This window comes from Arvicola amphibius, chromosome 3, assembly GCF_903992535.2.
Source record: "Arvicola amphibius chromosome 3, mArvAmp1.2, whole genome shotgun sequence".
Taxonomy (NCBI): Eukaryota; Metazoa; Chordata; class Mammalia; order Rodentia; family Cricetidae; genus Arvicola; species Arvicola amphibius.
The window spans coordinates 116198143-116270231 of record NC_052049.1 but is presented as its reverse complement, the minus strand read 5'-3'; positions in this window follow the sequence as shown (position 1 = coordinate 116270231).

Genomic DNA, 72089 nt, shown 5'->3' with positions numbered 1-72089 from the left:
GGCTGATGAGACAAGACCATCATCTTGGAGGCAGTCAAATCCTCCTGGATCCAAACTCACCAAAGAGGGAGCTTTCTGTTTCTGGGGTTGTGGGGAGAGTTCACCCCTGCATTTTCTAGCCTTCTGTAAATGGAAAGCCCATTGTTTAGGCCAGCATCCTCTAGGAGGTGCTTGCATCTTACCTTTGGAATGATTTCTCAACCTCCCTGCAGCCCCCACAGCTCTGGATCCTGGTCCCACTAGAGCTGGCGCGACAAAGAGACAGCATGAACTAGCGAATAAGAGCGCCCTGTGGATACCCCACCTATCCACTGCACCAGGGAAGGCAGAGGATGGCCCCAGGAGGAGGAATTGCCTCCACTGTAAGCCAAGAAGCATCGGTTGAGCAGTGTCAGAGGACCAGAAATAAACTTAACCTCTGAGAGAAAAATGGGAAAGAATCAACTACAATGGACACCCTTAGTTGTGATAAAGAAATATGAAACAGAGTATTCTCTTTCTTCAGTGTCAATGCCCCCTGGCTTCCTGTAGCATCTGCTGTTCATTTCAGCCGTAAGAATTTATTGAGTAAAGATTATGTGCCAAAGATAGAGCCAAGTGAGAAGAATCAAGTCCCAGGTTCGGTGTCAAATGGAGCACTCTACTCTTGCGAGACAGCTACCGTTTCCCAATGGCTGCCATTAAACAGTCATCTTTTGCCCAAAGATGACTCCTATAGACACCCCTGGCTGCATCTGCAGTAGTCATTGTTGCTCGGTGGCTCCCCTAGTGGCCAAATCATCCTGGCTCACACCATTTCTTTACTCTCCATCATCCTGTGGGTTTTGTTCCTTTTGGACCAGAGCTCAGAAATTCAAAGCCATGCAGCCCTGGACATAGAACCTGACAAATCTAAAGAGACTGTTGTCATACAAATTCTCAAATTCTTGGAAGAAACCAAGAACCAAAGGAGGAGAGAAATGACGGAATGGAGAACATCCTGTGGCTTTTCCTAGAACAGAAGGGACACACCGCTTATGATTCATTATCATTTAAGCCAGACAATCTACCAGAGCTTTTGGGTCATCTGGCTTATGGATGGTCAAGGTGGGCAGGCAGGAAGGGCCACTGTCATCTCAGAATGGTCTGGGTCCGTATTCGCCATTTCAGTCCTCCTCAGTTTGGACTCATGCTCCAGTGCACGTTCACCCCTCTTTTGCAGGTGATCTATAGTCTTCACATCTAAAGTGATTTGGAAGCACAAACCACTGGGAAATGCAAGCCTGGGAGAGCTCCTTTGGCTGAGAAATCACCCAGTCTACTTACCCTTTCCTATAAGGAAGCTGTCCATAGCCTGTCAGCAGACAGTGAGCATGAAGCACTTGTGAATTGGCTCTTCTGCTGGCAAGCCTGCCCTAGGGAGCTGACTTTCCTTCCTGGGACAGTAAGACTGTGTAGCCTCCCTGCTGGCCTGTGGGCCTTGTCCCCTTGTCCTTCAACATTCTTACGGGTGACAGCTCACTCACAAATATTCTTTGGAATCTCAGCCCAGCTCAGTTGCTTTTTATCTTCTCTACCCCCTCACCAGTTCCCACAAACCCATATGTATTGTGAGCATCCCTCTTATGGGACTCTGGTGCTGCTAGACTCTGCCTGTGACTTTCTCTCATCAGCCCCGTAGTTTCCTGAGGAAATAAAACCCCTGATGTTTGTGTCCATCACACCAGCATAGGCCTAAGGCACAGCGCAGTGGCACGTTGCTTAATTCTGAAAAAATGAGACCTTGTGTGACTTCCTCTTTGCATAAATAGCAGATGCATAAGATTTATAAAATTAAGATGTTACTAGGTGATGTAATAAAATAAAAGAGATGACCTTCATGCGTGTGACCCATTTTGTTGACCAAAATTTCATTTAATGCATGATCATGGTTACTAAGTAAATTTATTGAAATCACATAACATTCATGTTATCTTCAAGTTTCTGGATATTTTCACCTGTTCTGTCTGATGTTTTCACACACACACACACACACACACACACACACACACACACACACCCCTCTGCCTCATAAACACCTGCACAGCTAGGATAAGTGCTCCTGTAAGCCTGTATTCCCAGGTATCATGGCTAGGTTTTCCCCTGAAAAGTCATAACCCTGTGGGACAGGCTTTACTCTCCAGCCTCATCTGAAGAGACTGTGGGTAACCGGTCTGAGGTGTGCAGCAGGCAAGGGTGGAGCTCTGGCCTGTCTCATCTGTAGCCTAGGCTTCTCCGCAGACGGCCCTTTAATTTAGCTGACTCAGCATGCCCTACTTACAAGATCCCACGGTTTGAGATCGTCAACATTATCTGTGGTCTTGGTGAAGATTCCCTGATTTTTCTGGGATGCCGTAAATTCACAAGCAGCCTAGAGTGGGCTTGACAGCCTCATCACTCAGTGACATCTGCCTCTGCAGATGGTCCCTACACTACTGGCAGGTGAGCCACAGTGTCTCTGTTCAGTCTGCCTCTAGCTGCCACGGCAGGCTTCTCTTGGATTCTGTGTCCCTTTTCCTGACGAACTCTCTTAGGTCTTACATAATAATGACAAAGATAAGATTCACCTGCAATAAGCACTCGAGACAAAACCTGTCTGTCATCATCCCCAGTGATCAAATAGATCTTACCTGCAGACTCCCAGCTTTGGTTCTGTCTATCAAGTTTCCATACAATTTACTACACCTTGATTTACCTGCTCCTGTTGATCTCATTAACTTATCTATATTGTTTGTCTCTAAAAAGACGAAACAAATACCATGTTAAGTTTGTAGTCATTTAGAAGCTATCTCTGCTTCAACTTTTTTTTTTATTTTACACAACTTGCTGTGTGGAATCTCAGTGACTAAGGGACACCCACTGTACATCCGTCATCTGAGGATAGGTTCGGCTGAGAGAAGCAGAGTTTAGATGAGGAGGAGGAGGAAGAAGAGAAGGATAAGGAGGAGGAGGAGGAAGAAGAGGAGGAGAAGGAAGAGGAGGAGGAGGAGGAGGAGGAGGAGGAGGAGGAGGAGGAGGAGGAGGAGGAGGAGGAGGAGGAGGAGGAGGGGCTGTGCGGGGATGAGCTAAGCAGCCAAGTGAAGCTAGAGGCTGGAGAGCAGGCCGAGCAAAGTCTCCAGGCACCTTTGAAGCAGTGGCCACAAGGAGTGGACGCTCCTGGCCTTGGAGAGCTAGGAAAATAGGAAGAGGCTGCAGCTACAAAGAGAACAAGATGAGAATTGTGCCTGTTCTGTGCTCTGGGTTCTGGGTTGAGAGTTCTACCTTCACCACCAGGAAGATGGGAGACTGTCCTTGAGAAGACATTCAGCTTGGGCCTGGGGTGCCAGGGAGATGGGGGCCCGAGGGAGATGGAGGTGCTCCAGGTCCATCTGGAAGAGCTCTAAAAAGCTGAGAAACGAAATACAGAGAGCGGTCCTGTGAGAGAAGACGTCCCAGAAGAAGCTAAAGACTAGAAAGAATGCCACTGCCAATATCTGCATTTTTCTAACAGACAGTATGCTCCAGATGCCAGAGAAGAAGCAGTCTGCACAGGTGCCAAGTCACCCCAGCCCCGGAAATGAGATGCGATGCCACAATTAACCTCTTGATGAGAGATTTCTCTCAGTTAAATTTTAGTTGACAGGTGGCAGAACCTGGACAACTCTGAAGCTTAACTGACAAGGGGAGAGGATGAGGGGGGCGCGAATCCATCACCTCCTCACTTCATCTTCCTGCCTCCTTCTCTCCAGTCACCTCTGGGCCCTGAGCACTTTTTCCCAGTAAACAGGGCGTAGCCCTCTCGCTCCTTCCCCCACTTCTCTTTGACCTGAGGCCTCTCCTCTCCTGGATCCTCAGAGCTCACGGTGCATGTTTAAAATCAGCTCGGGACGCTGTGTGTAGAACCCCTGACTCCCTCGCCAGACTGCAGGTTCCTCAAGGCTGAGAGCTCGGCTTTGTGTGTTAGTTTGCCTCTATTAGGCTGCAGAGGTGTGACACATACTTCTGGACGGATGGTTACATCAGTAATCACCGAACAATGAATGAGGTCCTGTAGTTATCCACCTTTGGCATGCTAATAGGAGGGCTTAGGGTATAAAGACTCTTTTAAAGAAATTAAATTACTTGAGATAACACTAAACCAGTCACCCCAAAGCTACTTCGCAACCACCACTCTAGTACACAAAACATCTTGCTGTCTCTGTATGAACGTACAAAGCTATTGCACTGCTCACTGAGTGGAATTATTATTTGCCACTAAGACTGCTCTCCCACAGGGCTGGGGATATAGTTCCATGGCACAGCCCTGATCCTGTCTAGCGTTCACAAGGCCCCAAGTTCAACCTTCAGCACTGTAAGCAACTGAAAAACAAAGGGCAGAGGTCTCACATATCCAAAGAACATAGGCTCCCTTGGAGGCAGCTTGATTTCACCCTGGACTTGTACAACTTGTACAACTTAGTCACAGGGTTTCACGGCCCCATTCAACTGTGTAAGAAACTGGGGCTTCTCAATGTTGCATCAGCCAGCCATCATATAAACATACATGTTGGAAGAAGCCTCCCCCCTCAGGGAACGAACCATCCATTGTACTGGTTTTCAGAGGACACACAAATATGAATGAGAGAAGCAGCCTTGTGGTGGAGTGAGCAGGACACTTCCAAAAGTCTCTGACAATGTCACACAGGCAGGGATGGTGGCAGCAGTCTTGCTTGGATTCACTGAGTTGGAAAGAAAGAAACTTTTCTATGGGTACTTTCCAGATGGCGGGTGACAAACAGAAGAAAATTATAGGGCTACCGTGCCTCCGTGCCAATTCCCCACAGCAATCTCTCTCACAACCGAGGGGCAATTCTTGCAGGGAAGATGTCAGGATTGAGAAGGTCTACATCTTTGCTTCCGGCCCTTGAGTGATGAAAAGGGCAGTAATAAGCCACAAGGGTTCCAAGAAGAAAGAAGCATGGATCTGTGGATTTCAATCAGGCTACATCTTAGGGGGTAAGAAAAAGAGAGAATTTTAGAGTTTCAGTGAGACCCCACAACACAGGACAATACAGGAGCAGTAAGGAAAGACTTCCTAACACAGAAACCATGAGTGTTTAAAGTCCTAGCCATGATGGCAAGATAAAGGGCAAGCTCATGCACACACCCCTGGGCACTGCCACCATTTTTCATGCCAAAAGGATGAAACACACCATCCAGGTGTCTCCTGCAGAAAATTCAATTCAAGTCATTTACCTGGAGAGGGAGCTGTTGCCATGACGCCCAGTCCGTGGACAGTCTGTAGCAGGCTCATCTAAGTGGATGCTCAGAAGGTGGATTCTAGGTCCAGGGAGTCTGATCCATCAGCAGAGTGTTGCTGCCCTAGCACGAAGACTCGAGTCCCATGCACAGCCACTAGATAATTGGATTTTCATGTGGCTCTAGCTCCCCAGGACCCCCAGCACTCAGAAGCTTGGAATCTCACACCTTAGGGCTAAAGGGACACTTTTTTTTTAAGTAGGAGAGATTAGGACTCTTTACCTATTAGTGGTTCTGGGAAATTACTTAACCCCTCTGATTCTTAGATTTCCCCATGGAAAAACCATCATCATCATTGTCATCACCATCACCAACATCAACACCACTGGCATTAAACTCGATTGGACACATTAGGGGAAATGTTTTTGTGAAGTGTTGAGTGTAATGCCTGGCACATGGTAACAACTGGAATTATTATGTAGTGACTGTCACGGGCCTTTTGAGAAAAGGAAATGAATCACATGGAATATGGCAGGCAGCTAGCAACTAACTGGCTTAGTGATATGCCCAGAGCCCTCACGAGGGAAAACAATTCAATAATACCTTCCCCATTTATTTTCATAAAGGAGAAACTATACCCCTTGCACTGTTCTTGGCTGGAGTGATCCATGTTGTCCTTCAGTTTCTGGGAGTCAGTGAGTGCCTGCTCTAGAGCCTGGCTAGATGGAATCAGGCACCTAGACCTTACTAACTCAGGAACAGAGATGGGGCCCACCTTCCAGGGACATAATGAAGAAGAAGTTTTCAGAGCCCACTTAAAGGCATACTTTGATATCTCATTGATAAGTGCTTGTTATAAAGTAAGTTTTAGTGACGGATGGGAAGGACATAAGAGTGGGTAGGGTTGAGTAATCAGGAAACATCATTTATGTGCATTCAGCTGTCAAATAAACAAAAATTAGTGAATAGAAAAGTATCGGTTTTTAATGGAATAAGGCTTCAAAGCAAACTGGTCTTCCTCCGTTTGCCATGTACTCATATACTCATGACCATGAAGTCTGAGCCCCTGTTAAATATCTACAGCTGTCCGTGGATCTATGAGCCATGCAAATAAAATTCCTGTCTTTCCTTCAAAGAGCTCGTTGGTATGATGATGCACCATCCTGACTGTCAACTTGACACAACAAAGAATCACCTGGGAAGGGGGTCTCAGGGACGGACTGGCTAGGTTGACCGTAGAACAGCCTGGGAAGGTTGTCTCAATTATGGACCGTCTGAGGTTGACTTGTAGAATCACCTGGGAAGGGGGTATCAGTGAAGGACTGTCTAGGTTGACCTGTAGAATCTTCTGGGAAGGGGTCTCAGTGATAGACTGTCTAGGTTGACCTGTAGAACAGCCTGGGAAGGGAGTCTCAATTATGAACCGTCTGAGGTTGACCTGTAGAATCACCTGGGAAGGGGGTATCAGCGATGGACTATCTAGGTTGACCTGTAGAATCTTCTGGGAAGCAGGTCTCACTGATGGATTGTATAGGTCTACCTGTGGACACGTCTGTGGAGGATGTCCTGATTATGTTTGTTGATGTGGTGGGCAGCACCATCTCTTGGACTGAACCCATGTAAAAAACAGGAGAGAGTAAGCTTCATCATGGAGGTAATCGTTCTCTCTGTGTTCTTGACTATGGATGTGATCATCTGCTCCAAGTTCCTGCTTTGGCTTGCCCTCAATGATGGACTCTGACCCCAGGCTTGCAAGCCACATAATAAACACACCAATTCTCCCTAGTCGGCATATTTCATTACAATAGCAGGAAACAGATGGAGGCAATACTTAGAGAAAGAAATCTCATTGGGCATGGTGGCACATGCCGAGAAACCCAGCATTCGGGAGGTTAAGGCAGAAGGGTTCTAGTTTGAGGCCAACCTGAGCTATATTCTGATTCTTTGTTTGAAAGCAGAAAGAAAAATAAGAACTGTCAAGAAGTAGTTTATTGTATGTCTAATACCAAATGAGTAGCATGGTTATGCACTGGGACTTGCAGGGATAAATGCAAGGCATTGCTCAGGTACCAGGGAAACTGGTCCAACTATGAGGCAGTGATCTTGCCTGGAAAGAACTGAAACAGAGCCAAGATGGATGGACAAATGCAGAATGTGTACATTTGCCAGGCGTCCCAGGGGTCAAATAGGAGAGCTACCTATCAAAGTCACCTGTGGGGACACACTTATTAAGACCACCACAGAGGGTGCATGTGCACACAGTGCTGTGACCTCCAGAAGACAGCTGTCAGGTGACCGGGTGGCTATGGAAGGACAGTCAGGCAAAGTCAAACAGACCACTAACACTGCCCTTGTTCTCATTTGGCATTGCAGGGAAGAAGAAGAGAAAGGACAATGGGGATAAAGGACCATCATGGCCCTGCATGTTCCCCAGAGTCCCTCCGTCTTCAACTCCCATCTCTGTGGCCACTGCTGACTCAAAGTTCTCACCTTAAACTTGGTTCACTGTGTACATCAGAGTTGTTAACCAAGAAAGGGCTGGAGAAGATGGGGGTTGCTAGAGAGAGAAAGTTGTGAGAAACTGGAAGACAAGTGGGGAGAGAGCCGCATGTGACTGCGGCCTCTGAAGTGCTTAGGAATGGGTCCCGCGGGCAGAATGGATGCCGGTGAGATCATCAGCCCTATGCCATTGTGGTTTTGGTTGCCTTCCTTAGTGTGTTCTACCTACAAATGCTGCCTAAACAATTAGAAATACATGGGTACTTTTTTCTTTTATAAAACCAGTCACTTGTTTATCCAGTATTTACTGAATCCCTTTTGTATTCCATTCAGGTGCTGGGAATATAAAACTGAACAAGATCAATAGAGTGTCCTTCTTTTAAAAACAATCATCCAACAGGTATGTTCTTTAAAATTTGTTTATTCTTTGACAATGTCACACATGTATCAGCGTATTTTGATCCTACCCACCTCTGACTCCCATCCTCCCACTACTAGAACCTTCTCCTCCACATCTGCCACATCACCCTCATGCCCCCTTCTTATTTTTATTTATTTAATTATTTTAACTTTTTAAAAAAAGAATCCACTGATTCTCAGTGCTGACCATATATGCACACGAGGGTAGGGTATTCCCCTGGAACATAGACAACCTACTGGGGTCATACCCAACTCTTAAGAAGCTGAGTCTCCTTCCCCGGCAGGTTTGTTAAAATTGAGTCTTGTAGTGTGTGTGTGTGTGTGTGTGTGTGTGTGTGTGTGTGTGTGAGTGTGTGTGTGTATGCGCATGTGTAACTGCACTCACCCACACATGTGCAGGTGTAAGTGTAGAGGAAGACATTGGGTGTCCTGCTATAGCTCTCCCTATCTTACTCCCTTAAGACAGGGTCTCTCACTGAACCTGGAGCTAGGCTGGCACCCAGCCAGCCCAAGCAAGCCCTCTGTCTCAGCTTCCCACAGCACCAGGGCTACAGCTATGTAAGTGATCATGCTTGGTTTTTTACTGGGCTCTGGGGATTTGAACACAGGTCCTTACGCTTGCACAGCAAATGCTCTTACCTTCTGAGCCATCTTGTTCGCCTTTGAAAGCTGTAGTTTACACTGTGCTAGGCACTGCAAAATTTACAAAATCATTTTGAGGCACAGTCCATGTCTTCAGTGGAAATAACAACATACATAAATTAATTACTGTCTATAATTCCAGCCCTCCAGTGAACTTTTATTTCTTTTTACTTTGTGTCCCCTGGCCCACTCAGAACCCTTTATCCTGTATCTTTGATTATCTAGATGTTCACATATCTATTTGCCCTGTGAGATGCCAGTATCAGCTACTGGAACGTGAATCTCTTTGGCTTAAATATTGCAACGACGGATTTAGCTCATGCTTCTATGCAGCTTGGAATGGGCTCAACTAGATGACTCTTCTAGTCTTGGTTGGGTTCATTCATGAACTTACAGGCAGGTGCTGGTTGGCTAGGCAGTTGCACTTCTGGAGGCTAGATGGGTGTGACTAGAACATGGTTAGATGGGGTTGACTAGACAATACGGTCTCTTACCTGGCAGACTGGCCGGTGCTTGTTCCCTTGGCAACCTGGCAGAGCTCCTGGAGAACTAATGGAAATTGACAGTATCTCCTAAAGGCTAGGTTCAGATCGGATACATCGTTGCAGTGATAGTCAATGAACAGAATCAGGCTCAGGGCAAGCCTAAAAGAAAGGGTGAGCAAAATGAGTCCCTCTTTGGCTGGGAACAGCTGCATTTCGCCGTGCACGGATACAGGGAAGGGTATGGTGCTACTCACACGCTTTTCTATTCTCAGAGATTAGGGGCGAGCTGGCACTTACTGATGCTATCAGAGCAAAAAGCCAGTTCGGGAAAGCAGAGAAGCCTTCTTCAAGGAAGGGCATTTAAGTCGAGGTTTGAAGAATAAATAGGGGTTAGCTAAATGGAGAGCATTTGGGTCAGAGAGAGCTGGATGTACAAACTCCTGGGGCTGGAAGGGGTCTGGGATTTTCCAGGAAGATGGGTAATGAGTAAGGTGGGCAAGAGCCTGGGCTGGGGGCTGGGTGGGGGAGAGGTGACACTGCAGGCTTAGAGGATGGCATCATTGAGAGCTCTGGAAGCCTCGATAAGGGGTTTGTACATCATCCTAAGAGCCCCGAGAAGTCATTAGAGAGTTTGGAAGCAGAGGCGAGAAGTGATGGGGCCTGTGTTTCTAAGAGATGGCTTTGACTGGGGTGTGTAGAATGGATTGGAGGAAATGAGGGGAGTGGGAGGATAACGGGGCCTGTTTGAAACCGGCAAATACCTCTAGCAGGACGAGAGGGTTGCCTGCCTTAAGAGTGTGGTACGGGGCAGTTTTCATGCCCCTGATCCAGAGCTTTCTCCACTGAGAGCTGTGAAGAGGAGGTGGAGGAGCAGCCCTCTGGGGAACTCACCCATCTTTCCGGCAGTGTGGGACTCCTGACAGTACCTCGGGCGTGGGGATCCACGGACGGCTCATAGATTAAGACTCTCTACTTTTCTATTAGCAGAATTAATCGTTTGCCTTTAAGTAAGATGTCTCATTTTCATTAAAGTGGTAGCCAAGAATAATCAAAAGGAAATGTCTGGAATGCTCAAATCCAACAGTGTTTCATTTTCTGTCAAAGCTGACCTCAGCCAAATTCTTACCCCAGTAGATCTCCAGTGACAGCTATTGTTTAATGAGTGCCTACTTTGTGCCTGGCCACTTCCACTTCCAGTGACTTTCCCAGAGACTAGAGAAGCATGTCATTTATTCACAGTGACATGAGGTACATCTAATTCCCGCACCAATGTAGCTGTCAGTCATTGCCTATATCTTGCAGAGTGCCGGAAATAGGGGGCCGGGCACAGTCTGGGTTTGTTTTGCCTACATCGTCTTCCGCCATCCCTATGAGGTAGGTGACGTTAGCATCTGCTCTTTACTGATACAGAAAGCAAAGACCAAAAAAAGACACAGAGCTTGTCCACCACCAGGGCGCAACACAAGCCTCCCAACCCCCACCCCATGTTCTCTTTATAATGTCATAATGTCTTCGTTTTTAAATGCTTTTTTGTGTTTGTCTATACGTCTGGGTGCATGTTTCTGTGTGTAAGCACGTGTGTATGCATTTCTCTGTGGAGGCCAGAAGAAGGCACTGAGTTCCCCGAAGCTGGTGCTATGGGTGGTTGCAAAACACAAGATGTGGGTACTGGGAATTGAACTTGGATCCTTTGGCAGAGTAACAAACTCTTGGCTGCTGAGCCATCTCTTTAGCTTTGATACTGTGTTGTGTAGAAACTGGGTTTTTCTTAAATAAATATGCTCTTATTCTTCCTGCTCCTATGTAAATACAGCTCCCCACATCTCTGTCATCCTCTCTATCACCAAAACCTCCTAGAAGAGGTGGCTAAACCTGAAACCACTGTCCCAAAGCCCACTCCGGCACTGGCAGTTGTCAAAGTCCAGAACACCAGACTTGGTCTGTACTGGTTCTCCTTAACCATGGCACCACCTTCAGCCTCCAATATGCCTAAACACACTGCAGGTTGACTCTCCAGGTAGCCTGCCTCCTCTCTATAGCATTTACTCAGGGAGGAGTCCTCTCCAATCTCAGAACAATGGCTGTCCAGTTGCTACTCTGCCCCAGCTGCCCCAGGGAAGCTGACTGGGGCATCACTACTATAGCAGGCCTTCAGTTCCAAGCATGAGAGAGGCTGGGCTGCATCTCCTCAGCATTGGCAAGAATAATGGGCTGCTCTGGGGGAGGTGAGAGCTTACTGATCGAGAAAGAGATAGGGATGTGACAGTGACAGATAGACACAAAGTCCCTCCTCCCTATGCTACCCAGTCACATCCATACTCCTGCCCAAGGTCTGCCTGTCTCTTGACACAAATCTGAGGTGGCAAAGGGCTCAAAGGGAGGAGAGAAGTCATCCAGTGGATGAGGAAAGGGGAAAGCCGTAATGTCCGTGTCGTCTTTGGACTGTATATGGGGGTTGGTTTCCTGAATAGCACTGAGACCCCCTTAAGTCCATGGCACCTATATTATAAGTTTGCTCACGTAGAGGGATAGAAACAATAAATACACACTTTCTTAGATTCTTGTAATCATTAAAGGAGTCAGCAGATAGGTCAAGGATCCAACAAAATAGCTGCCAGAAAAAGACAGGTGTCCTACCCATGTGGATCCAGTTGTGAGTTTTGAATGGAGCATTGCAGTGAATGAGCGAGTGTAACACTGAAAGGCACCAAGCAAAGTCTGTTCTCAGCACGGCATTAGGGAAGCATTGTTAGCAACGTTAGCAGGGGGCTTCTCGCAGGTCTTGGTGTTATCTTTAAGGCAGCGGTTCTCAACCTGGGGGTTGCGAACCTTGGGGGTGGGGTTGAATGACCCTTTCATGGGGGTTGTATATCAGATAAGTTACATTATGATTAATGACGGAGGCAAAATTACAGTTATGAAGTAGCAATGAAAATCATTTTATCGTTGGGGTTCATCACATCATGAGGAACTTGTATTAAAGAGTCTCAGCATTAGGAAGGTTGAGAACCACCGCTTTAAGGCATCTTTCAGGCTTTAAAGGCTAAAGTCACCAAATGGGTCGGTTCCTAAACATGAAAAGATCATGAGAGGTCCTGCTTCATTCTGCTCCTGTGTCTCCAGAGCCAGACAACAGAACTGGGGAGACTAATGGGGGGGGGGACTCATGAAGAAGCATCCAGAAGACAAAAGATGACTGTGGTCACAGAGCCAGCTGTCTGTTGTGCCTGCTGCCCCCCGAATCAGATCTGTGTGCATATGTGGCCCCCTCCTCTGATTCTGGAGTAAATATGGCTTGGGGAGACACTGCTGTGAGTGATAGTGGAGGAGGGCCCGAAGAGAAATAGAGGAGAAAAAGAGAAGCTAGGATGCTTCAGCTTGAAGGGATCCCCCAGATGCTCATCTGTTAGTGACCCCATTCCCCAAGCAACAGTACTGCGAGTCTAAGATAGTGGGTACCATCTTCACGAGCAGATTAAGGCCCTCTTGGGAGTGGGTTCATTATAAAAGGAGAGAGGTCAATTCTCATCTGCCTTCCACACTCACTTACCTTTTCACCTCCTCTCACTCACCTAAGATGATTGCAACAGGAGACCCCACCAAATACTGGCATTACATTCCTGGTCTTACCAGGCTCTCTAACTGTGAGCCAAATAGAATCCTGTTGTTTATATGTTACCAGTCTCAGGTGTTCTGTTATAGCCACTTGGAATGGACTAAGACACTGGAAGAAAGTGATCTATAGCTGAACGAAGGGGCAAATAAGAGAATCACACTCTTCCCCTTCTTCAAGGGAAGGTCCTCTGGAAGACAGAAAAAAACGTTTAACCACTGAGGCATCTCTTCATGGCCTGCAAGAGACAAGCCGACATCTGTCCTTACACAAACCCTGTAAAACTGTGTGGTCCCAGTTCTCACCTTAGACCTACACAATCAATCAAAATACCTCATGTTCCACCTCTAGGTCTTTGCCATTAGGGTTTTTCAGGGGAGAAGGCTTTTCAGCTTTCTTGTCTCGAAACTTCCATGCATCCCCCAACTATCACTACTTGGGAGGTCTTTGTCGAGTCAACAAGACTGGATTAGTTTCTGAAGCCCTCTCCAGTTAGACTGGGACCCTGTGCGTACCTGGGTGGTATGTCTCACTATTTTATTGCCATGGGTTCCTTCCTCTGTCTGTGATGAACAGAGCTCGGTCTTGTTCATTGTGTGCCTGGCTTTTGAACTGTGCATCTCCTACCATTGTTCATAGAATAACAGCTGGGAAGGAGGAGGCGAGTACTGAGGAAAGGGGAAGACAAGACAGAAAAGGGAACAAGGAAGATGAGGAGGGAGGGAAGAAAAGAGAGTGAGGGAACAAAAGTAGGGAAGAAAAAAGATGTAAGGATAAGCAAAGAAGAATAAAAGGGAATTGACAGTGAAGAACACTGGAGGAGCACAGGAGATGCCCCCAGGAATCTCAGTACCCAGGACCATGCTCCAGGGGCTGGCTGCCTCCTGCTTCTGATCTTCCCAAGGCCCCAGGGTTAGGCCTACACTGTGCCTACGCACATCAGAGCATCTGTCGGTCAGGGTGACTGTAAAACTGGGGAGAGGATGTGTGTCTTCTTAACAGGTCCCCCAGTGCGGATCCCGCCATTATTTCGTATAGGTAGTAGTCACCACACAAGGAAACAGTCTGCTCCTTCTTTCCTGTTGTTACCTCCCCCAGGGAACTATGTCTGAGTGTGCTAGGAAAAACTGATGAGTGTCTTTGTAGGACAGACTCAAGCTGGATTCAGCTGGTGGTTTTCTATCTTCCCTGGATTTAACCCCATCAACTCTCCCAAAGTCCCCGCCCCTCACCCAGTTTCAGCCAGGCTCTGTAGAGGTGTTGGCCTGGCAATCCGCACATATGCGTCCTCAGGCGGAGGCACACTATGCCTAGCTGCTCGGCTCATACTCTCTAGCCACAGAAACAACTCTGGGCTCTTGCTGTTATGGGAAGGAGACTAATATGTCTTCCCCACGTCATTCTCACTCTGTAGCAAAGACTACACAGGTCCACAGTCCTTGAGCTGAAAGCCACTATCGCTAAAGAAGGACAGCTCCTGGTGGCTGGGGAAAAGGAACCGGATATTCCAGTCATCCGAAAAGCCCACTTAAATTTTTTGGGTTAGCTCTGGCTTTCAGAATCTCCTTTCCAATGCCGCTTTCGGCCCCACTTCTGTCATCATGCCAACAGACTCCGATGCTGCTCTTCCTTTCTTTCAGTTTTCAAGATAGAGCTAAAAATCTGTATTCCTGAGGTAGGACAACACTCTTAGTGGCTGCACTGAGCTATGCCAGGAGTCCAGGCCTTGGGGTGGAGAGGGGTGAATAACATGTATGCAGGGAGAATTCTACTGAGTTCTCCACCTTCCTGGAAGACAAACATAGACAATATTTCTGTCCCTAGAATATAATACAGGATCTATTGGGGAGGACACCAGAGAGCATCACCATCTACCTCAGTCTTTCCTTCAGTGGAGAGATAAAGAGCTGGTTGGAGCAACTCTTTTGCATCTGCTTCTGAGAATGTAAATGACCAAAGGCTAGATGTGAGCAAGAGGAGGAAATGTCTATAATAACTCCCAATCCAGACAGAGTCAGGACTCCTCACAAATAATGGAATTAACGGATCTGTTTCTTTTTATTAAGAGAAAAAAGTAAAATTCTATTTACTTATTCATTTGATTGTTTGTTTGTTGTGTAGACATGGTCTCACTATGTAACCATTGCTGGCCTGAAATTTACTATTTAGAACTATGGTGGTCTTAAGTTTGCAGCAATCCCCTGCTTCTGCCTTTTTTGCTTGTTTGTTTTATTATGTTTTTTTTCATTTATTTTACATGCTGGCCACAGTTTCCCTTCTCTCCTCTTCTGTTCATCCAATCTTTTTCTTATTTAGTTGTTACTTGGTGACTCTAGATGGTTTGCTCTTTACTGATAGTTTTAAGGAAGAGAATATGTTTATCCATGAAACACTGGTTTTTCAAGTGAGGGAGAGGGTTGTAGTGATTGCTTTGTCCTGAGATGCTCAAGTTCCCATTGAACCTACCCCAGTTCTGCATCCCTCTCTTTGCCTATGGTTTTACTTAATGGTTGGCAGAGTCACTGGCTATGAGGGGCAGCAGTTGAAAGCTGGGAACTGTTTTTGGTGTTGCCAGTCTTTCTGAAACCTCAGCGTTCAGGGTGACGTGGATACAAAATGATGCTGGCTTGAGAGTTTCGACTCTGTCTTACAGATGATGAGCAGTTAAAGACGGTCAAGCTGGAAGATGGCAGCCAGGCTGGAAGAGTAGAAGGTCACTCTGAGCTTAGTGGGGAAGACAGATCGGAAAAGGTCCATAAGATGGTGGACAGAGGAGCTGCCAAAAGACTGGAGGGATGGAGCAAAAAGCAGAAGGCAGAGCCCTGTAGGGCAAAGAAAGAACACAAAAAGGGTTTGAGAGTCATTGGCACTCAACTAATGCTGCCTTTAAGGGACCTGGTTAAGGGCTGAGAGACAGCTCAGTCGGTCATGTGCTTACCTTGCAAGCCTGAGAACCTGAGTTTGACCCCCAAGACCCACATAAACAAAACCAGGTGTGGTGTAGTCCCAGAGTTGGGGAGGCAGAGATGGGTAAATTTCCGGGGCTTTCTGGCCAGCAGTCTTGCCTATTTGATAAGTTTCAGGCCAATGAGAGTTCCTATGTCATAATAAATGAATAAATAAATAATTTTTTAAAAAGTGGATGGGAGCCAAGCAGTGATGGTGTACACCTTTAATCTCAGCAATTGGGAGTCAGAGGCAGGCGAATCTCTGTGAGTTTAAGGTCAGCCTCATCTATGAAGTGAGTTCCAGAACAATCAGAACTGTTACACAGAGAAACCCTGTTTTGAAAAACCAAAACAAACAAACAAACGAGTGCATGGTGCTTGAAGACCAGCACCCACTGTCCTTTGGCCTCCGTACGCATGTACATACGTGTATGCCTCCCTTACACAAGCGTGTGTGCGCGCATGCACACATACACACACACACTCACACACCCAAAGCAACTGAACCCCAACAAAGCAACACATTTCTCCCTATCCACAAAGCTGTGTTTTATTCAGCAATCATTAATAACAGATTTGATTCTAGCCATTTGTTTTACAACCTCCTGCCTCTCACTATTCTTTCGATCCTGGTAACCATTCTATTGGAGCATAAGAGGCACATTATAAATACATTTTATATCGCTCACTGTATTTTAAGCAAATTTGAGACATCTCTGATTAGGTGCCTTCCCAACGATAGCCTTGTTCAGACAGATAATTGCATGCTGATTTTTTTTTATTTTATTTTATTTTGTTATTCTTCCCCAGCTTCATTCTCTTCCCCTTTGGCAAAGCTACAATCTTGCATATACACGTCAGTGGATAAAAACCCTTGAAAGTAACTCTTCAGAAGAAATCTAATTTACTTTTTAATCTGGTTCGGAAAATTTGCCAGAAAAATTTCCACCGACAAGCACGGCCATTTATTAGCACTTATCACACACCCGGGCTGTGCTCTGGCTGCGGAGGGGGCTAATGTAACAGGGCACGGATCTCCTGATACATTATTTATTTGATACAATCCCACCCAGATAAGATCTATGGGCAGCAGAGGACGAAGTTTGACCTTATCCTTCGGCTAAAGGAAAGTAAGGACTCTTCCCTTCTGCTTGCTCAAGGAACCTTCCTTCTCTCGGCTGCTCTTGGAGGCCAGGGGCTCTCAGCCCACAAAGACCTGGCTGCGATGTCGTTTTCTTCCCTGAGGTCTCTAACACACTCTTACCTGTGTGCTTGTGTCTGACCTTGGAAGTATTTCCAAGGATTTTATGAGTGCTTTGCCCTGCTCTCTTAAAGACAAAGACCAGAGTGGTCATCAATACAGATCAATCTAAGATTCATGTCAGGTGGCCCCACTTTGAGACAAAAATATGGATACGGGCCACATGGTGTCCTTGTCTACTGATACCTCCAGCATCCTCCTCTTCTGTAGACTGAGGAGAGACATCCTGATGACCCTACCTCTGGAAGTTTCCGGCCTCAGGAAGAACCGAGACAGAAGTCCTGGTTCCGACGTTCTGCCCTTGATATTCTCCTACTGGATAATTTCCAGGACAGTAATATGTCTGAGCTCCTGCTCCCCGGTATGTCCACAGGGGGTGCTGACTCCTCCTTTGTCCGCCTCAAGGAGTTATTACAAGGATAATGACTAGAGAAGCTTTGAGAATGGGGAAGGACTATATAAACGCAGACTTAATTGTGAATTGATTGATTAATTAGTGGAAAGACACTGTGAGGTGTCTGCAGAACTTGGAGGGAGAACAGAAGCTCTGAAGAGCCAGGGAGGCTTCTCCAGTCTTGGCTGGTAGGTATCTAACGTGCACAGCTATGTACGCATTAAATCTTGAACCCACATGAGGTTGCATAACTCGGTGTGGCAAGGGATCACTAAAATTCCATAGCAGTGAAAGGTCTCTGAGAGAACAATGACCAAAAATCAATGAAAAACCAAACCCATGAACTGGATCTGAGAGGTGCTCCTGGCAACACCCACCTGGGTTACACCATGCAACTTCATGGCAGCCTTGGTTCTGAACCAATGCTTATCAACCTTCATAATGCTGACCCTTTAATACAGTTCTTCATATTGTGATGACCCCCAACCACAAAATCATTTTCATTGCTACTTCATGACTGTAATTTTACTACTGTTATGAATCATAATGTAAATTTGTGATATATAGGCTATCTGATATGCAGCTCTGTGAAAGGGTCATTAGACCCTTGCAAAGGGATCACGACCCGCAGGCTGAGAACTGCTGTTCTAAGCACACAGGGCACACACTTTGAACCACTCATGCCGTCACCCCAAGTGAGTCAGTCAGTGGTACCTGAAATCCTTTGTATCAGATTCAAGACTATTTTATGTTAACCCTTGCAAATTTTACTCTATGTGTCGTTTCGTGCTCTTACGAAAACATAATGACTTAATTATAGAAAGCAAAGGCTTTCCCACCATTATCACTCAGCATGTTAATATCCAGTTAGTATATCCTGGGTTGTATTGGGTTAGAATAGTTGACTTTAAAAATTACCATTTGTGCTGATGAGTTAAGGTTCATAAAAAAAATCATTAAATGAAGTTGGCCTGGAATTAGTAAAGAATTTCTCATGATTTCTGAAATGACCCTGCACATAGTAGTCTATGCTATGTGTTTATGTAAAGTGGGACTCTCAGCATTGATGATCATAAAATCAAAATATTGATCAACTCTAAAAAGTTTCTGAGATAATCTATATTCTGCAGTATCAAATAATCAACTGAGATTTTATTCTTTATGCAAAAATAACCACGCACACATATGGTACAGCAACAGCACACAGATGCACTTTCAGTCTTACTAAGTGGCAAAGCATCTTAAGAAGACTGCCTTTATTTTTATTTTACATGTATGAGTACTTTTGCCTGCATGTACATAAGTGTACCACATACATACGTGCATGCAGTGCCCATGGAGGCCAGAAGGGGGATCTTCTGGACTTGGAGATGCAGGCAGTTGTGAACATCCATGTGGATGCTGGAAACTGAAACCCGGTCCTCAGCAAGAGCAGCAAGTGCTGCTAGCCATTGAGTTACCTCTCCAGATCCCAAATGAATATCTCAAGATAATCTTAGATGATTTATTATCAGTAAATATTTGGTTTGTATTCCTATTTCATTATATTCAGGATGGCAAAAAAAATCTTTCCAGGAGAGAGGATTGTGAGTGGAAGGATCGAAAAGGTTCTCAAGGTGGGCAATAGTAAGAAAAGGGAGGCACTCTGATTTTAGTGTTCAGCATATTTGGTTGAGAGCTCTTGGAAGATATATTCAAAATCCCACAGAGTTCTTGGGAACCACAAAAATGGAGTTTACCTCCTTCCCTCCCATGTTCCTATATAAACAAACAAACAAAACAAAGAAAGATGCTAAAATATCTTCCAAAATTGACCAGAACTGGGTGGAAGCCTTGGCACAGCCGTGCGCACAGTGAAAGCCACAAGAAATTCCCATTTCCTGAGCCTAGCCCTTCATCCATTATATATTTCCGTGGGTAGGGGCCAGCCAGTGGCTCGGTGATGTTTCGCCTAACAGACCCTACTCACCCACCATCAGTTAAATTCTCTCCATTTATCCTTGCACCACTGGTCCCTGGCACAATGTCTGCAAGGCAGGAAGGATTCCATTACTTCCTGTTAAAGGGATGAATGAATGAATTGATTCATTAATGCAACATACAGTGGTCAGTGTCATGCTGAAGAAAATGTACTTAGGACAATCAAGATTGTTCTGAATCCTATATCCACTTTGGGAACTTTATCCCTAACCTCATCTCTTCTTCTTCTGCCTCTGAGGCTACTCTCCACTCTTGCTCTCCTTTTCCATCTTCATGTCTTCCAGAATTTTCCAGCCACCTACTGGCCCTTGCCGATTTTCTTTCCTTTACCATGAACATTCCCAGCTAGTGAGCTGGTGGTGAAGAACTTTCTCCCCATTGCCCAGCGTTTGGAGTTTCCTTCTCAGAGCTATGCCTCCTGTGGGAGGGGTAAATACAGAAAAATGACAACATGTACATTAACGCTCGTTAGAATGTCATCATTATACCCTGCAAAGTGTCTGCCGAGGGGGTCCCTAAAGGACACTTAGAAACGGAGCAGCTGCTCCGGATTTGTTCCAGCTCACATCTTGAAGAAATGACATTGAGATAAATTCAGTTTTGCATGCTGGGAGCAAGCGGACAGCAGGACTTCTTTGGAGAAGGAGGAGAAAGTTAAAAAAAAAAAACCACCCAAGTTCCCTAGGGCATACAGAACAACACATGCAAAGGGTGGCAGAACTGGAGATACACAGAGAAGAGCAACAGGCTCCATCATGGCACTCTCTGGCTCTAAGCAAGAGACTCTGTGTCTGTTTAAGGAGACCGTAAGCAAAGGAACTCTTCCTTTAGTTTCAGCAAGACCAGCCTCTGAAAGAATGGCCTGCCTTGTCAACAAATGTGATGGGGGCAAGAATGGCTGATCAGGCAAATGCTTGCTACACAACCATGGGGAGATAAGTTTGGATCCACATTCAGCGTGTAAAGAGCTGAGTTTGTGTTGTTGCTTGCCTGTAGACCCAAAACTAGGGAAACAGAGACAAGCAGATCCTGGGAACTCACTGGCCCGCCAGTGGCCAACCAATCTAGCTGAATTAGTATTAACCTCTGTACATACACAACACACACACACACACACACACACACGAGAGAGAGAGAGAGAGAGAGAGACAGAGAGAGAGACAGAGAGACAGAGAGAGGCAGAGACAAAGAGACAGTTAGAGATGGGGACAGAAGCAAGCTGGACAATGGGAAAGAAGAAGCATTATTCAGCTTTACCACTAGAAGTGACTACAGAGAGATTTTTGAGGCGGAGGCAAGGTAACATCAGAGTTCTGAGTCCACCTATAAAGCTATGACCAATGAATACCAATGGACATCTCTTTGTTCTGCTCATCCACACAAGGTGTACTGAGTCTGCAAAGATCGTAGGATGCCACATATGCTTGCGGTTCAAACTGCATGGCACACACTCTGGTCAACAGCCAGGTAAGTAAGTAGTCTGGTATGCTGGTCAAGGTCATTGGCTCCCCTTATCCCACCACCATGAAAAAGCAAGTGACAAGTGTTGTGAGGCTTTCTAGAGATAAATTTATTATTTATGTTTTACTCAAAATGATACTTTTGAGGTCAAGTTATAAAATCACTACTTTGGTTCCAACAGATTTATACTACCAAACCCAAGAAGTGTGGCCTGTCTCTTTAAACCAACAGTGCTTTCTATGTGTTGCCCCAGGGAATTTTCACTGCTGTCCATTAAAATGATCAGGGCAAGCATTGTGATTCCCATTTTACAAATGAGAAAAGTGAGTAAGAGGGTTTTCAATGACATTCACACGCAAACATTTACCTGGAGTATTAATACCTGGAGTAATAATAACCTGGTAAGAATGCCTTCAAGACAGGAAAGTCACACAAAGAGACATCAAAATTTTCATGCAGGGCCCAAGACTCTACAAACTGTCAACCCACTGATTTAACCTGCCAGAAATCACTAGAACACATACCTCCTTTGGATCAGAGCTCTGCTCACCTGGTTGGAGCACAAAAGTCTACTGACCGGGAAAGAACAGGGTGGCCTCAGCCCCTCCAGGAACCTGCCATCTCCAATCAGGTGCCAATCTCTGTTTGACAGATCAGTCAAGCAAAAGTTCAAGACAAGATTGAAGTGTGCATGACACAGGTTCTAAACTTGGATACAAGATCTACATGACCTCCTGTGTTACCTCTCCTTACTGCGACTGGTGTCCAGCTCCCTGAAGTCTCAGCTTTCTCTTTGGTGAACTGGGAGACAGAGTATTTCCACTTACCAGATTGCTGAGGACTGCCACTCACCCTTCAGACAAGGATTAAGCATTGCAGCTTTCTCTTCAGCATGATGGCCTCTTTGACCTCACAGAGTTCATCAAAGTACTTACCATAGCTTTGTGGATGAAGATCCTGGACCCCGAACACACACACACACACACACACACACACACACACACACACACACTTCCATCTCTTCTTTATCTGAAGGCTGGACTTACAGATTAGTGATCTTTACACTCCAGTGCCTTTTCCTACTATAGCTATGAAGAAGTTGGTTTACATGATCTTGTAGAAAGAAAATCTCCCCATCTTGAGCTTCCTGGTCTGAAGAACCAGAAGGGAAAACATTTTTCCTCAGAAACTGTCTGCTCTCAGGTATTCTGTTATAGCAACAGAAAGCAAACTCAGGCAAGCCAGAGCTACCTACTTCTCTTCTCAGTGCTTCCTCACTGGAGAAAATTGGTGAAAGAAAGAGGCACAGCACACGATAGCTTGTCACAGAGAAGGCACCCAGAGGGGAGGAGGGACTCCCTGACCACCATCAGCTCCTCAGGTGCTCACCACAAGTTGTTGTCAGTGAAGAGAGAGCAGCAGGACTTCTGCGCTTGCATATTCTCCCCCGGGGAAGACTGTGTGAGTAGAGAGGAGGGAGAGTAGCCCTTGGGTGCAGTTAGCTGCCTCCGAGCATTGTCATTTTGCAGAGATTTGCCAAACAGAAAGGGAGTGAAGGAAAAGTTGATTTGTGTATAAGGGCTTTCCCCCAACCAAGTTCTATTCATGATTGTATAACCTTGGGGGTTGGGAAAAGGGAGATGATTAGATTTTCAATAAACCACACACTGGCCCATTTTTGATGTGCTCTGTCAGCATGCCAATGAGCAATGAATGAGTTATGAGGACTCGTAGAGGAGATGGATTCTGAGAAATAGGTTTTAAGTTGACAGTAGAAGAAATGGAAAACACAAGAAAATGGGACATGAAACTCCTTCCACACACACATCCTGTCTATTCCCACAATGTCTAAGCATCAGCTCACTTCTCCCTTGACAGGTGCAACCGTGAGAAGGTGACCAGGCAGAGTCCTACCACAGACCAAGAATAGAAAGTGGAGGTGAGAGGACAGCTTTGCCTCACTGTCCTCTTTGATCAATGTGTCCCATTAAATATAACTATCTAGAGAGTCTGGTGCTTAGCACTTATTTCTGTGACTAGGGCATTAATGGTTATTTTAGCAATGTTCCTGCAGCCCCCATTTTCCCCCTCCTCTAGCTCCCTTAGCTACTCATCCAAAATAGTACAGGGCAGAGAACAAAGGAACTTGACTGCTGACCAAGCATCTTGGAGAGACAAACATCTAAGATGAGCGTATAAGATGGAATACAGAAGTAGAGGTGGTATAGTTGGGTGACAAGAGAACTGGGTTTGCTCAGTCGCCGCCAAAGCTTTGCTGTACCAGAGCCAAGGGGCAAGGGTGCAGATGGGCTTTGAATCCACAAATGCAGGCTTTAGATAACAAAGGAGAAACGAGGCATTGCAACTCAGCATCCTGGGGAAGAAGAGAGAGAAAGGAACGAGAGCCCCTTGTTTGACAACTCCTGGCTTTAGAGAGCTGGCCCTGTCGGAGCCATTGTTTGCTGAGGACCACCATGGGCACTGTGCAAGGATGGATAAAGCATGAGGGTTTCTGCCACAGTCAAATGAGGGCAATGGGAGAGCCAACAGGAAACAAACTCACTCTGGGAAAAGGTCCCGTCTCAAAGGTATGTACAAAATGATAAGTAAGCCTGGGACAATTAGGACAGTTTGCTATGTAAGGAAATTCATGAAGTAATTAGCCATTAATTGGAGTTCGGTAAACTACCGAAGGTTGTCTGAGTCCCCTCCTGTAGTGTGAATTCTAATTGGTCTTAATATTTAAAAATCCAGAGTCAGATATTAGGGGATGAAAGCTGATAGATCAGAGAAGCAGAGCAGCCAGTCACTAGAGTTCTTACCTCTAGAATCCTCAGACTGAACACCCCGAGCTCCTGTCTCCTCCAGCCTTGTATTCCACCCAGCCATATACCTTTCTGTCTCTGCCTTTCCAATGCTGGGATTAAAGATGTACGACTCCCAAGTACTGGGATTAAAGGTGTGAGCCATCACCGCCTGGCTCTGTTTCCCTTTTACTCTGAATCAATCTCACGTAGCCCAGGGTGGCCTTGAACTCACAGAGATCCATCTGCCTATGTCTCCAGAATGCTGGGATTGAAGTTGCGTGCCGCCACTGCCTGACCTCTATGGCTAACTAGTGGCCAGCTCTGCACTCAGATCTCCAGACAAGCTTTATTTGTTCCGAGCACACCTCTCTTCATTGCATTTGTAGGTTCACTGTCTTGCCGGAGAAGTTCTATCAGGGGTTAAAATGTATGGATTTCCCTTCTCTCGAGACTTCTTCCCATGCATCCATGAGGCAAAAGACCAAGGCACTGACTATAAAATGTCTTTCTTGCTTACTCCCCCAAGATCTGTCCAGCTCAGTGGCAGAGGATTTTCCCTTTTTGTCATCTAAACCCTTACTCTAATTTTCTGAATCCCTTATTAATGCATTTCTTTTCTGTGTTCATTGGGAAGTAGCTGTTTGAATCTATCCCTCTCTGGAAACCCCTGGATGGGTCCTGTTCTCTCCTTTTTTCTCTCTGGTGTTAATTTCATGATCTGTACATGACATTTCTCAACCCTTTCTCATAGCCTACAGCTATCCATTCCCATTATTCTTTGTTCACTAAACAAACACTTGTTTAACGGCAAGCAACTGCATGCCTGGTTTGGAAGTTCTGAATTCAACAGTGAACAAACAAACAAACAAACAACAAAACAACAAAACAATAAATTTGATCCAGTCCAGAAGGGGAGACAGAAAATGAGCAATTAAACACATGAATGCCATTCTGCCAGGCAGTCATTAGTTCTTATTCTGAAGAGCAACACAGAGGGTATATTCAGGGTGCTGGGCAGAGGGGCATGAGCTTGAGAGTACCTTGAGAGAGGGAAGAATATTAGAGCTAAGGAGAGACCTAACTAAGCAAGAGGAGAAGGGAGGGCTGATGGCTGGTAGAGCCTGAGTCTAGGTGACACAGATGAAGATGAGCTAGTCCTTCTACAGTTGATAGACACGTAGCAAGAGAGTAGGGTTACACATCAGTGTGAGAGAGAAGCTGTGGGCATTCTAAGATCACTGGGTGATCGAATTGAGGCAATTAAAGTCTTTGAATGCATGAGGGCTTTGAGTCTTATTTTAGTTGGAAGAGATGTCTTTGGAGAGTTTGGAGCCGAGGAGGTACAAGGAACAGTCTTTGCAATGTGCTGCTGAAACTAGTCTCAGTGAAGAAGTCTGGGCTCCAGCAGTTGGATGGACGGGGCTCAGCCACTGTTCCAGTTCACCAGTTCAAAAGATGATGTGGTAGAGGAGATGGAGCATGGGCAAAACACTGACTATACAAGCATGATGACCAGAGTTCAGATCCCTAGAACCCACAGAAAACCAGACACAGTTGCACACAAGACAGTGGTGTGCAGCTATAACTGCTATAGAACCCTCAGAAGCTTGAGTACCAGTTTCCCTGACATCCACATCAACGAACAACAAAGATGCATATCTCAGACAAGGTAGCAAGTAAGGACTGACACCCAAGGCTGGCCTCTGACATCTAAATGCAGCCCAGGGCCCATGTGTGGAAGATTTAAAAAAAAAAAAGATGAGTAATGGCAAAAAGTGGGGAAGGGATAACTAATTAAAATGACTGCATTGGGAAGAACAGATAAAGGGGTTTGGGAACCCCACGTCTGCCTCTGAAGTACTGACACAGGGAAGAGTTAGAGCAAAGGGCAATAGGAAGGTCTAATTAGGCAACTGGTGGTGGCAGGGTCTTTATGGAAGAGCCAACAGGACTACTCAAATGAATGGATATGAGGACAAAGAATTGATAAAAGTCAAGCAATGTGTTTATTTTTTAACATAATTTCTTTATTGAATCTTGGGGGATTTCATATCATGCGCCCCAATTCCACTCACCCACCAGTTCCTTCATATCCTCCCCTCCTCCCTGCAGCTTCCCCCAAAGATTTTAAAACAGAACAAACAAACAAATAAAAAGAAAAGCAAACAAAATAACAAAACCAAACCAAAACAACACCAAAAATCTTTTTTGCTCCTCTATCTTTCCTGCCTCTTCAACGCCTCTTCATTCGTGCTGGAGGCATTGGGAACCTTGGTGTTGATGTGGGATTCCCCCTCTGTATGCTGTGAATATGTTTTATTGCCATTGGTTAATAAAGAAGCTGTTTCGGCCAGTGGCTTAGCAGAATAGAGCAAGGTGAAAATTCTAAGCAGATAGAGGAGGAAAGAGGTGGAGTCAGGGAGAAGCTATGTAGCCGCTGGAAGAGAAAGATGTGAGTTGCCAGCCAGAACCTTGCTGGTAAACCGTAAGCCTCATGATGATGCACAAAATAATAGAAATGGGCTAATCTGAGATATAAGAACTAGCTAGCAATACGCCTAAGTGATTGGCCAAACAGTGTTTGAATTAATAGTTTCTGTGTGATTATTTTGGGTCTGGGCAGCTGGGAATGAACGAGCAGCCTCGGACTACATGGTGTGTCACACAGTACACCCCTTTTTCATTCATTCAGTTTTATTTGCAAATATATTCATGGCAATGAGTCACTGGTTTTGTTCAAGACCACTGGTTTCTTGTACACCATCATCACTGGATCCTAACTGAAATTCCTCTCGGCTATCCTGTGGCTGCCCGAGTCACGGAAATCCTGTGGGTATCATTTCACAGGCCAGGTTTCTTCATGAGCTCCAGTAGGTCCTAGATGAGGAAGACATTAGGGTGGGGTCAACCCCAGACCCAGCTGTGGGCCTGGGCGATAGCTGAACTGGTCAGTCCAGGCCACTGGGACTGCCTTGTCTCCTCAGGTGAGGGGCAGAGTCAGCTCCCCTATGCCCATACCATCAGGGTCAGCTCTCCCCAGCTGGTGGTAAGGGGTGGGGACATCTTTCCTGAGTGTGGTGAAGAGCGGCATGGCCCTCAGGAGCAGCCTGGGCCCTGACAACCCCATGGTCTGGGGTGGGAGCGCAGGTCACCCATATCTGTATGGTCTCGACTGAAAGCGGTGTTGGAACAGGAGATTTCCTCCAGGCATCTACTTGATGATATAATGGTCCGGGATGTACAGTCACGTGACACTGAAGGGTTGAGGAGTTTTAGAGATAAGAGGGAATCACTTTGAATGTGACACTGGGGACTAAGGAAAGCACACTCCATAGCACAAAGACTGGTGGGAAATGAGTCGGTACTTGGGTGGTCTGCAGAGGGAAGTCAGGCCATCAGAGAAGAGCTGGTTACAGTTAGAGCAACAAGACAATAGAACTCTCGTAATGTGACACATCAGGGAAACTGTCACAGACAGATCACAGTCCCACAGGACTCAGGGGAAGACTCACATGTCTACCACGAGGGGCATGTGACACAGAGGAACTCTATGACCACACAGGATCTTCAACACAAAAGGACTTAATGACCGTGGATTATTTATCTACTCTCTTATGTCCATGCAATCTCTCCATGGCATACTAGAATCTATGAACACTAGTTTCTCCAGAATTCCTGGATGAGCCAGAGCAGAAAGGAAAAGATTCTAAATAACAAAGATCTATGTTTTCTAAACCACATGCCCTTGGCTTCTCAAGGTCATGCCAACCAGCTAGATAGCTCAATCTCTGCTACTAAGAGTTCTACTCTGCTTTCACCAGTGTGGTTCCTAAATGTTCCAAGGACAGTAGTTAGTGGCCATTCCAACAAGCGTAAGGAAAGGAGCGCAGTTAGCTATTCTCCTGCTAATCTGCAGACAGAGATCGGAAACACAACAGCCAAACCCTAGAAGAATATTCGAAAAATATTCAAGCAGCAAAGAAAATGATTTCTCAAAGCAGTGAAAGATGGGCCCTAACACACAGGCAGAACAGAAGAGCAGTTTTCAGGCTCTAGAGGAACGGGAAGCTTGGTAGCACCCTAGGTTGGTCAGAAAAGGCCATAGAAAAGTGGGTCTCAAAGGGGTTCCTTAGAATGAAGATCACTGACTTGACCACCTGTGGTGGTGGGAGAGGAGCTGCCAGCCTGGATGGGAATCTGTCAATTCAATAAAATGCCTCTGGGTAAGAAAGACCCATTTACTCCTTATCATTATCCTTAATAATTCTGAATCAGAAAGTGATGGAAAACCAACCCAGTTCTCATTTCAGAGAGATGTGGAAAAGAGGAGAAAAACACATCAGAAAACAAATTCATCTTCTCCACACAGAGACAAAGGACCGGGGCTTGGTCTGGAGCTGAAAAGACCAATCCTTTCAAGGCTAGGCTAGTTTTCGAGACATTCAAGTCAAGTACTGATAAAAATCCCACTATTCACTGTTATATTAATGGCTTCTCCACTGTATGCAGATAGGCAAAAGCATCGCATCTCTATTTGCATTTCCCTTTCTATTGCCTCCAGCTCACTGAATTTCTCCCTTATCTGCCAAGAAATGTCTACTTCTAAGGTATTCTCTCATTTCCTCATGCCATTGGCTGTCAAACGACTTAATAACTTGCCCATCATGGAAGTCAAATATCGTTTATTAAAAATGCATGTCTCGCTCAATGGGATGCCCCTTGGCAGTCTTCAGACCTTGACGACTTTGTCTCAAAACTTGGGAGCACAGAATGGTCTTGGCTGGCCAGCTGTACAGTCTTGCTTTCTATCATACTGGCTGGCGCATGCATCCTGGAGTGAAGAGAGAGGAAGAAGGTGATAGGAACTCTTCAAAGGAGGTGAAACAGGGTGATGGTCTGAACAAGGAAGTGGGACCCAGGTCTGATCATCCCAAGTTCCTCAGGACCTGCAAGTCACTGGGGAGGAGTGTGGTATTGAGGATGGAACTAGTACCTTGAGAAAAGGGAGAGGAGACATGGCATTGAGGTGGGAGTTGTTGTGTCAAGCAGGTGCCGGAATGATGAATCACATCTGCAATGACTCACATAGCATGGCTGCACCGCTGTTTGCAGGGGCTAATGAGGCATCTGCAGTCCATGTGCAGAGTCAGAGTGTTGCTGTGGTGAGGAGGAAGTCAGGAGCCTATGTTGGTGGAGGCTGCTCATTCGTTCCCGGCTGCTCAGACCAGAAATAAATACACAAAACTGAATTAATTAATTAAACACTGCTTGGCCAATGACTCTAGCATATTTCTAGCAATGTCTTACATCTTATAGTAGCCCATTCCTATTATTTTACTGTGAGGCTCATGGCCTACCAGCAAGGTTCTGGCTGGCAGCTCACATTGTTTTCCTCTGGCAGCTACATGGTTTTTCACTGACTCCACCTTCTTTCTCCCAGCATTCAGTTTAGTTTTTCCACCTAGCTCTATTCTGCCCTATCACAGACCAAAGCAGCTTCTTTATTCATTAACCAATAAAAGGAACACATATACAGATGGACTTCCCACACCGTCAAAGACCCCAGAAGGATATAATATTACCTAAGTTAATAGGAAGTGCATTGTAAGCAACTTCCAAAACTCTAGAATTGATAGAGACATCGTGCTGCCTGGACAGTCACCCAAAGTTCTTCTGTAACACTGGGATACCCATCTGCAGCCTACAGGCCCATAGTATTGGGCAGACTTTTCCATGAAGCAGGAAATTTCAAAGACAGTTCTGCCTATTTTAGCAGTTTGCCAGTTACTTTCTTCTGTGTCCTACAGACTGTCTGGTAGATTGGCGCCAACGTGGTCAACTAAATCCACTTAAAAACCGGAGAAAGCTTGAAAAGGAATTCTAGACACACACACACCAAAACAAAACAAAATCAAAGAGTTTAATGTAGCTTCTTGCTCTGTTTTCTGGCAGGAAGCAGAGACATGGCTCCTCTAAGAGTTATCCTGACTCAGCTTCAGCACTAAAAACTGTGCAGCTTCCTTAAATATGGTAGCTTCCTGGTTTGCCAGTACAGATGGCTCTGACTCTTTGGGAGGTCTGGCTACAGAGCATTTTAATGGGGTTTGTGAGCAGAGTGCTATGACTTGCTTACTGGCAACATAGACCAACTGTGTGACTGAAAATGAGGCACTGAACATGACTCTCAGAGGCAGCAAACATGCTTCTGCCATGTTTAACTGGGTGGAGCCAACAGGCAGGACCATGGAGGTGGTCCTAGTCATGCCTGCTTAGCATTTTTTTTTAAAAGTTCTCCTGGTCAAAAAATAATTACAGATATGAAATAAAGACAGATTTAGACAGAAATGAACCTCTGAATGGATCACAGTGTATTTAAAAAATGAACAAAGGCTTGAGAGGGAGAGAAGAAAAAGAATATAGACATTTATAAAAGAAAAGAAATAGTTTTTTAAAAAATAAAACACAGTTTTTAAAGATACAGAGTACAGATAGTCATAGATGAAAAAAGTACAGAAAAATAAGCCACATAAAGATGTAATATACACAGAGAATCTGGATTATGTATATGACTGTGTTTTCTTTGAATTTTTTGATTGTGAATGAGGTAAGTACAGAGAGACATTTCATTGTACGGGCTGCTAAGCTAAACCAACATATGTATTTTAAAGGTATCTTTACTTCAAAATTTGGCTCTAAGGATATGTTGCTTTGTAAAAGAGGTTCTACTTTTGTTTCCACAGAGGATGAGAACCTGTGGATTCCTTCCAGACTAATGTGGTTTGATCAAATAAGACCCCCTGAAACAATGGCCCAGATGGTACAACATCCAGGATGGCTTCAGAACTGCTGGCTGAGATGAACCTACCACACAAGATACCCCATGACAGATCTGATTAACAGTGCTCCCAATCAGCAGGGAGTAGTCTAAATAAAATGCCCAAATTCCCTAAATGATTATTTATAAATGTTTGTTTACATTTAAAGGGGATATGCTATAGATATGAATACTTTGCTTTGGTATTGATCTTGGTTTAGTGGTACAAACTTAAGGTAAATTTTGTTATATGTATATTTCTGCTCTTGATTAAAGTATTGTGTTTATGCAGTTCATTTAAAAATGTAACGTATAATTTAAAAGTAGAGGTTAATAGATATTCATTTATAATAGTCAAACTTGTAGTCATGTTAGGTTTTCTAGATGTACAGAGATATATTTCAGATGAATAGTTGTTCTTCAAACCTTTCAAAGACTACAGAATATGGCATTTAAAATGCTTTAAAAACTTAGAACTTTTCATGACAATGAGACACATCTGCTCCTGGCAGCACCAATCTACTTCAAGAGGATGATGGGCATTGAAGAAGCTCCTTAGGGAGTTGGTTAGCCTTCAGGCAAGAAACTACTCTTGCCTGGACTGCTTGATGCTATGCTGTATGAACTGGACATGCGGGACCCACATAAGAATGACTGTTGAACTTGTCTAAAGGTGAGATGGTCTTTTGGGGCTCCTGCTTCATGACAAAACTGCCAGACATTTTGCAGGACACAAAAAAAAGCAACTGATGAATTTTGCCAGTACAATACAAGGCATAAGAGATCTTGAAATTTCCTGCTTCATGAAAAAGTCTGCCAGATACTATGGGCCTGTAGGTTGAAGATGGGTGCCCCAATGTTAAAGAAGAATATTAGAGATGAACTTTGGGTGACTGTCCAGGCAGCGAGATGTCTCTGTCAATTCTAGAGTTTTGGAAGGTGCTTACAATGCACTTCCTGTTAACTCAGGTAATATTATATCCTTCTGGGGTCTTTGATGGAATTGAAGAATAGGTAGTTATAATTATAGTTTTCCTTACTTATGATAAAAGATAAAGTAGATATAAATATTGTAACTGTAATTCTTGCTTGATACCTGTTTTGTTATATGTAATTTTACTATGTTAAAGTTAAAACCTTCCTTTTCATTTAGACAGAAAAGGGGAAATGGTGTGGGTAGTCCTTTTGTATATGTGCTGCTTTTATTGGTTAATGAATAAACCTGTTTTGGCCAGTGGCTTAGCAGAATAGAGCAAGGCAGGAATTCCAAGCAGATAGAGAAGGAAGGAAGGCAGAGTCAGTGAGAAGCCATGTAGCCACCACAGGAGACAAATGCCTCCACAGAGCCTGCCGAAACTTTGCTGGTAGGCCATGACCTCGTGGTGATGCACAAATTAATGGTGATGCGTTAGTTTGGGATATAAGAGTTAGCTAGAAATACACTTAACCTAGTGACCAAACAATATCTCAAATAATGTTGTTTCTGCGTGATTATTTCGGGTTTGAGTGGCTGGGAACAAACAAGTGGCCTCCACCAACAAGCCTGAGTTAAAGGGGAGGGAGCCTCATCATTTACCACAAGGAAAGATAACAGCAAAAAAGTCATTCTGGTGAACTACGTGAACCTGTCTCTAAACCTATCTTAGAGCAGCCCCACGGCCTCCTGGGTCTCTATTTTTAATTGCTCTTGAATTTCCCGGTCAGGTACTTCTTCATGTCTCCAGTTTAACATTTCATTCTTTGTTTTACACTCCATGGAAAAGATGGAAAATAGCTTTGTGTGCCTCATCCTCTTCAGTGCCTTTTGGTGCCTCTTCAGATTTGCAGACTTTATTGAGTTCCCTCTTAGTCTTCCATCCTTGAGGCCAGTTAACTCCTGCATCTTCCTCAGGAATATTTTCTCATTGCTTGCCCTCACATTGCTCCTTCTGGCTTTTCACGAGTTTATTCTACCCTGGACCAGTCACCCCTAGCCCTCAGGTGTGTAACACACTTCTAGCTTGCCACTGAAAAAGAAAGTAGATGCTAAACCTCCAAGCAGTTGGGCAGTGCTGGGGGAGGAACAGGAAAGAAACTAAGATGCTAATAACAAGAGAACATTGCTACTCCAGAAGAGGGGGAGTGGGGTGTGCACAGGAGCAAGGGGAAAGTTGGCTGTCCGACTGGATGAGACACAAATACAGGCAGCAGAAGCATAGAATGTGGGCAACCAGGAAAGAGGGAGGATCACGAGACAGGATAGAAGGAAAGAAAAGAGTGTGGGGAGGAAGAAATGAATGAGATGAATAGATAAAAGAAGGTCCAGAGCCAGGTAAAGAAAAAAAATCCAAAGAGAAAGCAAGGAGAAAGACTAGAGGGGGAGCCTTCTGAAAGCTCAGCAGGCAGAAGAAGCAGAGGCAGGTGCCTACAGACAGAAACATTGAGAAGAGGCAGGGGTTAGGGGAGGGATGAAGAGAGAGGGAGGGGAGAAGGGAGGGAGGAAGTGTGTCAGGACAGCACCTATAGGGATGGCAGATGGTCTGATAAAGAATTAAAAATGAGACGAGAGTGATAGGAAAATCGGAAGAGAAGTAGAGAAGGGTGTCATGGTACTGAGAGTCCAGTGAGAGAGAAGGGCACGGGAGGAGAGGAAAGGGTGCTGGGGGAGGGGGAGGCCCAAGACTGGAATCAGAGCTGCAGGAAGCAGACTGGGTCCTCATTCTGAACTTTTGCCAACATCCGAGCTTGTTATTCTGTAATCCGTTTGTTAGCGGTCAGTAAGACTGGCTGAGAGCGCTCGGCTTCAGCTTTTCTTGACTATAAAATGTCCCATCCTGATCTGTACCAAGGGTGACTCTGGGTTTCTAAGTCAGAACAAATCAGAGAAGGAGGTGGGGCCAGGAAGATGCACCATTAAGGATGAGAGATCGAGTGGGTTAGTGACACCCGGTAGAGCTGGAAGAGACACTGCCATATATATACTGTCACTCCCGGGGTGCGGGCCTCAGGGCCACATGCCCATCTATTACCTGGGGGATTCCAGAACTAGGCTGTCAGCCCGTGGAATCTTTGTTCCCCTCCTTTACCCTCTTAAATGCCTGGCCAGAGAGCTGCCTTCCCCATAACCCCACAAGGGGCTCCCTGCCTGTGCAGACAAATCAACTTCAGAGTCCCCCAGAGAAGCTGAGGTCAAGCAGGTGACTGGGGAGAGGGGCCAGGGTTCCTGGTCCCCAGACAGTGTGCTCCACAGGAGAGCTCAGCACTTGCCCTTGGACTTGGGGTGGCAGCACTCAGAAACAGGGACAGAGGGAGGCCGAGGAGATGGCGGCATGCTCCACTGCACCTCTCCCCAGAATGCAATGTGACACAAGGCATCAGGAGATGGCAGCGAAAGTTCAAGGGAAAAACATACAGTTATTTATGGCTCTGGCATCTGTTGTCAGATCAGAAAACAGAGACCTAATCTAAGGCAAATCCAGCAGCCTGTACCAGAGCAGATGGGGAGGTGTGTGCGCTGCTCGGTCCTGTTCCACTCACGATTTATTATTATTCTTCGTCTCCAGATCCCATCTCCAAAGCAGGCATTTGTCCTGGCCACGATGCCAGCAACCCTGGGTGGGTGGACAGGCAACTGAGTGTCCTTCTGCTGATGGGCGCTTATTGCGTGGCTTGGAGCCTTCTGTCCTAGAAGAGAGGTTATGGGAAAATGTAAAAAGGAGATGAGAGGGAAGTGGGGGGGGCAGTCAAAGAAAGTCACAGGCTGAATAGCACGAGGTTGGCCTGAAGTCCAGGGATTGAATGCTCCACCCCTCTACTGCCCTACCCATGCAATGACCTTGAGTTTACCATTTTTAACTGTCTGAAGGTCCCTACTGTTAAATGTGTGTGAGATTTTGTTGTTGTTCATCTTAATGTTTTACAAACACGCTCCCCGTTTGTCACAAAGGGATAAGTGAGCTTGCCAGATATTCCCCTCCTATGATGACACCACAATGCTATGGAAAGAAACCTGAAGCACATTGGACAGTAGCATCATGAGGCCAGCTTAGAGGATGAGATGAAGCCACAGCCCACATAAGGTACCGGGCCCATCCTGACCTAGACTGGATGACTGATGATGATTTTGGAACCATTTAGGGTACTCTCAGGACTCAGGGAGACACTCACCTACTGTCACAGAAACCTCTCATGGTATCATCTGCCTGGTCCTTTAAAGGAACAGGGGTAATGGCAGGAGGAAGGAGAAGGGTTGGGGAGCACAAGGAAGGAGGCTGGTCCAGATGATGGTTAGTGGCCTTGGCCTGAATCTCTAGGCTTGGGCTGACTAGACCACCATAGGGGATTTTTTAAGTATTTTTTTAGATATTTTATTTATTTTTTATTTTATATGTGTTTGAGTGTTTGTCTGCATTGTTAATCCTGAAATTCATCAGAAAAACCAGTTCCATCATTTTGGCCAAATTTAAGCAAGATTTTATTACAATTTTAAATACTGAAGATGGAATCTGGTCAGGACCATCACCTAGAAATTTCCAGGTAAGTGGCATGGAGACAGCTGTTGGCAGGACTTCTATGGACAAAACCAATAGGCCACTGCTCTTTCCTGTGAGGCTTTGTTGTTATTTCCCAAGAAATACAACTCCTAGACTCCTAAGAAGTTACCTGGTCCTTAGGCAGATGGTATCGTTCAAAGACTACAATTCCCAGAATTCCAGGAAATTACTTGGTCCTTGGGCAGGTGGGGCTTACAGGTTAGCTCCAGGTCTAACAGTTTGTGCACTACATGTATGCAGTACCCAGGGAAGCCAGAAGAGGGAGCTAGATCCCCTGAAACAGGTATTACAGACAGTTGTGCTATTTGGGTACTGGGAATTGAACCCAGCTTCTCTGGAAGAGCTGCCAATTATCTTAAGCACTGAGTCATCTCTCCAGCTTCCCAGAGAACATTAGAATTTTTTTTTAAAGAAGGCACCTTAATCCCAAGATCTCTCATCTGAAAGGAAACATCAGCAAATCCCATATGTTTCATTACATTGCAGAATTCTATCCTCCAACCTGCCGTTGACACTTTGGTCTGTGTGTCTCAGAGGCAGTGACTTGGTGAGATCCACAGCAGAGGCCAAGGGACTTGGTCACTCCTAGGGAGCAGGACAAATAGACTTTCCTTCATCTGACTGCATGCTTGTCAGGAGCTTCTGGCCCCAGGTGGGCTGTCCACATCATGAAAACTAGTTGGTCTGATGTTGTAAAAATGGTAAACAAGGACCTGGAGTGAAGCTTCAGGTAGACAGATGTTGTGGCTGACTAGATACAGGTGTCTGACGCCAGACTCTGAGTGGGGCTAGGTGATGGAGAATCCGCCTCAGCCCAGCTCCCATTCCCAGGGGCTGTCAGCTGCTCCTCACCTGAGCTTCTTCATTTCTTCTCTCCAGGTAATCAGAGAGGACTGGAGGCTGCTGAGGGCTAATTAGCAGTAGAGACTAGGCAAGACCTCACTTCTCCCCAGGTTTCTTCCTTCCCTGGGGTATCTCCCTGGAAAGGAGGGAAGGACGGGATTGGATGTCTCTAAGGCAGGCCTGCCAGGGAAGTCTCTAGGGTGCTTGGGTTGAGACCAGAGATCTGCCCTGTGGCTGAGCCAGACCCCTGAGCAAGGAGCCAGTTCTCATCCCCCCAGGCTGCTAAGAAGAAGCCTCGGAGGAAGGCGGCAGATGCATCTGGCAAGATGATGAGATGGCCCGTTTCCCCCAGCCCTGGCAGGCTCTCTCTGCAGCCCGCGTCCCAGCAGTTGATTTTGTCTCCGTGCTGGCACCTGTTTGCCGCTTCCACCAACTAATGTCTGTCAGTGGACTCATTATCATCAAGGATCTGAAATTAAGAAATTATGAATGTGTAGACACTTCTGTTCTCATCCTAATGGTTTGTTTGTTGTTTAATGGTTTGTTTATTTTATCGATGGCATCTGTCCTCATTGGAATGTTACAAATTGGACTTGCGCTTGCCCTTATTTGAGGTCTGCCCATTTCTACCTTTGATTTTCTAACTGCTCCGTTAGGATGTAGCAGCCGTTGTTTAAGCAGAAGATGACAGATAGGGGAAAGAGGGAGAACGCTAAATAGAAATAGTAAGGCCCCCCACAGAGCACAGGCTTTGGGAATCATGGGTTTCTGAAGAAACCAATCATTTGTAGCATTGAAAAGAGAAGGTTGAACCATGTGTTGTTGGTCATGTTTATAATCACAGCCCTCCTGAGGCCAGCCTGGCCTCCATTAAGAGACCGTGTCTAAAGAAGAAAAAAAAAGCAAAACAAAATGAATATTTTTTAAGTGAACACAGTAGTTGTCAAGTTGTACTTCAAAACGTATTTTTAATTGTGAAGAACATACATGCAGAAAATATGAAAACAAGCATATATTATACCCAAACATGTAGAAAGAAAGCCACGCAGCCATCTCCCAAGTCAAGCTATGTAACTGTGCCTCCTACACCACCCACTCCCTGTCTTTCCCATATCACACTCGGCATCTTGCTCTCAGGTAGGAACAGGAATCCCATAGCTCTGTCTTCCATGGCAACATTTTAAAAACGGTCCTATAATCTCGACATGTAAGCTTAGTGATGTCATTTATTTGTGCCCGTTTTTTTTTTAAATTTCCCACAAATAGAGTAGTGTGTACTGCTTTGCTTTTTAAAAGATTCATTCATAATTACAGTTTGCTCATTTTTATTAATGTATAGTTTTTCCTTGTACGAATATGCCCTAACTTGTTAATTCAACGTGATGTCAGTAAATATTGGAGCAGTTTTCAATTCAAGGCAATTAAACTGACGGGGATGCTCCGAGCCGCCTCCTCTGCGCACCCTAGGGCAGCCACCCCGGAGAGGAGTCTGCGCGTATGGGCTGACACTAAACACCGCTTTTTACACCGATCATTCTGACGAGCAAGGGTGAGGCTGAACTTCTCAACTCATCTTTTCCATGCCTGTCACTGTCAGACGTCCTGGTTCCTGCCAGCGTGATGGGTATCGACGGGTACTCACGGGGCTCTGATTTGCATGGACCCAGTGACTATTTGAGTTGCGTGCCCTTTCGCATGCGCACTGGCCATTTAAAAAATATCACCTGTCCTCGGTCACTTTTTCTTCCGTCTCATTGCTTGGAGGAATTGCTGACATACCAAGAATTGAAGTCCTTGGTCGGACATATGTATATCAAATATATTACCCTAAAATATGTGTTATATTCATGTTTTAGCAGAGTCTTCGGACAGGGAGAATCATAATTTCTATGCCACCACATGCATCTGTCTTTTCATCTGTGGTTGGTTCACTTTGTCATATTACATTTTTTTTTCTTTCTGCACTCTGAGTTCAAATTGAGGATTGCCTGTGCTCACATACACAGGGAGCCTGTTTTATAGAATTGGGATTGGTGCTTCTGGATGCTTCTGCTGCTAGAAAAGAAGCATATTTTCAATGCAATGAGTTTTACAACGTTTCAGAGTAGAGAGACAAAACCTGGATCATTTTGTTCCCTGGCACCCACATATTTTCTGAACATAGTTGATACAGTCCACCAAGGATGCTATGAGGGAGACGTAATTTCAGTGGGGTGTCTACGGTTTACTCAGCCTTTAAGAGTCCAAGACTCCAATTAGTGGTAAATCCCTCTAATATAAAATTATAACCCCAGTAGGGGCTTTAGATATGACAGAAGTCACAACACATTAACTCTTGTTTCTATGCACGGTCATGTGCACATATACCCATACACCGCTTGTCTCAGGCTATGCCTTTAGCTCTTGCTACCCAGCTACAGGGCTTCTTTTGTTCTGTGACCTTCCCCTGGTTGGCAGAAGGCTCCTCAGCTGGTACACAGAGAGTACTTCACCAGATAAGGTATAGTGTGTGAAAGAAAACCAAATTTGCATCAGGTTAGCTCAATGTAGCAGTTCTTTGGTGAGCAAGGACAATGGATGAGAAGCAGCAGATGTTGCCTGGCTGGGACTGCCCTGAAAATGTCTGACATGCCCAACCACTGATGGACTAGCCCAAGGGTGGGGGTCACATAGAGACTGAACATGGAGCTGCCCCAGCTCAGAGGCCAGTGTCTGGAGGTGGGCGGCATGGCCTCCACCTATGCTTAGACAGCAGTGGAGGTCTATTCCTAATCCCCAAACATAGACCTTCCTCAGTCTGTCTTCCCCTAATCCTCTAATATTTAAAGCCATTTCAATCCTGTTTGAAGAGACTTCCCAGCAGTTTGAGTGTGGGACCTCTGGAGAAAGAAAAGGAGGGAGGGGAGAGGGAAGAAGAGGGGAAAGCTAGGAGGAACAACTGTGAGAGTGAGTCTGGAGAGGAGGGAGGAGGACAGGGGAGAAGCAGGTGGTCACTGCTCACGGGATAGATGCTGGGTTGCTGGGTGGATGCTGGGTTGCTGGAGTCCCTTCCCGAACACGGCTTCTTTATGGTTTCAGACAGTGAGGATTGAAAAGAAGGCTAAGATCTGGCCTTTGGATAATTTCATTCATTTGCTCAAACAGCTGAAAAACAAGTCTCAAGCAACCCACACTACTAACCTTGAACAGATAACTCCTAGAATCACAACTGCAAAGGAGATGTGCAAGGCACCATTGGATCATCTGTAGAGCTGTCTGTATGTGACCAGGTGCTAGGACCTGTATGCAGGAGCCGAGACTGGACCCATCTATTTATAGGCTATTTGGGCACTATATGGCTTCATGATCATTTGATCTTCTTGGGAAAAAATGCCAGCATGGTTCTTATAAACATTTAAAGGTACTTTTCAGACTAATGAAGAAATACTTTGGAAGACTGCTTTGAAGGCTAGACAAGAGAGGCACCCTGAGTGTCAGGCAAGGACACTCTGCCTCGGGCTTTAAAAAATGGACCCTGCTTCACTATCTGCTGTTCACCAGGGCACCTCACAGGATCTTGGCACCTCACATCTTCCCGGAGATCCTGTGAGGTCAGTCTCCTGCACCCTTCCAGGACCTGTATCCTACTGTTGATTATTCCCTTCTTTCCAGAGCCCTGCAGTCTGTCTCACTCTTGCCTCTAAAGTAGGACCAGAATCTAGCTAACTGTATAATGGCTAGCAGAGTTTGAGACAAGAATATAGCCATCTGTGTAATGCTTAACAGAGTTTGGGGCAAGGACAAGTATTTACATTACTTTAATATTAACACCCCAAAACACAAATCTAGGAATTTGAATTTTTTAGATTTATTTATTTTTATGCACATTGGGGTTTTGCCTGCATGCATGTCTGTGTGATGCCAGATCCCCTGGAACTGGAGTTGCAGGCAGTTGTCAGCTGCCATACGGGTGCTGAGAATTAAACCCAGGTCCTTTGGAAGAGCAGCCAGTGTTCTTAACCACTGACCATCTCTCCAGCCCCCTTGAATTCTTTTTTAAAATTAGTTTTACTTCTGATTGTAAATTATACATGTGTGTTTGTGTATGCGTGAGTGTCTGCATGTGAATGCAGGTGCCCCAAGAGACCAAAGGTTTCAGACCCCCGGGAGCTGGAGTTACAGACCATTTTGAGTTTTTTGACATAGATACTAGAAACCAAACAGGTCCTCTGTAAGAACAGTACACTCGACCACTGAGCCATCTCTCTAGTCACGAGGATTTGCATTCTTAGGACTCCAAACAGCTCCACAGAGGACATATTCCTCCTGTCCCCCACTGGTTCCAGCTTCCCACCCCATCACCCCATCCTACCCTTCATCCTCTTCTCTCAAATGATTTTGACTCTCTTCCATATGCAAATTCCTATTTATTTCTCTTTTAAAAGAATTTTAGAATGCTTTAATCAGAGCAATGCATGAATATTACTTTTTTAAAAATCAAACAGTGCAGACATTCTCATAATTAAATCAACAGTCGCCTCTTCCACCCCTCTCCATCTCTAATTCCATTCCCCAGAGGAAACCACTTTAAGCCATGTCTGATTTGAGGGTTTCTGGTGGTTTCCTCCCACACTGAACAGTATATTTATGCCTCCACTTCTTGATTTATTGACCACAGATATTATCTATTGATTATTCGCTATGAAATATAAAGATTTATCTGGGCACCACACTTAAAGTCCTTTCTTCGCCACTTTCATGTTGTTGTCTAGTTAGACTAACCACTCACACGTGTAAATGAGATGCTTTATTTCCTCCACATTAGGCAGCTTATCTGGCCATCTCATTTCCCATAAAATACATGGGCCTGTCTGCTTTTCCTTCTCTTTCTACATCTACTCTGTCAACTCTACCTCCCCTGCTTGCTACCCAGATACCTCATACAGTGTGGCTTTGGGTTTTTCCCTGTGTTATGTATAAGAACCATGAATGTTTTGGACGAGACTCTCAGTGTCTCCCAGTCACCTCAGACCCTGAGTCACAGGAAGGGGAGTACTAGAGACTTTGGGGCTCCCAAAACAGTGTGCTCAGCTTGAAGGCTTCCCAGTGAATGTACGTATATAAATATTAATAGATGTCATATCTCCCAGGCTCATTTGTAGTTTGCATATGCTACAGGTCTAGAACCCCTCATGTGAGTTATGTGAAAAGTTAAATGCAACAGACAATGATAATGGGCAGCGGTTGTCACTAAACGCATCTCTTCATCATTGTCCTCACTGTTGGGTGGGGCAAGAATTATGACACTGCCAGCCAGTGAAATATGAGCTGTCTTGTGAGAGTCATTTTCTTTCTTTTTTTTTTTTTGGTTTTTCGAGACAGGGTTTCCCTGTAGTTTTAGAGCCTGTCCTGGAACTAGCTCTTGTAGACCAGGCTGGCCTCGAACTCAGAGATCCGCCTGCCTCTGCCTCCCGAGTGCTGGGATTAAAGGCGTGCGCCACCACCGCCCGGCTTTGTGAGTCATTTTCAATCTGAACCTGTGAAAAGCTAACAGGGTTGGCTGATCTGTCTCTTCTTGCTGCTGTCGCCGAAAGTGCCGAGGATCTACTGGTGCTGCCCTGAGAAGACAAGGCTTTCTACACCCAAGCTCTTACGTGACTAACGTGACTAACGAGAGGAGAGCCTGTGAAGACCAGCTGGAACCAGGCAGAATAACTGAGAAGTAGACTTGTGTGTATAGTCCATGCGAATTGGGGCTAACTCATTAGAATCGACTCCATTATTACTCACATAGTAATTTAAATAAGTATTTCCATGGAAATATTATTTATCCCCCCCCCCAGTCAAGAAGTAAGTTAGAGTGGCATGGTTTCTTCAAGAGAACCAAAACTTGTAGGGCTTTACCACTTGGAAGACAATGTTCTTGTGATCTGGCTTGAATAACATTTCCTTTTCTATAGCCAAGCATTATACGTAAAAAGTGACCAGACGTTTACTTCAAATAGGGACCATTTATTTCTTTATGTAAATCTTAGGTGCTTTCTAAAATTAACTATTTTGAGAAAAGTAATATCTCCTTATATCATTAGGGCAATTATTATTTACTACATAGAAAGCATTTGTTCTATTGAGCGAAGAATATCAAGGAAATAGCTAGAAGGAGGAGGGGTGAAAGGAGCCTTGAAGCAGGTAGGAATGGCCATTTAGAGGGGAAAGAGCTGATAGTGCCTGAGAGAACAGCTTGACCGAGAGGGTGGATGGAGTCTAGTCACAGCTGGTAAGCAGCCAGAGGTGAACTCACACAGCCCCATGCAGGAAGGAAATGAAAGCAAGGTGTTCTGCACAGACCCAAGTGGACAGACGAGGATGGGGGCCCCTGTTGCCACCTTCCTATTAGAGTATTTGTGGGAAGTTGAGAAGAAAGAAGAGGGAATGGGGAGGTGAAAGGACAGGGGAAAATGGGAGCTCATTCAAGACGTCTGATGGGCGTTGTAAACAAAGAGCAGTTGGCACTGTGCCATGCTTTTCCTCTCCTGATCACTGCTGGTCCCCAAGGTCATCATGCTATATCCAAGAAGGGATCACTTCCTTCTTCATGACAGAGTCTGGTGAAACCCCTTCAGCCTCATGATTTGCTTTGACTTTGTGAAATATTCTTGGATACTACATTGGTGACTTCTTTGTCTTCCTTCTCCACCCCTCCTCTTCTTCTCTTATGCCCTCTTTCTCTTCTTCCTCAATCTCCATCTTCTCTTCCCTCTCACTTTTCCTCTCTTCTCTCTACCCTGAGAAGCATCTCTGACCTCATCCTACAGTTCTCTACTGAATTGTTTACTTTGTTAGTCATATGTTTTTAATTTTCACAAGAACTTCTTGTTCTCTGATTATTTTTATTTCATGGACTTTTTATCTTTTTAATTTTAAAATCTGTATTATTTTGTTTTATTTTTAATTAGAAAAAAAGTTTAGTGTCATGGTTAAAAACTTGGAAGTCAGACCAACTGAGTTTAAACCTCAAGCCTACCTCTTGTTAGTTGTGAGTGTGGGTAAGTCACTTAGGATCACCGTGACAGTTCCCTCACTTGCAACATGAGTATGTTATATTGGGTACTACCCATGTTATGATAAAGAATAAATGAGCATACATATGTATATATGTATATATAATGTTATACATGTAATACACACACACACACACACACACACACATATATATATCCTAAAATTGTGCCTGTCCCAGAAGAAGATGAAGAAATGATACTGTTGCTGAACAGAGTGTAGATACTTTTCAACTTACAGCAAGGTAAGTTGGAAATATTGTAAGCTAGTCTGGTGAAGCAACTCAGCAGCTCAAAGCTTTGGCTCCACAAGCCAGACAACCTGAGTTCCATCCCTGGAACCTACAGTGGAAGGGAAGAACTGGCTCCTGAAAGATGTCTTCTGACATCCACATGCATGCTGTGGTGCATACTTACACATAATACACATATCAATAATAATAATAATAATAACAACAATAATAAAATAGTGATAGAACATAAAACAGTGTAAGTCAACAATCCATTCATATAACTAACTATCCCACAGAGTATCACAGCTTAGCATAGACTGCTGTAATCAGGTTCCGAACACTTAAAGTGATCTACAACACAAGCAATGTGACACAAAGCTTATTTTGTAATGAAGTGTTAGATATCTCATGTCACTTATTAAATACTTTATGGAAAGTGAAAAATACAGTTATGAAAATGATTTTATATATACATAAAATATTTTTCAACTGTATATATATGTATACATATATATGTACACACACACATATATATACATATACATATATATGTATATATATATATAATAGAGACAAGAGACATCGAATTATGAGCTGGGAATCAGCTATCTTCCTGGGGAGAGCCCAGGGTCACTAAGATTCAGAGTCCTCTCCTGCTCTAAGTTTGCCTGTTTTATCCCCGTCACTCACTCCCTTTGGTTCCCCTGTTCTACAGAATTCACTAAGATAATCTTCCTGGAAGGGTTAGTCCATAGCTGTACATAAAGACTGAAAATGAGGACTCAGAGTTTCACATGTGAATTTCTTTCCACCATCAGTTTCTTTGAGTGGAGGGATGCACAGGGTAGGTTGTTTATCTGAAGATGCCGGTACGAAGTCACCTGTAAAGCTGGAGCCACTGTGAGGAACCTGTAGCTTGTCTGGCAGCCTAAGTGGTCACCTTTGGTGGGACAGAAGCCATGTACTGCGGGGAGACAGTGGTGGAGACCTCTGTGTCTTCTCTTCTTTCTCCGCCCACACTCTCACCTGTGGACTCTGAGCCTGGTTTACCTATGTGGGGAAGATCAGATCTGTCTCTATTTCAGCTAGTTTTCATTTTCCACGGGTTTGTTGAAATGTCTCTTCTGCTGATGGCCACACTCTGGTTCCTTTTATTCACAGTTTGTTCACGTTGTACTCCTTTGCACTGTATTAGTAAGGGCTCCAGAGAAACAGTGGGCTAATTTACATGCCTTCATCGGCCATTTTAAGCCAGACGCTTTTCACCTCTTACGCAGAACCTCCGAAGACTCTTTGTTTCTGTGCCTCCTTCCAAAGGATGTCCTCATAACTCACCTACACATATGGAGGATTATTAGAGACTATTTTTTAAAGGCAGTTTCTAGGGTCTCAGCAAGATGTCTCAGCAGGCAAGCGGTTATCATGCAACCCTGAGAACCTGAGAGTGATGGCTGGATCCTACTGTGGAATGAGAGAATTGACCCCCCAATGTTGTTCTCTGACTGTACACATGCCAGGGCACATGCACATCTGCCAGTAATAACAATAACAATATTATTTTTAGCCGGGCGGTGGTGGCACACGCCTTTAATCCCAGCACTCGGGAGGCAGAGGCAGGCGGATCTCTGTGAGTTCGAGACCAGCCTGGTCTACAAGAGCTAGCTCCAGGACAGGCTCTAAATCTGCAGAGAAACCCTGTCTCGAAAAACCAAAAAAAAAATATTATTTTTATAAAGATGGTCTCTTCTCTACAAAGAGTATTGTTTATATTTAAGCAATACTTTCCCAACTTGCTCCATTTGTAAAACGTTTAAGAAGGTACATCACCCATGGTAATTATTTAATTAATAGCCTTTTTACTACAACTTTGTTGCTTTCTTTCCTGTTAGTTATGTTCCCATCACTGTGATTAAAAACACCACGACCAGAATCAACTTGGGGAGAAAAGGGTTTGTTTGGCTTCTGCTTCCACATCACAGTTCTTCATCAGAGGACGTCAGGGCAGGGACTCAAGGCAGAACCTGGAGGCAGGAACTGCTCCTCACAGCTTGCTCAGCTTGCTTTCTTAAACAACTCCCTGCCCAGGGCCATGCCTGCCACAAGTAAACCGGGCCCTTCCACATCCATCATCAATTAAGAGAATTCCCACTGTCTTGCACACAGGCCAATCTGGTGGAGGCATTTGCTCAGTTGAGGTTTCCTCTTCTTCAATGACTCTAGCTGTGCCAAGTTGACAAAAAAAAAAAAAATAACTAAGACGGACTTATACCGGCTTTATTTGTGTTCCTCTGTGTTTGTCTGCAACATTTATTAGGAAAATGAGACCTAGACACACTCAATGACTCACTCTGTAATACAAGTAAAAATGGAGAGGCAAGATTTAGTACTGTTCTTCAGCACACAGTGCTGGACCACACCATCGCCCAAGAATGCATAGGAGGTTAATGCCACCCTCTTCCCCGCCCACATACTCTTTCTCTGGGGTGTCTAAGATGGAGACCACAGCTAAAATCTCCTTTAATTACAAAGCTAGTGGCCCGGCTTCCCTAGCACCACTGCAGAGAACCTTCCAGCTGATGCGGGCACTCCAGCTGAAGAGCGGTTCCAAAACTCATGGTAGGAGCTAGGCTCGGAAGGACTTTTTTTTCCCTCACAGCATTCTGGGAAATTTGAGGCAACTCATGTTTCAAGGCCACCATTAGGTTAAATGGGCATCTGCAAGCAAGTGCAGAGCCTAGTCATCAATCACTCTTGATGGGACAATGTGTCTCCAAGTAAAACACAGCCAAGTCATGATTGAGCCACATGTCATCTGTAGCTCGGCTTGGTCTCTAAGACAGGCCTTAAGGCAGGAGAGAAGAACAGAATTTCTGTCCAGTGTCTTCCAGGATGCTCCCTGCGTTGCACACTCTACCTTAAAGCTCTAGTTTGGTTTTATTGGGGGAGTTCATAAAGAAGGAAGGAGGGGGAAAGAACATGATCGAATATCCTGAGTCATGGTCCTCACGACAGAAGCTATGGGGCTGAGCAGGTGGCTCGGCTGGCAAAGCACTCCCCACACGAGAATGAAGACCGGAGTTCAGATCCCCAACACCCATGAAAAGTCGGACAGGTGTGGCAAGTTGTGGCCCTGTAAGGTGGTAACAAGGGGTCCCTGCAGGGAGATGGCAAGCTAGCCTCACCCAATCAGCAAGTTCTGAGTTGGACCAGAGACCTCCCACCTCAGTAGATGAAGCAAAGAGTGACAGGGAAAGACAGCTACCACCAACCTCTGGCCTCCACAGACACACAACCACACACATGAAGCCACCATGTAAGCCTGCACGTGAGCAGCTAAGTGAAATGTCGCACTAGAAGAACTATTGCATTACAGCCTTCAGCCATGTCAGGACTGTCCCAGCCCCTCCCCATTGTGGAGGTACCATCGAATGACCTCTCAGTGTCACCAGAATGCCACGAAGCATGTTTTTATTTCTGAAAGATCCTTCAGCCTGGACATGGAGAAGGCAAGCGTTCCACCTGGCAGAAGGGAGCGGGAGGAGGTGGGCTAAGATATTTGGAAATTCTGTCTCCCCCGTGTCCCTTTCCCCTCCCCATAGGGAGAGATCCTGGGACTTCGATGACATCCCCAGGAGATTCTGCATCTTCAGCTCCACGGGCAGTTCTTGCTGGGAAGCTGCTAGAGCAGAGGTGGGTGAGCGAATGAACTCTCCCACCCTCCCTGCCCACCCCCACCACTCACAGCCTAATTAAGAGTCTCTGGAGTGGCAGGGGACTCCTCATGCTCAGAAGCAGTGGCAAAGGCCAAGAAGCCCCCGATGGTTAAAGGAGGCAAGAATCAAAGCCCATTTTCTTCAAGAGACCAACAAAACAGAAAGTGCCTCTCGTGTTACCTTTGATTTGGGAAAACATTTTTTATTATTATTTTGTTTTAAGAAATCAGTACAGAATGAAAGGAATGGGAGGTGGTTACCTGAGGGCAGGGGAGCGAGTCAGAGGAAGAAGGAGAACATGAAAACAAAAGGCAGGCACAGGACATGAGGCACCATGCCCGATGTGGGAAAGGGGAGAAATGTGTGGGTGGAGGACTTGTCTCAAATGCTTCTTAAGACGTCCTGCTCCTAAGGTGAGAGCAGACTGATTCAGCGGGTGGTGTGCCTCAACAGAGGAACCCACCTCTTCTCTCTTTCAAATCAGAACCATATGAGATCCAGAAGGAGGACCATGCTGACTCACCAGGTCAGGAATGTCCACGTGCACTGTTAGTCTCCTCACCCTCATTGAGGAAAAATTTCAGAAGTCTGGAGGAAGATGTCTAGGCGTGAAGCCATAGTCGATGGGGCTCTGGGAGACCTGAAGTGTTAGACAATCACAAGTCTGTGCTTCCTACCACTGAGTCCAGCATCATGATCTCTACTGAGAGTCCCTTCCTGGCCTCTGTGGGATGAGCACCTATAAATAAGACAGTCTTGCCAAGGCCAAGACCAACGGAAGAGAACAGTGTGGGGCCTGGGGTTTGAGCTGGTAGGACAGAGAAATGACATATGATGGTTAATTGTGATCCCGTTAATACGGGCTGAGGACCTTACTTAAGCACACCCTGGAGCGTGTCGGGGTTAGCTTCAGGAGAGGACTAGGCATGTTGCATTACACGTGGGCTCTGACCTGATGAACGCATCCATGCCTTCATTATTGGAAGGAGGTGCAAGAGAAAAGATGGGGCCTCACTAGAGGAACTAAGTCACCAGAGGGACTTCATCCTATCCTATCCTCTTTCTGTATCCCCTTTCCTCTTCTTTCTGGCCTCCATAATGTGAACTTCTTTGCTCCAGAATGCCCTCTGCCCCTGCACCGTGACAGACTGCCACCTTTGAAATAATACGCCAAAAGAATTCTTTTCTCATTGAGTTGTTTTTTCTTGGGTATTTGGTTACAGCAGTGCCTAAGCCTGGAAGTCACAAAACCCTTTCGTATAGTGACTCACACCTATGGGAGACAACACACCAAGCCAGTGACGGAGAAGAAAATAGTGGATTCTAGGGAAAGGGGCAAGTTAACACATGCAATTCAAGATGCAAGAAAAAAGAGACCAAGGTTTACTCACACCTTACACTGACCCTTTATCACAGTCTCAGATACAGATTTTATTACTCTCTTGCTAGAGGTTAGGGAATTGGGCCGAGGCGATGGCTTGGCAGGTAAAGTGCTGGCTGCACGAAGATGGGGACTTGAGTTTGAGCTGTAAAATCCTACATAAAATTTGAGGCTTGGTGGTCCACACCTGTAATCCCAGTGCTAGAGTGTGGGGAGGAGAGGAGGATCTTGGGAGCTTGCTGCCAGCTGGTCTAGATTAATCAGGGGGCTCCAGGTTCAGTAACAGACCCTGCCCCATAAAAAATAAACCAAGGTGGAGGGGCTGGAGAGATAGCTTAACACTTAAGAGTACTGACTCCTTTTCCAGAGAACCTGGAAATCCCCAGCACCCACATGGTAACTCACAACTATATGTAACTCCAGTCCTAGAGAAATTCATCTCTGAGGACAGCAGGAACACATGTGATGCATAGATACATATGTGCAGTCAAAACATTCATACACATAAATAAAAATTTGAAAATGAAATGGAGAGTGATTGAGGAAGACACTCAATGTTGACCTTTGGTCTCCACAGACACACGTGTACACGCATGTCTACAAGCATTCTCATGCGCATATACATGCATACACACAGAGAGACACAGAAGAACTGTTCTGTGTTTATTCAAAGCAGTCCTCAGCAGTCCCCCAAGATTCCTCAATTCATTGTCAGGTCTTCCTTACAGCACACTATGTGACAAAATATCTCAATGTGGCCATTTTCTATATTCAGTGACTAGTCACATTGTGGCACGAAATTTGGGTCCTGGGAGATGGACAGTCCATCCATCCATCTAGCCCTGAATATCCACGTACATATACATCATTGGCATGGCCATCCCATCCCTACCTCAAGTCCCACCCTTAGCTTCAGGAGGCTTTCACAATATTTTCCAAGCTCCTGCTTCCTTTCCTGATCGGTACTGAGCTATAAAATGTTCTCTTCAATTATTTCCCTACTCCTCGTTTCGGAACAGCCAAACCAATAGCACAGCTCCATGGCTTATGTACCATATGTCACTGTGCTATGAAATATTAAGCCTTCACAATAGGTCCGAAGTCAGCGACGCACAAGCCTTTAATGGCTTAGCTCACTCGGGCTATTTGAAAGTGGCATAATATTGCTATTTTTAAATAAATGGGATCGGTATTAATGAGAGCTGACCTCTCTCAGCCATGCCGAGCTGCTCCCTGCATCGAGCCCACATTGGGGATTGGGCAAGAAAAGGAGGGGGAAAATAGCTTTTCAAAATAGGAACCATGCAGTACTTTAAATAATTCTCACAGATGCTAATCAACTTTGGGGAGGGGTGGTGGTGGGATGATTATTTGAGAGGATAATAGACCTCAGTTTTAAAAGACAACTTAGAATCAAGAGGAATCGGGGTGGGGGAAGATGGAGAGAAAGCGAGAGAGAGGATGAGAGAGAGGCAGAGAGAAATGAGAGAGAGGAAGTGTGCGTGTGTGTGTGTGTGTGTGTGTGTGTGTGTGCGCGTGTGCACGATTTGGGAAAGCAAGAGTAAGTGAACACAGACTGAGACTGCAGGGACAAAGAATATCGAGACCATGAGAATCACTGTGCCTTTCCAGGCTGGTTGGGGAAACCTAGGAGGGCTTGGCAGGAAGCCATCTTGACCAGCTATGGGAATGATGATGACCTGGGAAAGATTCCCTCACACTGGCAACACTCTGCGAGCACGAGCGGCTGGATCTGGAATTCTAAAACTCTGTCCCCAGGTGAGGAATGACAAGAACAGTGAGGGCCCTCTTCTAGGCTCTTGGCATGTGGCAAGCTTAGAGCTTCAGCCACATTACAGGTACAAAAGGCTAAATCACGCCGAGAGTAGAACTTGGTGAAGACACAGCGCATGAGTTGTATTGACAGATGCGCTGGATTTAACCAAGACAGGAGCACCTTGACCTCACAGTGTCTGATGTGTAAGACCCACTTGGCTCCTTGATGCGTAAGTAAGCCCTGATGGAATTACTTCTCCCTCCAGTTGTTTGGTGGAGCTGAGGTGGGGCAAGAGAACCTCAGGTACAGGAAGGGAGACATAGAAAAGAGCTCAGGAAGACAGTGAGGACAAAGGACACAGTGCCCAGCCTGGAGAGCCTGGCCAGGGAGGCTTACCAGAACCAGCCTGGGCTCAGCCACCTGCTTACCTGAGAGTTCTGGTAAAAATCCACACCCAGACAGCTCTCCGAGATCAGATATTGCGCTCTGTAAAAATGTGGAGCCAGGCATAGTAGCCTACGCCTGCAATAGCAATATTCAGGGGGCTAAGGGAGAATTGCAAGTTTGAGGGCAGCTTACATAGTGAGACCCAGTGTCACACAGAAAACAACACAATAAAATGCCTATGACAGTTACTCCTCCTCCATCTGTCATGAATCTGTTGTCCATTGCTGTGTAACAAATGGCCCCAAAATTTATTGGGTTAAATCAAGAAAGCTTTTTTATTTTATAGACTCTATGGGTCAAGAATCTAGACCCAGATAATATTGGTACTTCATAAGAGTGTCTCCAAACGCTTCCACCACAGTGTCTCGTGGGACTGATGTCTCAAACTGAAGCTTCACACGGGAAGGATTTACTTCTAAGTCCACTCATGTGGGTATTGGCGAGAGTCCACTCACTGCCAGCTCTTGAACTGAGGACTTCAGGGACTTGCTGACCTTTGACTGGACACGTCCCTAGACGCCAGCAGGTACAGCTCAGAACCTTCCAGGTGGCTTCCCCCCGGGGTCATACTGGTAGCTTAACATCTGCCATGACATCCCATCAGTTTGTCACACGCATGCTTGCATGTGTGCATATGCTTGTGTATGTGCAAGTGTGTGATATGTGTGATTTATGTATATGTTCCTGAGGATGTGTGCACAAGCGCCTGCAGGTGTATGTACAGATACATACATGTGGACAGAGAAGCCAGAGGTCAACCCTGGCTGTCTTTCTCAATCTCATGTCTCTGCACCTTTTGGGAGTTTCTCACAGAACCTGGAACTCGTTGATTTGGCTATCCCGGCTGGCTAATGAACTCCAGAGATCCATCTGTCTCTAATGTACACTCCCTGGTGCTGGGATTAGATGTACGACACCATGCCAGACTCTTCACGCTGGTACTGGGGATTTGAGCTCAGGACCTTATGCCTGTAAAGCAGCCTCTCTCCCCAGACCCACTTTCCCATATTCTCGGTAGAAAGTGGTCCTCAGAGCTGACTCCCAGTCAAGTGGAGGCACTTATACAAATATATGAGTATCTGAAGTCAGGGACCAGTGGAGGCCATCTAGTGGCCAACACCTCTGTCCTGTTTTGCTTCCACGTGGCTTCCTCTAAGCTCAATGGCAGCCAAGGTTCATCTAGCCCTTGCTGCTTGCCCCTGATACTGAATTGCTGTGCTTCTGTTATTTTCTTTACTCTCCAGCTGCAATGTAAATTCATATATGCTGAGGCAAGGGAGAAAAAAATTTACACTGCTCTGAGTAACTGGGACCAATAAATGGAATGCATGACTAAGAATCCACTTTAGAAAATGTAGCAGAAACCAGAAGTATGCTAGTTTTGAAACAGCTGATGCCTAGTTATTAAAAGCCTGGTGAGTATGCTCCATTTTGTTGGCAAGAATTAGTTTTTCCTTTGTGATACATGACGGTAAAGGACAAAGGACATAATAGTGATCAGAAATCCTGGGTTCAAGTCCTGACAATCTCACTTCCCTATGCAGGCACAGAACAAAGATTTTGGACAGGGTGTTGTGTAAGTTCCCACACAGCTCTGTGTTTCCACGCATGACATGTATACACTGCTGTGGCAAGGGGCTGAGGTGCAGTTGTCCAGTTATGCCATTCCTGTCAGGGGGAAATGCCTCGGCCTCCTCTTGCAGGCTGCTGCTGCCATGGTGGTTCAGGATGCAGAGGGGATTTTACAATTGGCATGTGCCTTAGCGTAACTCACAGCTCCTGGGAGCTGGCTGTCAGGGGAGAGCACAAACTTGCTTCCAGCCCCTTCTGAATTGCTAATACAGGGGAGCTGCAGAGTCTGTGCTGGAGGTTCCCATACTACTGACCTCCTCAGCAGTGGGTGAAGGCTGCTGCCACTTGGCTGGTATAGCAGCCTTTCAAACCACGTGGTCCTTCCCTGGTGCTAATGGCATTCAACACAAAAACACTGCCCTGACAAATGGAGTTCAGCCCTTCTAGCCTCCCAGGCTCAGGGCACCAGTCAAATCCATCTCCAACACCTCCTGCTTACAAAGCAGCCTCAGGCCTCTTGTTCTAAAATGCTTAGGGCTTTTGGCTTTTGGAAAGAGGTGCCCATCTCTGGCTCTCTAAGCAGATAATATGCTTCCATCAGTGACTGCCACCGTATCAGACAGCAGGAGGTAGATAGATGGCCAGGAACAGAATGTTGAAGGCCAAAATGGGGGGGAGGGAGCTAGGGAAGGAGGTACTGTTTTTCGGGAAGGATTTCTTGGGCTAGAGAGAAAACTGTCCACCTCTGTGCAGTGTGTGTAAGCCAGAGGACTGTATTTGATCATGTGTATTGCTCTAATAGAATATCCAAGACTAGGCAATTTGTAAAGAATAAACTTTTGCTTCTGTAGCTCTGGAGGCTGCAAACCAACATCAAGGTTGTGGCAGATGTAATGTCTGCCCAGGACTGCTCTCTGCTTCCAAGATGGTGTCTGTTGCAACAGCCCCCAAAATGGAAATGCTATGTCCCTCCCACCCCAGTAGAAGAGATGAAAGGGAATGAACACATTCTCTCGAGCCTTTTTCTGTGGTTTCTGAGTCCGTTCTCAAGGGCTCCACCCTCATGACAATAACGTCCTTAAGCGTTTCGCCTTTTAACAGTGTCACATTGATGACTAAGTCCAGTGCATAAAGCGAAGTACACATTCAGAGCAGGGACCAAGGGACACATTGTGGAGCCATAGGTACAATCAAAAGATCAAAGTAACTGTAATGAAGAGGTCACGGTGAGAGCAAAAGAAATTTCTCACAGGAGTGCAGGATCTGTGTCCACAGAGTGAAGGACCGTAACAAACCTCCCATTCTGAGAACCCAGACTCACCGTTCTGCCTCCAGTACTGTGATAGCCCACCTGTCTCATCGCTTTTTGCCTTTCTAGAACATGCCTTAGAATGCTTCCCCCTTCCTAGTTAACTACTGCCTCTGTGAATCTATTCATGACAAGTGAATCCATTCAACATACACTCGCCTGTCAATCAACCCACACAAGGCTTGAAGCTCTGCTCTAGAAAAGTTAGCCTCCCCCATTGGGGGCCATCATCCTGTCCTTACAGACCCTAATGGCTGACACAATACATCCTTTTGTTTATCTTCACCACCGGTCCACAGTTCGCTGCTGGGCACAAGAGCTATGTATGCATCCTATGTCCCTTCTTACAGCATATGAGACATAATTCACATAAGCATCCATACTATTTATAAATAAATGATGAATGGAGAGTAAATACTTGGCACTTTCTGCACAGGCTCTCATGTCTGAGTTACAGTCTCAGCCACGTAATAATGCTATGGCATGATACAAGTCCTATGATGTGCACTGGGTAAGGCAGAGAGGAAAGCCCAACAACGCTGGAGAGACAGCACAAAGGAAGACTGTGGAACCTGGTGTATGACAATAATGCAGGCATCTAGGACTGCCCAGAATACAGACAACTGGAGAACTGCCATAGATGGACTGCCTGTGCTTGCTTAAGCATTGCCAGGACATAGATGATGATGATGATGATGATGATGATGATGATGAAGATGATGATGATGAAGATGATGATGAAGATGAAGATGTGAGTCCAGCTTCTTACCTGCTTCTTATCTCTCCATGCGTGATGAGGAACCATGTGCATCCATCGTTAGTGCTTTTACTGTCAATAGTCAGACAATCTGGTCGCCTGTCCTGAGCAGTTACCTGACATGCTAAACTCCTACAGCCATCTGTCAGGAGTAATCTGGGACCTATAAGAAGAAACATGTCTATCATGACCGTACTGAGTCTCAGCAACTACCCTGTTGTTTAAATAAGAGATCTTATTGCCCAACATACCCATGAGATGATGTGGCTCCTTTCTCTGCCTCCCTCTCCTTCCCTTTCCCTGGTCACACAGAGGAGGTGGCTCATGGTGTTCTCTTTCACGTGTCGTAGCCAGGTAGCTCTCTTTCCCAATCAGATTAGAAGGGTGTGTGTGGGGGTGAGAGCAGGGAGGTGGGACAATGTCCCTGACTCAGCAAGCTGTGTTCAGCATGCTGGAGGGGTTCTCTTCTGCAACTAACACACAGCTCGGGAAAAACACCCACATCAGCCATTTCTCATAACAAGAAAGAGACCAATTTCCAAGATGCCGGCCGATTTCCATGTTACCCCGCCCGCCCCCCCTTTCTGAAGCACGATGTAATCGCTCCCCTGAAATATAATAAATATTTCACTTTCAAATCCCGATTCATTAAAAGAAGCCCAGGAGGGAGAAATAATAAGGTGTCGCTTTACAGCCCAAATAAAACAGTGAAAGATATATTCTATAATTTATACTTCTGACTTTGGGTTGAGATAATTCATATATCATTTTCAGTTAGGGACCCAAAATGGTGCTGCATCAGCAGATTGGCTGAAAAATAACTTTTTGTATTATGTTATGCCTTTCAGTAACATGCCCTGGTTATCATACATCAACACTGGGTTGACTTCAAGTGTCTCGGCTGCTCCTCCTGAGCCATTCCCTTTCCTAGACAGCGTGACTTGCTCTCCTCGGTACAGATGGAGGCCCTCGGCTGAATGCATATACATTCTCCACAGCCCAGAAGCAGAGCTCCAAGTGAAATCGGCTGGACAGGAGACATTTTTCTTGCCATTATTACTACAGCCTCCCCATCCTTCACCTCCAAGGATCAGAGAGCTAAATTGACCTCAGTGGGAGACACGCTACCTGGCATTTTTCCAATCGAGGTGTAGTGCTTTACAGCCGGGCTTTTCTAGACGATGGAAACAAAACAACTCTAACAAGGCAGGGATTTTGGAGCAAGTTATTAATTTCCCTGAGCTTGAGATTTGGAAATATTTTTTTAAAAATGGAGATGGTAAGAATCATAAGAGTGAGTGGAACAGACTTCAGAGCATTACCTGAGGTGGAAGCCGTAAATTGCAGGGAGCATTTAATGCCCGTTTATAACAGACAAACACCAAGCACAGGGCTGCTTGGAAGGTGGTTATCTCATTAACTCTCCTGCACCCCGACTTCCAGGGTGTCCCTGGAAGTGAGGCTACAAAAGCTCAGCAATTTGCCTATGATGGCGAGGAATGCACAATAGGTACCAAGAATTACACTTTTACTTTGCTTCTGTGACAAAGAATTTCCCTAAACTCCTCATTTGACCCTTATACTAATATTTGAAGGGAAGTGTGGCACGAGAACAGTTATGAGAAAACGGGCCCCCATGCCCGTCGTCCAATGCTGCTCACTCCCGTGGTTTTGCCCACATACCTGATTACTCCAGTGGCCCTTCAGTTCAGCTATTGGGTGAGTGCTTACAGTCTTTGGACTCCTTCAGGTCAAGCAGGAAAACATCAAGTTTGTGCTAATCACCTGTCTGCTCAGCAGACCCTAGACTCCGTATGTCAGACTTCCCATCCCTGTGGCAAATGCCTGGGAGAAGCGGCTGAAGAGAGGAGAGCTCTTTCATTTCAGCTCATCGTATCAGAGGCTTCAATCGGTCATGTTGGAGAAGCCGTGGTAGACTAGAGAAGCTGACGCCATGATAGCCCAGAGGCAGAGGAAGAGCACAAGAAAGAGCCAGGGAAGACTATTTCCCCCAGTGATCTACTTCCTTCAGCTGGGTCACACCACCTGATATTTCCAGCAGTTCGCTAGGTTTCAACACACAGGCCTATGGGTAAAGTGATATGGATCTGTACAACTTGGTATTCTCCTGGCAATTTTTTAAATTGAGGCTTGAATATAAATATTTCACATATAGACTATAACACTTCACTTGTCCTGGAAGGTCCCTATTGAGACCAATCTTTTTCCACCTGACAACCAGACACTCGACAGAATTAGCCCCTGTGTAGCAGGAGCAGTTGCAAGCACACCAGGCTGTGGGGTTTTAATAGCAGGAGAGATGTCGGGCTGACACGGTCCAGCAAAAGGTCTTCTAGGGGACACTCATACTTCACCTCAATTACACTTTCTTTTTCTGGGTTGTTGAGTGGAGACCCCGAGAAAAATGTGACGTAGGTCCGCACAGGTGATGTTATCCCCGGGTCCTGAGCCCAGAGCTGCTGGTCTCACATTCTGTCCACTGTAGTATGAAAACTCCCCAGTCCGTTCCAGAATGATGTTGGAAAGCATCCCAGGATTCTCAGAGTCAGTGTGGAAGAAGACAGCAGGGGGAGCAGCAACAATGAGAGGCTGGGGATGAAGGTCCTGGGTGCTTAGTGGTGTGTGGGATGTAGCAGTTGTTGATCTCTACAAAAACCTTACAATGGGTTAGCAACCTCTTTAGCCCCATTTTACAGTATATAAACTTTAAAAGCAAATAAACAAAAGCAAACTTTTTGGTGGGACATCTACAGAGTGAGATATTATTTACCAACTAAAGCCAATGAAAGGAGCTTTGCAGATGGCTCCGTCAGTAAAGAGCTAACTGTGCAAGTATGAGGAACTGAGTTTGAATATCCAAGATCCACATAGAAGCCACACGGTTCACGTACCTATAATCCCAGCTTTGGGAATGCAGAGCGAGAAAGATTCCTGTTTAGCTTACTAGTCTGGCTAAATTGGTGATCTCTGGGTTCAATTGGAAATCTTATATTGATAAATAAGATGGAGAGAGATTGGTTGAGAAAGATGCCCATCATTGACCTTTGGTTTCATAACACACACACACACACACACAGAGAGAGAGAGAGAGAGAGAGAGAGAGAGAGAGAGAGAGAGAGAGAGAGAGAGAGAGAGAGAGACAGAGACAGAGACAGAGACAGAGACAGAGAGACAGGAAGTGAGATGATTGATGAGCTATCAAGACATGAACAGACACAGAAACTCTAATGGCATATTACTAAGTAAAGAGAGTCATTATGGCAAGGCTACAGGTTATCTGATCCCAACTCTATGATGTCCTATAAACTGTGGAGGTGGTAAAAACCTCAGTGGTTGTGAATGTGTGTGTAGAATCACCACACAGAGGACTTCTAGGGAGTGAAATTATCCTATGTGATACAGTAATCGTGGACATATCACGCCACACATTTGCTGACATCTATAGACCCTAGAGTGAGCCTTAAGATTAGCTATGGCTTTAAGTGATAATGACATGTCAGAGCTGGCTCATCAGTTACATCAAACGCCCCATTCCACTAATAGTGTAAGGGAGTGCTTGAATATAGGGCACAGAAGGTATGTCAGAAACTGTCCCTGTCCATGGTTCCAGTTCTCCCGTTGCTAAGAGGACTATGAACCCTTGCTCAGATGTCACTGGGAAGAATGGGCAACATCTTTGTGAACTGTAGCATCCTCCACAAATCCAAGAAATGGTCAGGAGCATGCTGAATTCCTAAACACTGGTTCATGAAGAGGGCCAGGCACTAGGGGAGGTCACCAAGTGTGCCTGGAAGAAAGCTGTGAGGTGGTCATGAGGTCGCTGCTGCCCTGGGGCAGCCTCTGTGACTCAGTCTCCTATGACAAATGAGCTGTGGCTCTGAAAAGCTCTAGCAGGTGAGGTTTGGGTGGATGAGTGGGTACACACACACACACACACACACACACACACACACACAGAGAGAGAAAGAGAGAGAGAGAGAGAGAGAGAGAGAGAGAGAGAGAGAGAGAGAGAGAGATTTGAGCTCTCATTTATTTGTAAGAGCAATCCCGTTGTTTATAAAATGACCTTGAGTGAACAGCTAAATTCCTCTCGGTTCTCTTGTCCTTAGGGCAGGGACAACCACTGATCAATCACAGCCACACAGGCTGCTGGGTCAGGGTGAGCTGCCACCATTGTAAGAACGAAAGAATTATATATGACTGAGCACAGGCCCTGGATCAGACATTAGTGAAGGGAGGCTCCCCAAATCAACTCCTTTGAAGATAAACCAGAGAACTTTATCGTAAGCCAAAGTGGACCAGGTTCCCTGAGAGACCCCTGACACAAGGCTGGAGTGTGGTCCCAAGGTCCTGCTGTATCCTCAGACCTAAAAGGGGTCTGGACAAGTGGCCTTGTCACCTCCCTAGAAACAGCTCTACTGTAGGCAGCCCCTTGCCTTAGGTCTGTAAGATGAATACACCATCACTGAGCCTCTCCAGCTCTTCTGGGAACTTGGCCTGACCTGCTATGTTCTGCACATCCGCACTTCGGGACTCCTGGGATGGGGGTCTCCATCCTGCTTCCCTGTACCATCCAAGCCAGGGAAAGGAAAGAACTTGTCCATGTCTCAACTCTAAGATGGGAAGACTGGAGGAAGCCTGGCATCCCCTTAGTGGTACCCAGGGCTGGAGCTGGGAGACAAGGGAATCTACTGGTGCCCATCCGTATACAAACTTGGGTAGTAAAGGGACACTGGCTCCCCCTCCGAAGGGGGCTGTGGGGTGTAAAGCTGCCAATCTACAAATGTGCCATCTGGTTCTAAGAGTTCCAGTTATGTGTGGGACTCCTCTTAATTAAACACACAGATATTAAAGCAATTTCTTAACTAACAGGGCGAGCAGCTGGAGTGGAAAATCACCTCCCATTCATGCAGCGCCACTGCCTTGCCCGGCCATTGTTCTCCGCCCCCCAAACCTGACGCTTCCTATACCATTTTCTAGTGTTGAAATTTTACAAAAAGATCTTATTTTCTTCAAAGACAAAAGCTATCTTTTAAACCCCCTCCCCCCTGCTTTTCGCGTTCTCTGAGGTCTGGAGTCCTGGGAGAGAGAAGCCTCTACCTTCTAGACAAAAAGGGAGGAATTATAGGAGAGAATAAACCCGCCATCACCCCGATTCCCTCCCAGTGCTCTAAGGCCTGGAATTAACCCCATTATGCTGCATATCAGCCAGCCACAGATACACACAATGCAAGAAGAGAGCCTTTTGATTCGCTGATACAATTTGGTGAACAGAGCAAAAAAAAATTTTTTTCCTTTTCATCAGAATTGCTCTTAGCTTTTGTTCCATTTCTTTAAGGGCCACTGCTCTCAGCCGGGCCATCATTGACTTTTTACTGAGGTGGTAGTTTTCAAAAGGCTCAAGTCTCTTCCCCTACCTACCTCATGACTCTCTGCATTTTAACAGAGAACTCTGAAAGGTTAAAATCGGCTTCAGTGACAAAGAATGAATGAATCCCTAATGGTTTCAGACATCAGGAGGGAGTTCTTTCATGGCTAGGGACATCTCCCTGCCCGAATCTACCTTCTCCATGCCTACTTCACACAGGCCCCGCTTTCAAGGCACACCCATGGGACTTTGGGTGGACATGCACTCCCTCTCCCAATGAAAAATGAGGTTCGCTGAGTACCATTCCACAGTATCTTATGCCACAACAAGAAGGACCTGGGTCACACCTGAAGCGAGTCCTCTGGGGAAATACTAACTTCTAGAGCCAATAAGCAACCTCTTCTCACCAGCCTCCGCCAGCTCACTTAGATGGAAATGGGCTTAGGGCCAACCACTCCAGAGGAAAGAATAAAGAAAGTGACATATATTCTTCAACCACCATTATCAAGAGAGGCTGGATCATTTCAGAGCACCATGTTTGAAGTCAGGTGAGGAGCTTCGTTGGAGAAGATAGTTCTGTTTTTAGGCCTATTCGCAGCTGACATGATTCTATACTTGTAAGACCCTATAGTGTCTACTAAAATTTCTTAGATCTAATAAACACCGTAAAATCGCAAGACACAAAAATTGATTTTTGAAAAACCAGTAGCTTTTATATATACCAATAATGTACTTTGAAAGAAAGAAATTAGGACAAATATCCCATTCATAGTTGCTTTAAAAAAATTAAACATCTAAGAATACACCTAACCAAAGGGGGATAAAAGACCTCAGCAATAAAAATGTCAAGACTTTGGAAAAGGAAGTTAAAATGATGTTAGGAGCTCAAAAGGTCTTCCATGCTTTTTGGGTTGGCAGAATTAATATTGTGAAGACGGCTATACTAAAAAGACAGTCTTTAAAACCAAGTTAGCCAGGACTGTCGCCCCAACAGTTTCTGTCTAATGGTAGAAATAACCAGATGCCCAGAAGGATCAGCTGCTCAAGTTAAATGTTATGTGTCTAAACACTCTAGGGGCCGATTAAGGTGGACGATCATTTGGAAGACTGTCCAGAGAAGACTAAAGGACAATGGACCTGAGTCCCAAAGAGTGTGCCAAAATGACCAGGGGGCAATTGATACAGAGCCAGTCAGCATCAAGGACAAAATACACAGAGCAGAATCTACCCCAGGGAACCCCGGGAAAGGTGAAGGATTCCCTTAGCTAGAGGGATCATCTGTGGGTGGGCCTCTTCTCTCTCCAGGTAGATGTTGTGATAGTCACAGAGCTGGTCCAAGAAACCAGCTTCATGCTAGCCAACCTCCGGACTAGCCTAGTCGTGGACTAGGGATGGATGTGGAAGACCTCACATTCTGGGCTGAGAGTCTCAGGGTTTAAGTTTCTCCTCCTTGGCTGCTGTCACCAGCCTGCAGCAAACAGTGCTAAGGGGATGGATGGAGCCACACCAGCAGCAGTCTAGGAAAGCATTGCTGCATGAGAATGTTCCAGAAGTCTTGGTTTTATCTTTTAAATCCATATCAATTTTTATGGCATATGCTATGTTTCTTTTTCTATAAAATTAGCATTTGTAACCACTTCCTATTGTCACCCTAAAATTCCCTGTGTCCTCCGGTGGTTTCTTTAATTCCCAGCATACCACCAAGCTTCCTGTGATGCACTCCTCCGTGTTGAGAGGTGTGAGCGCTAAGGGGGAGGGTAAATGGCTCTGCTCTGATACCCAGAAAGGAGGCAGTGGGAAGTGCATGATGGGGAGGAGCAAGTACAGGTGCAGAAGGTTCAGGAAGAAGGTGGCATTGGCTAAGGAAGGGTAAATAGAAAGAAACAAGAGGCATCGGTACAGATTTGCCAAGGCTTGATGACTGTGGACCACCAAGTAGGAGGAAAAGTCCCAGGGGACTTTGAGTTTCTCCCACACTGCCTATGAGAGATGCCTTGCTACCTAACAAGTGAGCCCCCAATTTAGCAACTTCCAACATCCATGTAAGGCTGAGAGTCTGTGAGTTAAGACAGACCAGGGGTGGTTCATCTCTGCTCTGTGATGTCTCAGCCCCAGCAGGACGGAAGCAGGTTAGATGATTCGATGAGACCATGGCTGGGGCAGGAATCACCTGGAGGCATACACACTGGTATAGCGAGTGGTTGCTGCTGGCTGTCTGCCTGGACCTCAGGTAAGCTGGGGACTGCAGCCACATGGCCCAGGCAGGCTTCAGCTTCATAGAGCTCCTGGTTGGCTTCCAGGATACAGCACTTTGAGGGACTAAGGCGCATGGAATCTCCCCTTGGCCTTACAAGTCACTCCGTATCTCTTCCGCTTGCACTCTTTACTAACGTGGTCAGAAAAGTCTGCCTGGGTTCAATGGACTCTGCCACTACATGGGAGAAGGGTCAAGATGACAGGATAAAAAGAATCTGTAGAACGAGGCTTTTGTTGTTGGGGCCATCCTTAGAAAAGATAATCTGTCACAGTTCTCTCCCAAGAACCTTCATCAAGGTGCTGATTTATTTATTTTTGCTATAAAAGCCCATCATGTCACTGTGCCACCTGAGAGCTCTTGTCTTCACCTTTGCCTTCTCCAGAAACGTATTAGCATCCTATCTTATTTCTAAATTGTTTCTTATGAATCTGCGGAGTGAATAGATAAGCAAAGGAATAAATAGATGACTGACGAGTTGCTGAGATGTCTCCCTAGCACGTGACCCAGACACCTGCCTGGAGAAATGGGAGCCTCTTGAAGGAAGGGACCACTTAAGGAGAGTTTGTTTTATTGCTCTCACATCCCTCCTGTATGTTCTTGGCTAATCTGGCAATCCATTATTTATGTGTAGCCTAATTAAGGTTGTGAGTGGCTTGATCCTTGTTTACTTACGCCTCTCCCGGAAGATTGCCAAGATTCAATAAAATTACTGGTAGGCAGGCAAGTCTTCCAGGGGCTGGGCTAAAAGAGAGAGTTGGAGACGTTGAGGCAATGCCTGTTGGTCTTCGGTGAGAGCTTGTACTCTGAAAACCATCTGCCATCAATCCTACACATGGGCAAACCAAAGGCCCGTGCCCCATCTACCTACCAAAGACTCAATGGAGCACACAGCATGAGAATGGGTGAACACGTGTGTCTTGATGTTCACAGGGCTGCCGCCGTGTAAATGCATCCCTCACCTGTTCCTCGAGCCGTTGCTGCCAAAGCCAGTTCACTTAATAAAGATTCAGATAATCTACACCAAACAAAACTCAGTGAAGTCTGAAACTAACTAATCGAAAGCGATTAGCTCCCTTCAGCCTCTGAATCCACCTTTTCCTTGTAAAACCAATGACTGGTTCTTATTTGGATGCTGGCCTTGTACATTTAATGAAGAGAGAAGCAGATTGGCTCAAGTGGCAGGACAGGCTAATATTTTGAATGATTAGTAGCAAATTAGAAAACCTTTCAAAGGACCATTTGTATTTCTTCTACCCCGTAACAGGTTCTTCCTCAACACTGTGATTAACCCATTCACGCCCAGCACGCTGTGGGCTAGAGGGACACAAATCATGGGAAAACTTTTAGATTTGCCTGCGTTCACAGCCAAGAGGCTATAGAGGACTTCACTGCCGTTCTTCAGCCTCCATCTGAGACGAGAGGAAGGCCATTCATTGGCGGTTGGTTCCCTAGAATTGAGGCTGGAGGGACAGTGAAGGAGATGAGCGTGCTCTCATGAGGGAGCGAATAAGGGAAAACAGAACACTCCTTCTCCATGTGGACGTGGAACAGAACACTCCTCCATACTGAGATGAAGCTGAACACTTTCTCCATATTGAGGAGGTGTGGACGCGCCCGCAGTGTCTCAGTCGTCCCTCACACAGCGGCATTTGTGTAGGTCTCCTTATACAAGGAACCAGGCTGGTCTTCTTCCCCTGGTGACCTACAGCTCAAGTGATATAAAGTGGCAGCTGACCATTGGGTGATAATGCTACAGGAAAACCTGGGAATGCGCAGAAAGGCTTTGCCCCAACTGTGGGCCTTGAAGCAAGCTTCTGAGGCTGGTGAGGTATAAGTCTGAGTGAATCGGTGATGTGTGGGAGACGAGACAAGTTGGGGTAGAGGATAGGACTCTAGTGTATGCTGGAAAAAATGATGGTGTGGATAAATGCATAAGGACAGCAGCCGTAAAGGCAGTAGTAATAGCACCATTATATGCACCTCTGATGTAGCATATAGAGATTTGGATTGTTACACTCAATTCTAACAAATATAAATTCTTTCATTTATATACAAAATGTAAGGACGCCATACCGAGATTCAAGAACGTGCCTCAAGTTATGAATGATGAAGCTGCAATTTAAATACGAGAGTTTTGTTCTATCCTTCATAGTCTCAGCCTCTCCGCACTCTTGCCAGCTACAAAGAGACTGGAGGGAGGCTCCTTAAGGCTCAAGAAAGTTCTAAATTAAAACATTTCTTCCAGGGATGAGGGGAAGACTCATGATATTCAGGAAATAAACAACTTACAAGTCACAAGAAGTTCCTAAAACTGACAAGCTACACAGGGCTACCCCCAAGTTTACTGAAGCAGCAAATGGCTCTGGCATAGGAGACTTTAGCAGGCTGCCAGGAGGAGGCTCTGACCTGTTGGGCTGCCTGTAAGTCATGCAGAGAGCTCCAGGGTTGCAGTCTTCATGAGTTATCACTCATGCTGGGGCGGGGTTTTTCAAGGCTGCAGCTGCCTTTGAGTCATCCCTGCTCCTGTAAGTAACCCCTCACCTACACTCCTATAAGTAACCACAATAAAATTATTGGTTCACCAGGCTGGAATATGATAGAATTGTTCCTTTGGTCTGCCATGGGTTCCCTATCCGAGTAATCTATCTTCTGTCTTTGTCAAAGAAACGTCTCTTAGAAACACAAGGGTTTGCCAGCAAAATGGATTGTGAGACAGTTGAACATACCTAGGTCACTGGTTACCCAAATCTTGTATCCACAATACACAGTAGAGAAAATAAATATTGAGAAAAAGAATAGAGAAAGTACACCCACAGCCAATGTTAGTCAGCCCCAATATACATCTATTAGTGACTCCCACCCACTGTTGCTCTCCAAGGTCTTCCCTTACTTTAGTATGAAATCTAACATTCTTCTCTCCTTCTAAAAATAGAAATAGAGGTGCATCCTAACATTCTAACAGAGGAGTCCAAACCCAGAGACTTTCCCCATTGGGAATGGCTGTAAAATGCCTAGAAAGTCCATTAACTAACACAATGGAATCCTGGATGGAGTTAAGAGCAGGAGAGATTCCTCCATGTTGGAGAAGACTTAAAGCACTCTTTCTTGAACCAATCACCAAATGGGCTGTTTCTTCCCTGAACAGACCAAGCAGAGCCATCCCATGACACTGAATGCAGCCTATTAACAATGGTGGTGCAGAGTGCTGTCTTGAGAACATGCCAGAAGGGAAGCGAATTGATAATATCTGCTGGTATTGTTTGAAAGGGAACTGCCCCCAGAGACTCATGTGTTTGAACACTTGTCCCAGCTGGTCTTGCTGTTTGAGAGGGTTGTGAGGGCTCTAGGAAGTGGAACCTTACTCAGGAAAGTGGCTCACTAGGGGCCAGGGTTTGAGGTTTGATTAGCTCGCTCACTCTCTGCATCTTGGCTGTGATGAAGTGTGACCAGCTAGCCTCTTGCTCTTGATTCCCTGCCATTGTTATAAAGACGTTCACCTTGGGGGTACGCCCATCTTCCTCAATCCAGTCTCAGCCCCAACTCCTCTGCAGAGGAGAACCTAAAACCAATGTCCCCATGAGCTCTAAACTCATGAACAGGAGTCGGCTTTTCCAACTTGCAGTCCCGAGTTCTGCTCAGGAATCTGTGCTGCCATTTTCTTTCCTGAGGACTCAATAATCTGGACACTGCACTGAGGTTGGGAGGCAGGGGTTGTGCCTGACAACTGCAGCGAGGACCAAAGAGCTGTGTACTTATGAATCGAGGCCCCGTTTTCACATTTGGGCCTGGGGAAGTCATCATTTAGGATAAATAAGCCAGAGTGTAATCCAGGGAGATCCTGGGTGAAAACCAAGTGCTAAGATAGCCAACGCCCGCTGTGAAATAGGAGGTATACAGTTTAAGCCTATTTGAACCATGCCCAGGCCTCAAGGCCTACACACCACACCGGTGGCTTGGAGGAGACGGCTGTTGGAGTTGGAAGGATGTTGTTTTGCACCAAATGCTTATCGGGCACCCAGGGTGGTAGGGCCAATTATAAAATTAGCACTGCTCATATCTGCTTGGCCAAGTAGAAAGTAACTACTCTACAAAGGGGCTAGGCATCTAAAATTAAACAGGGGAAGGAAAGCCTGCTAATTCTCTCTCTCTCTCTCTCTCTCTCTCTCTCTCTCTCTCTCTCTCTCTCTCTCTCTCTCTCTCTCTCTCTCTCTCTCTCCTCCCTTCCTCCCTCCCAGCAGTTTGCATGCTGGTCTCAGAATCTCCCAAGCAGATGGAAGGAAAGCAGTGGGAGGGGCAGACACAGGGAAATAAGCTCACATCATCAAACACCTCCCTCTCCTCAGTTTCTTCTCTCCCTCCCTCCCTCCCTCCCTCCCTCCCTCCCTCCCTCCCTCTCTCCCTCCCTCAGATGTGCACACCTGGGCCTGTGTGCGTATGTGTGCGTGAGTGTGCAGTCTCTCCCCACTTTAATTTTTTTCTGAGGTAGCATCTCTCCTGGAACCTAGAACAAGCTGACTAATCCAGATCAGCTGACCACGAGCCCCCTGGCTTTACCTCTATCTACACATCCCAGTGCTGGGATGTTAGGTGTGTGCTGCCATGCCCGGGTATTTTTCAAAGGACTCATGCTTGCCTGGTAAGCACTTTCTAGACCGAGCTGTCTCCCCTCCCACTTCTTCCCCTCCCACCTCTGTTAATGATTTCAGTCTCTCCACCATTGCCCACCTCCGAGTACTGTATACAAGTGAGCGATCTGACTGGCGAAATAAAAGGATTATTGGAGTCTGAGGGATCTGAGTTTGAATCGCCCTTTCATTACTACAAGCTATGTGACATCAGACAAGTGAGCGTGCCTCTCTGAGGCTCACACTTCTCATCTGAAAATAGGGGCAAATCAAATATATAACATTTACCTGTTAGTGACATCCTGAACAGTGTGTAAGATGACATCTAGTTAAGGTCGTTGAGTACTGTGTCTCACAGAGTATGCACAAAGCCTCATGTCACTTGGTGGTTTTAAGATTCAAATGAAATTGGGCCACACCACCAACCTGACTTGTAGAAGGGGCATCAATGCTTCTCCAGATTGCCTCCGAATACGTTCAGTTTGGGACTCACTTTGTTATTTAATGATAATCACCTACCTCCTCACTACATTCACACTAAGTACAGTAACTTACACTGGAATGGAGCTGCCAGACAGCTGCATCACGGGGCACACTGACAATCCCATTCTCCCAGGAAGACGTTCATCCAAAGAGCAGGATTCTCTCCCAGCCTCTCTGCCCTTCCAGCCTTCCTACCACCTACCCCTCCCCACACCTTCCTTCCCCTCCACACCTTCCTCCCCCCTCCCACACCTTCCTTCCCCTCCACACCTTCCTTCCTCCACACCTTCCTTCCTCCACACCTTCCTTCCTCCACACCTTCCTTCCCCCTCCCACACCTTCCTTCCCCTTCACACTTTCCTTCCCCTTCCCACACTTTCTCCCCACCCCCTCCCACTCTCCTTTCCTTGGCCACCAGCCTCCTTCTTACTCAACCTCTGAATTCTCCGTGTCTTAGTCAGAGCAGGTTTGGTGTTTCCTCATTTTGCTGTGTCTTCTCACACCAACTTGGTGACTTGATCGCTTGCTTCAGAACTGTACCACATCACAGTCTTTCCCTACATAGTCAGTTCCCTCCCTAGGCAGAGGTCTGGGGACATTAGTTAGTATGATTGTGTTCTCCACGATCTTTATACCCAAGGTCAAAAGATGTCTAAATAATATCTTTCTCCAACCTTCTTTCTCCTCAAGTTATCTCTTTCCCACCTGCAGTGAGGCCCCACCATCCTCTCTGCCCATTACTCTCACTTTTCTGGAAGTCACTCCTTGGACTGCCTGAGCCTTTTCCTGGAAAACTCAGCTTTGATTGGCCAGAGCCAACGACCTCAGCCTCATCTCCTGGTTCCTTGACTTTGTTACCTATGAACTTTCAAATCATCCCTCCCTTCGTCTAGCAAACTCTATTGTCCCTTTATAGCAACCATCTCTTCCTAATCCCTTCTCAGACACGTATCCTCCACCCACCTCAACTACGAAGTCCCAGTCAGCAAGTAGCTCTCCTCCCACTCTTTGTGGGCTGCCGGGCCATCTTTGTATCCAACAGATCCACCTCCCACAGAGCTGTGGAGCCCTACATACTTCTCTTGGGCTATGATCCTCCCACAGATCCGTTCTCTTCTGAGAACACCTTCTGGCACTCTGGCTGAAGACGAGCAGGTGTCTCCAGCTCCCAAACCCAAGCAGCACCCATTCCCCCCTCCGTCTGCACTGCCCAGCCAGTTGCTCCAGGATCATCGCGTTCACAAGGGAGCCATCCATCCACCCCCTCCATCACAGCCTTCTCTTGCATCCACTCATTCATTTACATGGTGCCTTCCCCCACAGTTTCTCACTTTTTCCTGGCTTTATGTAACATCTATATGCTGACAACTCCTAGCTTTTAATTTAAGCCCAAAGGTCTTTTTTTCCTCTCTCCATCACACACTCGTGTCTCTTGCTGCCCACTCAACATCGTTTCCTCTTGTCTTCCAGAACCTTCATCCTTAACATATTCAACAGAGAATTCTCACCTCCTCCCACTGCAAGACTGTTTCTTTCCCAGTGGATTGCATATTGGTAAATGGCTTATTTACATAAGGCAGAAACATGAAGCTCACCTTGCTTTCCTCTCTCCCCAATTCAGCTGGTAACCCTATCAGAATGGCTTGCTCTGAAACCTAGCCAAACCCGTCCTCCCCTTCCCTGCCGCTGCCACTTCGCCCGTCTGCTCTGTGATCGTGTTTTCTGTGATCACGACTCTGGCAGTTTGCTCTCCTCCAAATTTACCCATAGCCTCTCGAAGAAAAAGAGTCATAAAAAGCACACACAGGACCTGGTTGTTCTCCCATGGGAGTCCCATCAGCGGCCTTCACATTCCTTAACACATCCTGGAAATGTTTCTGGAGGTTGTTTAGCAGAATAAACCTATTCCATCGTTCACTGTTCCATTGTGCATGCAGCTCGATGCAGGTGGGGTCCTAGGCTCCTAATAGGTTGTGAAGAGCGTTATCTGGAGAGGGACATAGCACATCCAGGTAAGGGTCACAGGCTGAAGAACTTTTAGAAGTGTGTGTGTGTGTGTGTGTGTGTGTGTGTGTGTGTGTGTGTGTGTCTGTGTCCCAAACCAGGTGGAGCCCGGGATTGCTATACTATCCCTTATGCTTGCTGTCCCAGGCGTGCTTGTTGGCAATCCAAAGTCACTTTCTTTTTTAACTGCTCCTCCCTGGGTCTGTCTATGATAATGTCATGGCTTTCAGCTGCTCAAACAAGGAACAAATCTAAATCTTACTGGTCTTGGAGAATTTTGGTTTCTGTTTGCTTAATGCTGTGAAGCTTTTTTTTTTTTTTTTTTTTTCCTGAAGCTGGCTCTTAAACTAAGAGTCAGCATGGAAGTTTGCCTCTTAACAGAAGCCCTCCCTAATACCGTTCCTAAGTCTGAACCTACAAATCCACCTTTATCAGTGAGCGTTTCAGCTTGGGTCTCCCCTTCGTAACATTTAAATTTTTTTTTTTTTGCTTTTCTGTTTCTTGATTGTTTAGTGTCTATCTCTTCCATGAGGCCATAGGCCATAGGTCATGTGTGTTAGTTAGTTTGCCATTGGCTTCCCTAGACTGAGGACTTTACCTGACACATAGTAGCTACTCACTGAACAGTCACTGAATCAATAAATGAATGGTTGGGAAAATAAATGAATTTATTGATATAATATGTATTATATGTTGGACAAAACATTGTTCCTTGTTCTCAAGGGAAGACCGAGTAGAGAGAATACCAGCATAATGACAGTACAGATATTTCTTCTGTGAAAAACATAGTTAAAAATAGCATGAAAATCTAGGGGTGAAAGAGGAAGCTGCAGATGATGCCACAGAGAACTAGGGCAGGCAGCTGCAAGACAGGGATTTGGTAGATATGATTTTTTTATTGCATCGATTGAATGATTGATTGGTGTGCACACATAAGCACAGGTGCATGTATACATCTCAGAGGACAACTCGGGGAAGTCACTTCTCTCAGTCCATCCTGTGGATCCTTGGAAGAAAACTTTGGACATCAGGCTTGGCAACAAGCTCCTTTACCTGTGAAACACCACAGTTAAGATCTTTCTTTCTTTCTTTCTTTCTTTCTTTCTTTCTTTCTTTCTTTCTGTAATTGAATTGAGATCGCAATTTCTTCTTGCATTTTAGCTTGAAGTCATTCGGTAATTGGTTGATTCTAGAAATTGGAGCTCGAAATTTTGATGATCATCATGAAAATGCTATCTCAGTATTTGTAAAAAAGAGAAAATGGCTAAGAGATATAAGACATTTCTCCTACTTGACCCTCCAAATATTACATTGTCACCTAATGTGCTGATACTATGAAAGTAAGATCACGTGTTACAAATGTAAACGGATGAACCGGATTAGGGAGAGAACAGGGACCTCATATCATGCAGCTCCACACTGTTCTCAGTGTACAGGACAGCCGTCTCAGGCTGCACTATGCTGCAGTAGCAGATGAGCTGAAAACCTTAATGGCTTCCACCCCATAAACTTATTTCTTACTTAAGCTGCGTGGCTGTTGTATTCATCTTTATTCCTTGACTCACAGTAACACAGCAGCTCTGGGATGTGTTGGTGTAGGGGCAAAAGAAAAAAGAGAGAAATTTTATAGCTGAGGGCTGCCTCTTAAAGCTTCTGCTTGGACATAACTAATGCCATTAACATTTCATTGACCCGAGTCTATCACATGGCCAAGGTTGGCATCATTGAGTCAGAGATATCAAAGCTCCTGCAAACAGAAAAATAAAAGGCAACAGAGAAGTCAGATGTGTGGCTCAGTGGGAGAATGCTTGCCTAGTATGTACAAAGCCCTGGGTTCGATGCCCAACCCATGAGAAAATTGAGTATGGTGAGGCATACTTATAACTTCAGCTTTCAGAAGGTTAGAGCACGAGAATCAGGAGTTCAAGATCATCCCTGATTACAAAGCCAATTTAAGGCCAACCTGGACTACATTAGACTCTGCCTAAAAATAAATAAGCAAAAAATAAAAGCAAAAGCTATCTAGCCAACCCGGCAGCATAGGTCTTTAAGGGGAGCTACTGGGGAGACGGATGTAAGAGGATCATGGGTAAAGGCCAGTGGAACAGCTCTTCCTCAGTGTGAGGCCCTGAGTTTGACCCCACAGGCTGCAAAATAAAACAAATACAATGTAAACAATTGCGACCAGCACAGCACTCCAAAGTGCAGTCCTTGTTCCGCACTGACACTGTCTCACTGTGGTACAAATGCTAAGAAACACTCGCCGGCAATCAAAGCAATAACGGGAGAAGCTTTAGCTTATGATCTTGTGGGAGAAGTGTCTAGAGGAACACAATAGCAGATGGTAGAGAGAGGCAGCAGAAAAGCCCAAGCACCAAGATAAAGTCAACACATGCTGCAGGTGGACGAGTCCTGCAGAAGCAGAATTTAGGATCGCCTATATGATCCAGCATGGGTGTGAACAAAACGGTCATTTCCCCTTTAAGACCAAATTAATATATATTCCAATCTGTAAGTAAGTACTTATCCCTTTCTTCCAAATATACAAACTGAAGATAAAAATAGAAGCATTTCATATGCCTATGTGTTTTGTAAACTAGCACGAAGCAGAGATGCTGGAGGTTGTCTCAAGAATTAGAAAGGTCTTCTGTGTGTGCATAGATGCAGTTGAAAAATATATTTAGAGGCAGAGCCAGTATCTCATCCAACATATTATTAAATATAAATTCAAAGAGACATTTGGGAAGAAGAGCAGGAGCTCACAATTTAGTTAAAGCAAATGTTCAATTATACGTTCTCCATTAACAAAAAAAAATATATTTTACATAGTTGTAAATCCTTAGCTAATAATGCCTGGTATTGAGTAAATGATCAATCACTTAAAATATGCACACACAGATCCACACTCCTATATATAAACTTAAATACAGGTTAGGCAGATGAGAGAAAACACACAGCACTTGTCCTGCGTTGGGCTTGGCTCCTCTGCTTTCCTGCAAGTGTAACAATTTTGCTTCTCTTCGCTCCTCTTTGCAGCTGTATAAAATTTCTTTGTGTCCATGTACCACATTTTCTTCATCCATTTATCCACTACTGGGATTCAATCTGGTTCCGTTCTCTGGCTATTGTGAGTGGAATGAGCAAACACGGCGGTACAAGCGTCTCTGCGAC